Source organism: Pseudophryne corroboree, chromosome 8 (assembly GCF_028390025.1).
Source record: "Pseudophryne corroboree isolate aPseCor3 chromosome 8, aPseCor3.hap2, whole genome shotgun sequence".
Lineage (NCBI taxonomy): Eukaryota > Metazoa > Chordata > Amphibia > Anura > Myobatrachidae > Pseudophryne > Pseudophryne corroboree.
Window position 1 is genome coordinate 169,260,069 of NC_086451.1, and position 50,899 is coordinate 169,310,967.

General features: G+C 46.4%; 16 non-coding genes and 2 pseudogenes across 16 annotated transcripts; all 18 read left to right on the top strand.

Moving 5' to 3' along the window:
- Positions 1–15,706: 15,706 nt before the first annotated feature.
- LOC134950880 (U1 spliceosomal RNA) lies at positions 15,707–15,870 on the top strand. The gene has a single exon (XR_010183721.1). It is a non-coding gene; the product is annotated as a U1 spliceosomal RNA (small nuclear RNA).
- A 152-nt stretch (positions 15,871–16,022) lies between these two features.
- On the top strand, positions 16,023–16,185 carry LOC134952281 (U1 spliceosomal RNA). Its single transcript, XR_010184841.1, has one exon. It is a non-coding gene; the product is annotated as a U1 spliceosomal RNA (small nuclear RNA).
- Positions 16,186–16,849: 664 nt separating this feature from the next.
- LOC134951877 (U1 spliceosomal RNA) lies at positions 16,850–17,013 on the top strand. The gene has a single exon (XR_010184535.1). It is a non-coding gene; the product is annotated as a U1 spliceosomal RNA (small nuclear RNA).
- A 152-nt stretch (positions 17,014–17,165) lies between these two features.
- Positions 17,166–17,328, top strand: LOC134952356 (U1 spliceosomal RNA). The gene has a single exon (XR_010184900.1). It is a non-coding gene; the product is annotated as a U1 spliceosomal RNA (small nuclear RNA).
- A 673-nt stretch (positions 17,329–18,001) lies between these two features.
- LOC134951879 (U1 spliceosomal RNA) lies at positions 18,002–18,165 on the top strand. The gene has a single exon (XR_010184536.1). It is a non-coding gene; the product is annotated as a U1 spliceosomal RNA (small nuclear RNA).
- A 152-nt stretch (positions 18,166–18,317) lies between these two features.
- On the top strand, positions 18,318–18,480 carry LOC134952624 (U1 spliceosomal RNA). The gene has a single exon (XR_010185109.1). It is a non-coding gene; the product is annotated as a U1 spliceosomal RNA (small nuclear RNA).
- A 670-nt stretch (positions 18,481–19,150) lies between these two features.
- Positions 19,151–19,314, top strand: LOC134951635 (U1 spliceosomal RNA). The gene has a single exon (XR_010184338.1). It is a non-coding gene; the product is annotated as a U1 spliceosomal RNA (small nuclear RNA).
- Positions 19,315–19,466: 152 nt separating this feature from the next.
- LOC134952701 (U1 spliceosomal RNA) lies at positions 19,467–19,622 on the top strand. The gene has a single exon (XR_010185168.1). It is a non-coding gene; the product is annotated as a U1 spliceosomal RNA (small nuclear RNA).
- Positions 19,623–20,296: 674 nt separating this feature from the next.
- LOC134951527 (U1 spliceosomal RNA) lies at positions 20,297–20,460 on the top strand. Its single transcript, XR_010184251.1, has one exon. It is a non-coding gene; the product is annotated as a U1 spliceosomal RNA (small nuclear RNA).
- Positions 20,461–20,612: 152 nt separating this feature from the next.
- Positions 20,613–20,754, top strand: LOC134952713 (U1 spliceosomal RNA; annotated as a pseudogene).
- Positions 20,755–21,445: 691 nt separating this feature from the next.
- On the top strand, positions 21,446–21,609 carry LOC134950798 (U1 spliceosomal RNA). The gene has a single exon (XR_010183654.1). It is a non-coding gene; the product is annotated as a U1 spliceosomal RNA (small nuclear RNA).
- A 152-nt stretch (positions 21,610–21,761) lies between these two features.
- Positions 21,762–21,924, top strand: LOC134952835 (U1 spliceosomal RNA). Its single transcript, XR_010185227.1, has one exon. It is a non-coding gene; the product is annotated as a U1 spliceosomal RNA (small nuclear RNA).
- A 7,401-nt stretch (positions 21,925–29,325) lies between these two features.
- LOC134951787 (U1 spliceosomal RNA) lies at positions 29,326–29,489 on the top strand. Its single transcript, XR_010184462.1, has one exon. It is a non-coding gene; the product is annotated as a U1 spliceosomal RNA (small nuclear RNA).
- A 141-nt stretch (positions 29,490–29,630) lies between these two features.
- LOC134953017 (U1 spliceosomal RNA) lies at positions 29,631–29,793 on the top strand. Its single transcript, XR_010185365.1, has one exon. It is a non-coding gene; the product is annotated as a U1 spliceosomal RNA (small nuclear RNA).
- Positions 29,794–30,464: 671 nt separating this feature from the next.
- LOC134951252 (U1 spliceosomal RNA) lies at positions 30,465–30,628 on the top strand. The gene has a single exon (XR_010184027.1). It is a non-coding gene; the product is annotated as a U1 spliceosomal RNA (small nuclear RNA).
- A 152-nt stretch (positions 30,629–30,780) lies between these two features.
- LOC134953621 (U1 spliceosomal RNA) lies at positions 30,781–30,922 on the top strand (annotated as a pseudogene).
- A 10,069-nt stretch (positions 30,923–40,991) lies between these two features.
- On the top strand, positions 40,992–41,155 carry LOC134950340 (U1 spliceosomal RNA). The gene has a single exon (XR_010183276.1). It is a non-coding gene; the product is annotated as a U1 spliceosomal RNA (small nuclear RNA).
- A 152-nt stretch (positions 41,156–41,307) lies between these two features.
- Positions 41,308–41,470, top strand: LOC134952883 (U1 spliceosomal RNA). The gene has a single exon (XR_010185264.1). It is a non-coding gene; the product is annotated as a U1 spliceosomal RNA (small nuclear RNA).
- Positions 41,471–50,899: the final 9,429 nt, after the last annotated feature.

Genomic DNA, 50,899 nt, shown 5'->3' on the forward strand with positions numbered 1-50,899 from the left:
GATAGCAGAGAGACAGTTGGAGATACGAGTGAGGAGAGTAGGGGAGAGGTCTGGAGAGGAAAGATAGATTTGAGTGTCATCAGCATAGAGATGATATTGGAAACCAAAAGAACTAATGAGCTTACTTAGTGAGGACGTATAGAGAGAGAAGAGAAGAGGACCAAGGACAGAACCTTGGGGTACCCCTACAGTTAGTGGAAGTGAGGGGGAGGTGGAGTCATGAGAGGAGACAGAGAATGAACGGTCAGAAAGGTAGGACGACAACCAAGAGAGGGCTGTGTTACGCAGACCAATGGAGTGAAGGATTTGCAGTAGGAGAGGATGGTCCACAGTGTCAAAAGCAGCAGAGAGATCAAGTAGAATAAGTAGAGAGTAGTGTCCCTTAGATTTAGCAGCATGGAGGTCATTGCATACTTTTGTAAGGGCAGTTTCAGTGGAGTGGAGAGGACGGAAGCCAGACTGGAATGGGTCAAGCAGTGAGTGTGAGGAAAGAAAGGAAGTAAGGCGGTTGTAGACAATACGCTCAAGGAGTTTGGAGGCAAAAGGGAGGAGAGAGATGGGTCGGTAGTTGGAGAGAGTGTTTGGATCAAGGGTAGGTTTTTTAAGAATAGGAGAGATGAGAGCGTGCTTGAAGGCAGAGGGGACAGTGCCTGATGAGAGGGAGAGATTGAGAAGGTGGGAAAGATGGGAAAAAGCAGAAGAAGAGAGGTGGCAAAGGAGGCGGGAGGGGATTGGGTCAAGTGGGGAGGTGGTGAGGGGACAGGAACGAATGAGGGCCATGACTTCCTCTCCAGATGCATGAGAGAAAGATGACAGAGTTGGTGCGAGGGATGGGGAGGGTTGGTAAGGGTTGGGAGAAGGCTGGTTACTGATAGTCTGGTGTGATGTGATGTCCTGACGTATGGAGTCAATTTTGGATGTGAAGTAAGTGGCAAAGTCAAGAGCAGAGAGTGAGGAAGTGAGACGAGGTGGAGGTGGGCAGAGGAGTGAGTTGAGAGTGGCAAAGAGGCGCCGGGGGTTGGAAGACTGGGAGGAGATGAGGTTCTTGAAGTATGACTGTTTAGCAAGAGAAAGGGCAGCACTGAAGGATGAGAGCATAAGTTTGAAATGGAGGAAGTCTGCCTTAGAGCGTGATTTCCTCCAGTGTCGCTCAGCCGTACGTGAGCATTTTTGCAGATATCTGGTGCATTTGGTGTGCCAGGGTTGAGGTGTTAATTTGTGAGGGTGAATAGTGGTTGGTGGAGCAACAGAGTCAAGAGCAGAAGTAAGGGAAGCATTGTATGTGGAAGTGGCTTGTTCAGGGCATGAGAGAGAGAGAATAGGAGAGAGAAGTGAGTCAAACAGGGAGGAAAGGAATGTGGTGTCAATAGCTTCAATGTTACGCTTAGTGATGGTAGCCTTAGGAGGTAGAGATGGGGAAGTCGAGAGAGATAGGTTGAAGGAGAGCAGGTGGTGGTCAGAGAGGGGAAATGGGGAGTTGGAAAAATCAGAAATATCACAGCGGTGAGTGAAGACCAGATCCAGTGAGCTCCCATTCACATGGGAGGGTGAGGAGGTCCACTGGGAGAGACCAAGTGAAGAGGTGAGGTTAAGGAGTTTAGAGGCAGGGGATTGTGTGGGGATGTCAATAGGGATGTTGAAATCGCCTAGGATAATGGTGGGAATGTCAAAAGAGAGGAAGTGAGGAAGCCAGGAAGCAAAGTTGTCGATTAATTTGGAAGCAGTGCCAGGGGGGCGGTAAATGACAGCTACTCTAAGATGGACTGGTTGGAGGAGGCATATGGCGTGGACCTCAAATGTAGAGAATATAAGGGATGGTTCTGGTGGTATGAGTTGGTAGGAGTAACTAGAAGGTAAAAGGACCCCAACACCACCCCCATGGCGACCAACAGGTCGGGGTGTGTGTGTGAATGTAAGGCCCCCAGCAGAGAGAGCAGCAGCAGAAGTAGTGTCAGAGGGCGTAATCCAAGTTTCAGTAATGGCTAGTAGGTGTAGGGAGTTGGAAATGAAAAGGTCATGAGTGGGGACCAGTTTGTTATAAACAGATCTGGCATTCCAGAGAGCACAGGATAGGGGGTATGAGTTTGTGGGAGAGATGTGAATTAGATTTTCAGGGTTGCTGTAGCGATGAGGTGGGATTAAGTTTGAGGGCAGGGATGATGAGAGAGTAGTGATGGTACGGGTGCCTGAGCTAGGAGGGGAAACTGCAGGAGGTGGGCAGGGAGGGAGGTCAGTGTGATGTGGATGGGGGTGTGGGGAGGTGACAGGGAAGGGAGAGAGGGAGCAGGGCTGAGTTGTGGGGTAGCAGGACCATGGGGCAGAGGTGAATGAAAGTGGGGTAACAGGAAAGGTGGGGGAAGGAAACAGAGGGATGGAGGGGAGACAGAGGAGGGGAGAGAGGAGGAGGTGGAGGAGACTAGGGGGGAAGGCTAAAGATACATTATTAGGTAGACACTGAGTGATGTGGGGAGTATAAGAAAACATTGACATAGTGTTAAGTAGGTAAATAGGTTGAGGGAAAGTGGAAGTAGGAGAGGAGACTGTAAGGCAATCCGAGCAGAAGAATTGCAGAAATGCAGGTGAGAAAAGCAGTGTAGGCTCAAGGGGTGTAGATTTAGTATGAAATGAGTCAAAAGCGTAGATAAAGTGGGTGCAGAAAAGTATTTGGAGTGTAAGAAATGAAAGGATTGTGAGAGGTTTAAGAAGCAATGGTAATTATGTTAGATGTTTTAAGTGTTTGCAGGTAAAATTGCATTGGTGCAGCTGTGCTTAAAAAACAAAATTACAATAATACAGATACAGGCATTTGTAGGTGAAATGGATGGTTTATGAAATGTCCAAGTAAGGTAGTTCTGTGCTATGTAATCAGATGCAACAATCAGGAGGTGAGTGATCTGAGGAGTAAGTGACTCACATTTGTTATTAGTTCTTCAGTTTTCTTTGTTTTGTTAGATTGGTGTGCTTCTGTTTTCCTTCTTTTTCACTTCGATTGAACGCTGATTGAACACTGCTGTTATGTGTCAATTTTATCACGCTTTGATAAAAATGCACGCTTAGATCAATAAATGCACAGCCAAATGGCTTTGCACAGCCTACACCATTGGACTTAAGTAGAAGACTATTACAAGTGAAACCAATAATTGAAATCTGTAACCACACCCCACCCCCTCAAATGCCAGGCAATAAATTACCTTAAAAACAACAACCAGGCATTCCACAAAGATTAAACTGGGTCTATATCATTCAAAACTTTAAAAAAGTACTTCAAAATCACATACTATGCAATAATGTTTCAATTTGCATTACCCAGCAGAATTAGCTTTGCATATATAGATATAGTGCAGCAGAATATATTGGTGGTTGTAGTCAATTGTAATTACCTGTAGGTGACAAGAAGAGAAGAAACGTCAATTCACAATCGATATCAGCTGAAGATAAATTAATGCTGATTGAACACTGCTGTTATGTGTCAATTTTATCACGCTTTGATAAAAATGCACGCTTAGATCAATAAATGCACAGCCAAACGGCTTTGCACAGCCTACACCATTGGACTTAAGTAGAAGACTATTACAAGTGAAACCAATAATTGAAATCTGTAACCCCACCCCCTCAAATGCCAGGCAATAAATTACCGTAAAAACAACAACCAGGCATTCCACAAAGATTAAACTGGGTCTATATCATTCAAAACTTTAAAAAAGTACTTCAAAATCACATACTATGCAATAATGTTTCAATTTGCATAACCCAGCAGAATTAGCTTTGCATATATAGATATAGTGCAGCATAATATATTGGTGGTTGTAGTCAATTGTAATTACCTGTAGGTGACAAGAAGAGAAGAAACGTCAATTCACAATCAATATCAGCTGAAGATAAATTAACGCTGATTGAACGCTGCTGTTATGTGTCAATTTTATCACGCTTTGATAAAAATGCACGCTTAGATCAATAAATGCACAGCCAAACGGCTTTGCACAGCCTACACCATTGGACTTAAGTAGAAGACTATTACAAGTGAAACCAATAATTGAAATCTGTAACCACACCCCACCCCCTCAAATGCCAGGCAATAAATTACCTTAAAAACAACAACCAGGCATTCCACAAAGATTAAACTGGGTCTATATCATTCAAAACTTTAAAAAAGTACTTCAAAATCACATACTATGCAATAATGTTTCAATTTGCATTACCCAGCAGAATTAGCTTTGCATATATAGATATAGTGCAGCAGAATATATTGGTGGTTGTAGTCAATTGTAATTACCTGTAGGTGACAAGAAGAGAAGAAACGTCAATTCACAATCGATATCAGCTGAAGATAAATTAATGCTGATTGAACACTGCTGTTATGTGTCAATTTTATCACGCTTTGATAAAAATGCACGCTTAGATCAATAAATGCACAGCCAAACGGCTTTGCACAGCCTACACCATTGGACTTAAGTAGAAGACTATTACAAGTGAAACCAATAATTGAAATCTGTAACCACACCCCACCCCCTCAAATGCCAGGCAATAAATTACCATAAAAACAACAACCAGGCATTCCACAAAGATTAAACTGGGTCTATATCATTCAAAACTTTAAAAAAGTACTTCAAAATCACATACTATGCAATAATGTTTAAATTTGCATAACCCAGCAGAATTAGCTTTGCATATATAGATATAGTGCAGCAGAATATATTGGTGGTTGTAGTCAATTGTAATTACCTGTAGGTGACAAGAAGAGAAGAAACGTCAATTCACAATCAATATCAGCTGAAGATAAATTAACGCTGATTGAACGCTGCTGTTATGTGTCAATTTTATCACGCTTTGATAAAAATGCACGCTTAGATCAATAAATGCACAGCCAAACGGCTTTGCACAGCCTACACCATTGGACTTAAGTAGAAGACTATTACAAGTGAAACCAATAATTGAAATCTGTAACCACACCCCACCCCCTCAAATGCCAGGCAATAAATTACCTTAAAAACAACAACCAGGCATTCCACAAAGATTAAACTGGGTCTATATCATTCAAAACTTTAAAAAAGTACTTCAAAATCACATACTATGCAATAATGTTTCAATTTGCATTACCCAGCAGAATTAGCTTTGCATATATAGATATAGTGCAGCAGAATATATTGGTGGTTGTAGTCAATTGTAATTACTCAGCAGAATTAGCTTTGCATATATAGATATAGTGCAGCAGAATATATTGGTGGTTGTAGTCAATTGTAATTACCCAGCAGAATTAGCTTTGCAAATATAGATATAGTGCAGCAGAATATATTGGTGGTTGTAGTCAGTTGTAATTACCCAGCAGAATTAGCTTTGCATATATATAGTGCAGCAGAATATATTGGTGGTTGTAGTCAATTGTAATTACCCAGCAGCAGCTCTACTGCACTCAACATCACCAGTGCTCACAATATATATAATGCTATATACTATGCCATAGTGGTGCTTACTATATAACACCTCCTACTGCGTTCCCCCTGGCAATGAGCATGACACCCAGAGAGTGAAACCCCTGGCAATGAGCATGACACCCAGCACGTGAAACTCTTGGCATTGAGCAGTTTTTGTAAAAGTAATTAGAAGCTTTACTGTAGGGCATAGTGTATCACAGATATTGTGGTGAGTGACATAATATGTTCCAAAGGGCATTAATGTGTGGGGCTTAACATGGTGGAAATTACTGTACTTTTTTCCCTGTGGTGGCCGAGGTCTGTTGGTGCAGGGTCAAGAACTGGGGTGTAAGGTAGTCTTTGCCTGCAAGGCTACGCCCATTTTATGGAGACCATACCCATTTTTGCGAGGTCACGCCCCCCCATCCCGTCCGGAGCGCTCACGCAAATATAGTTTTTTTTATATATATATATATATATGGGGGAGGGGCACAATTTTTAATGCCAATGGTGGCGGGGGGCACGCATTTGAAGCCAAATTGTTTAGAAACACCCCTGCAAGAAAATATCTGCAAATCCAATGTTACCATAAGTGTGGCATATACCTGCGCTTGCTCGCGGGGTGAGAACATCTCCCTAATTGAATTCAGCGATATGAATAGAGGTTGTGCAGCAGCCACAGAAAGGGTTAATCTCTGCAACTTGTCACTAAATTACATTGTTGCAATTTTAGCTGGGAGCTGCAATAATTACTCTAATATATAACACAGCCAACACTTCTATATTCACACAATGCATGGTGAATATAGAAGTGGTGCTTACTAAACAGCACCTCCTACTGCATTCCACATCACCGCTGGTCACACTCATATCAGGCCCATAATGCTGTATCCTCTCTTCTGACATTCCCACCATTATCCTAGGCGATTTCAACATCCCTATTGACATCCCCACACAATCCCCTGCCTCTAAACTCCTTAACCTCACCTCTTCACTTGGTCTCTCCCAGTGGACCTCCTCACCCTCCCATGTGAATGGGAGCTCACTGGATCTGGTCTTCACTCACCGCTGTGATATTTCTGATTTTTCCAACTCCCCATTTCCCCTCTCTGATCACCACCTGCTCTCCTTCAACCTATCTCTCTCGACTTCCCCATCTCTACCTCCTAAGGCTACCATCACTAAGCGTAACATTGAAGCTATTGACACCACATTCCTTTCCTCCCTGTTTGACTCACTTCTCTCTCCTATTCTCTCTCTCTCATGCCCTGAACAAGCCACTTCCACATACAATGCTTCCCTTACTTCTGCTCTTGACTCTGTTGCTCCACCAACCACTATTCACCCTCACAAATTAACACCTCAACCCTGGCACACCAAATGCACCAGATATCTGCAAAAATGCTCACGTACGGCTGAGCGACACTGGAGGAAATCACGCTCTAAGGCAGACTTCCTCCATTTCAAACTTATGCTCTCATCCTTCAGTGCTGCCCTTTCTCTTGCTAAACAGTCATACTTCAAGAACCTCATCTCCTCCCAGTCTTCCAACCCCCGGCGCCTCTTTGCCACTCTCAACTCACTCCTCTGCCCACCTCCACCTCGTCTCCCTTCCTCACTCTCTGCTCTTGACTTTGCCACTTACTTCACATCCAAAATTGACTCCATACGTCAGGACATCACATCACACCAGACTATCAGTAACCAGCCTTCTCCCAACCCTTACGAACCCTCCCCATCCCTCGCACCAACTCTGTCATCTTTCTCCCATGCATCTGGAGAGGAAGTCATGGCCCTCATTCGTTCCTGTCCCCTCACCACCTCCCCACTTGACCCAATCCCCTCCCGCCTCCTTTGCCACCTCTCTTCTTCTGCTTTTTCCCATCTTTCCCACCTTCTCAATCTCTCCCTCTCATCAGGCACTGTCCCCTCTGCCTTCAAGCACGCTCTCATCTCTCCTATTCTTAAAAAACCTACCCTTGATCCAAACACTCTCTCCAACTACCGACCCATCTCTCTCCTCCCTTTTGCCTCCAAACTCCTTGAGCGTATTGTCTACAACCGCCTTACTTCCTTTCTTTCCTCACACTCACTGCTTGACCCATTCCAGTCTGGCTTCCGTCCTCTCCACTCCACTGAAACTGCCCTTACAAAAGTATGCAATGACCTCCATGCTGCTAAATCTAAGGGACACTACTCTCTACTTATTCTACTTGATCTCTCTGCTGCTTTTGACACTGTGGACCATCCTCTCCTACTGCAAATCCTTCACTCCATTGGTCTGCGTAACACAGCCCTCTCTTGGTTGTCGTCCTACCTTTCTGACCGTTCATTCTCTGTCTCCTCTCATGACTCCACCTCCCCCTCACTTCCACTAACTGTAGGGGTACCCCAAGGTTCTGTCCTTGGTCCTCTTCTCTTCTCTCTCTATACGTCCTCACTAAGTAAGCTCATTAGTTCTTTTGGTTTCCAATATCATCTCTATGCTGATGACACTCAAATCTATCTTTCCTCTCCAGACCTCTCCCCTACTCTCCTCACTCGTATCTCCAACTGTCTCTCTGCTATCTCTTCCTGGATGTCCCAGCTCTTTCTTAAACTTAACATGTCTAAGACCGAGCTGATCATCTTCCCTCCCTCCCGCATAACCTCACCTCTTACAATCTCATTATCTATTGATGGCACTACTATCTCCTCTACCCCCCAAGTGCGCTGTCTTGGAGTAATCCTTGACTCCTCCCTCTCCTTCAAACCACACATTCAGCACCTCTCACAAACCTGCCGTTTTCATCTAAAAAATATTTCCAGGATCAGACCCTTTCTGACCCAGGATGCTACTAAGACTCTTATCCACTCACTGGTCATCTCCAGACTGGACTGCTGTAATCTCTTCCTGACTGGCATTCCTGACAAATACCTCTCTCCACTCCAATCTATCTTCAATGCTGCTTCCCGGCTCATTTTCCTCACCAAACGCACTACGTCCACCTCTCCTCTCTTACTAGTCCTTCACTGGCTCCCCTTCCCTTTCAGAATCCATTTCAAGCTTCTCACACTTGCTTACAAAGCCCTCACCCACTCCTCTCCCATCTACATCTCTGATCTTATCTCGCTTTACACTCCCACCCGTCCTCTTCGCTCTGCTAATGCACACCGACTCCTGCCTACGGATTACTTCCTCCCACTCCTACCTCCAAGATTTTCCACGTGCTGCACCACTTCTCTGGAATTCCCTACCTCTCCCCCGCAGACTCTCCACCTCTCTACAAAACTTCAAACGGGCTCTCAAGACCCAATTCTTCACCAAACCCAGCCAAATCTCATCCTAAACCTCTGTTCCACGCTCTCTATGTACCCCATCTGTCTCACCCCTGTCTGTCTACCCCTCCCTTTTAGAATGTAAGCTCTCACGAGCAGGGCCCTCTTCCCTCATGTGCTTACTCTTTTCTTACTTTAATAATCTTCAGCTGCACCAAATCCAGCAGTCTTCTGCCACCTTATACTTATTCCAGTGTCATCTGCTGATGTAGCTATGTTTATTTACCCTGTACTTGTCCTATATTGTCGTCAACTGTAAGTTGCTGTTTTCCTGTTTGATTATTTGTTTATGTACTCTGTAATTGGGCACTGCGGAACCCTTGTGGCGCCATATAAATAAAGGATAATAATAATAATAAATAATATAATATATAGCAGTACGGTACAGTAGGCCACTGCTCTACCTACCTCTGTGTCGTCAAGTATACTATCCATCCATACCTGTGGTGCATTTTAGAAAAAAACATGTCTCGGCAGAGCAATCTATAAATCCATAATTTTTCAGACAGCAACAGTGGGTATTGTAATAGTCACCCAATCCATCACTTTTATAGGGTTACATGCACCCACATGCTACAGCCTGTCTCAATAATTTTACTGTCACGCTGTGTGTGTTTGTGTTTTTATTTGGATTAAAAGACTGCTTTTTCAATCCAATATCTGAAAACAATCAATGTTTATCTTTGATGGCAATAGAAGTGGTATGATATTTGCTGCTTTTGAAAGGCAATATCTGATATGTCCCCTATCTGGGAACCATATATTAAATGGCTTTTCAGAAAAGGAAGATGGTAGAAGAGCTTTCAGTACTTGTTGGACCGATGCACATTTCCTATTCTAGCCTCCAAAAACAGATTCAGTTGCATTTTCCAGTGTGTTTTAAATGCGCCTTTGCAAATGTCTTACATCGACAAACTTATTTAGTACTTTTTTGCAAATAGGGTTACATTGTTGCAACATTGGCCCTCATTCCGAGTTGATCGGTCGCAAGGCGAATTTAGCAGAGTTACACACGCTAAGCCGCCGCCTACTGGGAGTGAATCTTAGCTTCTTAAAATTGCGACCGATGTATTCGCAATATTGCGATTACTAACTACTTAGCAGTTTCTGAGTAGCTCCAGACTTACTCTGCCTGTGCGATCATTTCAGTGCTTGTCGTTCCTGGTTGACGTCACAAACACACCCAGCGTTCGCCCAGGCACTCCCACCGTTTCCCCGGCCACTCCTGCGTTTTTTCCGGAAACGGTAGCGTTTTCAGCCACACGCCCCTGAAACGCCGTGTTTCCGCCCAGTAACACCCATTTCCTGTCAATCACATTACGATCGCCGGAGCGAAGAAAAAGCCGTGAGTAAAAATACTTTCATCATAGTAAAGTTACTTAACGCAGTCGCAGTGCGAACTTTGCGCATGCGTACTAAGCGGATTTTCACTGCGATGCGATGAAAAAGAACGAGCGAACAACTCGGAATGAGGGCCATTGTGTTCCCTAATTGCTTGATTTTTTAAATGCAACAATTGATAAAGACACCTGATAACTGCTCTGTGGAGTCTTATTTTGCGTCTACTTCTTATCTACATTTAATTCCCTACCTCTAATCAAGGCATTTTTAAATGCTGGGGGCTGCCAGGACGTGAGGCCTACCTAGACTTTAGATCTGAATTTGAATGTACTTGTGAACTAACTTAATTTCCTACTTCTAAATTCATTCCTAAATTCACTACTTACATGAATCCTGTAGTTGGGCATTTTGGGACTTCGATTGTGGGCATTGTTTTGTGTCCAGACCAGCAGCAGGTGGTGTGCATTTGCTGGAAAGGCATCGAAGACCTCCGATATGCTGCATCTCCTGATGTGTGTCTACCTCAAGTGTCTGTCAGCAAATGCCTGCTAGACACCCCATTCCAAGCTGATTGTGACATCACGGTACATGCATCATAGAACAGGCATGCTAGAACATGGGTCTTCAACCTGCGACCCTCCAGCTGCTGTGGAACTACACATCCCAGCATGCCCTGCCTCAGTTTTAGCATACCTTAATAGCAAAACTGTGGCAGGGCATGCTGGGATGTGTAGTTTCACAGCAGCTGGAGGGCCACAGGATGAAGACCCATGTGCTAGAGCCAAGCCGCAGGTACATTGAATGCTAGCAAGCTGAATGTTTAAATCCTTTTTGTTCCGCAGCATTCCAATGCGGAAGATTCCATGGAACCAGAGATCCTTCCATTGAGAAGGACATGCTGCCTGGATGACTACACTGTGCAAATTAAATCACGGAGCCAGTTGGTTTGTGGGTGGCTCTGGTGACTGGGTGGTTGGGTGGGTGGTGTGTCGGAGGTGGAGCACATGCAAATGATTGTGTATCATCCAGCTAGTGAGAGAGAAAACTCGTGCAGGAGTGTGCCTGCCTGTCAGTGGGTTATGCACCTTGCCAGACGTCAAATCTACATAGAGCAGCTGGAGGGGACAAGAGCAGGTTTGCAAAATATAGATAGAAGAGCATATATGCTGGCACATTCTCCATGATTGTGTCAGCTTATGTTTTGGTGCACTGCACTTTCCTCCAATAAGTTTTAGCCATTTTTTTTAAGCTCAAGTGTAGTTGCTTCTCGGCCTTTTGGCTGTGATCTTGTATCGTGGTTGAAGGGTCTGCTGGAGGGAGGGATTGTTTTCTTCATTGGCGAAAGACCAAAGATATTCCAGGATGGAAGGCTTGGGAACACTATCCGTTTTTCAGTTGTGGAAGAGCACAGAGGTCGGATTGGACTACATTCTATAGTAAAGGATACCTTTCTATTTATTGCCCCTCCCCTTATATGTGTCTGTGTTAAAATAAAGCTTCGGTCTTGTGATTCCCTCACCCTCTTACACTCCACACACATAGCCTTATTAACTGTTGTATTATTGTATAGTTTAAATGTATAGTGCAGTTCATGATTTATAGTGTAGGCTGGCCTGTGCTGTAGTTCTTGAACTGTACTATACCGACAGCATTTGTATTGTGTTTTGGCTGTGCTGCAACACAGTACTTATGTGTGTAATGTTTATGTATGTTTTTTTGCTTCTTTATGTCAATAAAGACTGCTTTTTCAATCCAATATCTGAAAACAATCAATGTTTATCTTTGATGGCAATAGAAGTGGTATGATATTTGCTGCTTTTGAAAGGCAATATCTGATATGTCCCCTATCTGGGAACCATATATTAAATGGCTTTTCAGAAAAGGATGATGGTAGAAGAGCTTTCAGTACTTGTTGGACCGATGCACATTTCCTATTCTAGCCTCCAAAAACAGATTCAGTTGCATTTTCCAGTGTGTTTTAAATGCGCCTTTGCAAATGTCTTACATCGACAAACTTATTTAGTACTATTTTGCAAATAGGGTTACATTGTTGCAACATTGTGTTCCCTAATTGCTTGATTTTTTAAATGCAACAATTGATAAAGACACCTGATAACTGCTCTGTGGAGTCTTATTTTGCGTCTACTTCTTATCTACATTTAATTCCCTACCTCTAATCAAGGCATTTTTAAATGCTGGGGGCTGCCAGGACGTGAGGCCTACCTAGACTTTAGATCTGAATTTGAATGTACTTGTGAACTAACTTAATTTCCTACTTCTAAATTAATTCCTAAATTCACTACTTACATGAATCCTGTAGTTGGGCATTTTGGGACTTCGATTGTGGGCATTGTTTTGTGTCCAGACCAGCAGCAGGTGGTGTGCATTTGCTGGAAAGGCATCGAAGACCTCCGATATGCTGCATCTCCTGATGTGTGTCTACCTCAAGTGGCTGTCAGCAAATGCCTGCTAGATACCCCATTCCAAGCTGATTGTGACATCACGGAACATGCATCATAGAACAGGCATGCTAGAACATGGGTCTTCAACCTGCGACCCTCCAGCTGCTGTGGAACTACACATCCCAGCATGCCCTGCCTCAGTTTTAGCATACCTTAATAGCAAAACTGTAGCAGGGCATGCTGGGATGTGTAGTTTCACAGCAGCTGGAGGGCCACAGGATGAAGACCCATGTGCTAGAGCCAAGCCGCAGGTACATTGAATGCTAGCAAGATGAATGTTTAAATCCTTTTTGTTCCGCAGCATTCCAATGCGGAAGATTCCATGGAACCAGAGATTATTCCATTGAGAAGGACATGCTGCCTGGATGACTGCACTGTGCAAATTAAGTCACGGAGCCAGTTGGCTTGTGGGTGGCTCTGGTGACTGGGTGGTTGGGTGGGCGGTGTGTCGGAGGTGGAGCACATGCAAATGAATGTGTATCATCCAGCTAGTGAGAGGGAAAACTCATGCAGGAGTGTGCCTGCTTGTCAGTGGGTTATGCACCTTGCCAGACGTCAAATCTACATGGAGCAGCTGGAGGGGACAAGAGCAGGTTTGCAAAATATAGATAGAAGAGCATATATGCTGGCGCATTCTCCATGATTGTGTCAGCTTATGTTTTGGTGCACTGCACTTTCCTCCACTAAGTTTTAGCTATTTTGGTTAAACGCAAGTGTAGTTGCTTCTCGCCCTTTTGGCTGTGATCTTGTATCGTGGTTGAAGAGTCTGCTGGAGGGATTGTTTTCTTCATTGGCGAGAGACTGAAGATATTCCAGGATGGAAGGCTTGGAAACACTATCCGTTTTTAAGTTGTGGAAGAGTTGAAAGACCGGATTGAATTACATTCTATAGTAAAGGATATCTTTGTATTTATTAATCCTCCCTTTATATGTGTCTGTCTTTCAATAAAGCTTCGGGCTTGTGATTCCCTCACCCTCTTACACTCCACACCCATAGCCTTATTAACTGTTGTATTATTGTATTGTTTAAATGTATAGTGCAGTTCATGATTTATAGTGTAGGCTGGCCTGTGCTGTAGTTCTTGAACTGTACTATACCGACAGCATTTGTATTGTGTTTTATCTGTGCTGCAACACAGTACTTATGTGTGTAATGTTTATGTATGTTTTTTTGCTTCTTTATGTCAATAAAGACTGCTTTTTCAATCCAATATCTGAAAACAATCAATGTTTATCTTTGATGGCAATAGAAGTGGTATGATATTTGCTGCTTTTGAAAGGCAATATCTGATATGTCCCCTATCTGGAAACCATATATTAAATGGCTTTTCAGAAAAGGGAGATGGTAGAAGAGCTTTCAGTACTTGTAGGACCGATGCACATTTCCTATTCTAGCCTCCAAAAACAGATTCAGTTGCATTTTCCAGCGTGTTTTGGATGCGCCTTTGCAAATGTCTTACATCGACAAACTTATTTAGTACTATTTTGCAAATAGGGTTACATTGTTGCAACATTGTGTTCCCTAATTGCTTGATTTTTTAAATGCAACAATTGATAAAGACACCTGATAACTGCTCTGTGGAGTCTTATTTTGTGTCTACTTTTTATCTACATTTAATTCTCTACTTCTAATCAAGGCATTTTTAAGTGCTGGGGGCTGCCAGGACGTGAGGCCTACCTAGACTTTAGATCTGAATTTGAATGTACTTGTGAACTAACTTAATTTCCTACTTCTAAATTCATTCCTAAATTCACTACTTACATGAATCCTGTAGTTGGGCATTTTGGGACTTCGATTGTGGGCATTGTTTTGTGTCCAGACCAGCAGCAGGTGGTGTGCATTTGCTGGAAAGGCATCGAAGACCTCCGATATGCTGCATCTCCCTCAAGTGGCTGTCGGCAAATGCCTGCTAGACACCCCATTTCAAGCTGATTGTGACATCACGGTACATGCATCATAGAACAGGCATGCTAGAACATGGGTCTTCAACCTGCGACCCTCCAGCTGCTGTGGAACTACACATCCCAGCATGCCCTGCCTCAGTTTTAACATACCTTAATAGCAAAACTGTGGCAGGGCATGCTGGGATGTGTAGTTTCACAGCAGCTGGAGGGCCACAGGATGAAGACACATGTGCTAAAGCCAAGCCGCAGGTACATTGAATGCTAGCAAGCTGAATATTTAAATCCTTTTTATTCCGCAGCATTCCAATGTGGAAGATTCCATGGAACCAGAGATCCTTCCATTGAGAAGGACATGCTGCCTGGATGACTACACTGTGCAAATTAAATCACGGAGCCAGTTGGCTTGTGGGTGGCTCTGGTCACTGGGTGGTTGGGTGGGTGGTGTGTCGGAGGTGGAGCACATGCAAATGATTGTGTATCATCCAGCTAGTGAGAGAGAAAACTCATGCAGGAGTGTGCCTGCTTGTCAGTGGGTTATGCACCTTTCCAGACGTCAAATCTACATGGAGCAGCTGGAGAGGACAAGAGCAGGTTTGCAAAATATAGACAGAAGAGCTCTCCAGCCTAGTTTGCTGTCTGTTTCCACTTCTCTTTTCTTGAGCCGCTCCCTTCTATGCCCTAGCGCACTATCCTGACTTCTCCCATCTGCTTACTTTGTGCCTTCCAACGCACAATGCGAACTACAGGTAGTGCTGCAGGGCCCACACCCTTTTACTTGCCATACAGAGCAGCTCTGGAGCTGTTACAGTGCCCAGCTTCTGCAAGAAATCAGCTTGAATGCTTCAGGGGCTGGGGCATAGCCAACATGAGCCCCACACCGAAGGAGGGTGGAGGTGTTTAATGCGAACTAGGGGTCATCCAAGCACCGCAAAAGGCCGCCATGCCCTGCACGCCCCTTTTCTCTTTTCATATGCAGACGAGGGTTGAAGCCAACTTTGACCCACTGCTTGGATGACATCACCATATGCAAATCCATCTGCTGCAGGCCTTCCCCCAGGAATGCTTGCACTAGTTGTTGCATTTGGTTTGTTGTTTGGGGGTGCTTCAGTATTAGGCAGCCTTCTGCCCTCCCATGTTCATCTGAAAATATGTGTTCTCCCTGCAGTTGTTGTCCCCAGATGAGAGTTCCCTTGTGCTGCCTCAGTTGAATCTTCTTTACTTGACAGAGATGTGCCTGAGCAGCGGCCCTCCCCAGCCCTATCCTAAATCATACTTATTTTGCATAGGAGATACCATGGTCATGAAGATTGTTCTCCCAGGGTGAGGTTCATTCATTGCATTCTGGGTATGCTGACCCCTGTGATTTCCCCAAATGTGGGAAACTTGACTGCATTATTTGTGGTAGTGGGGGACTGTGTCTGTGCTTTCCTCTGGTCAGCTCTGGTAAAAGTCAGATTTCTTTGTCTCAGATCTTCCTCTAGCCTTGTTCTTCTTTCGAGAGTTCCCTTGTGCTGACTCAGTTGGATCTCCTTCACTTGACAGAGAAGTGCCCGAGCAGCGACCCTACCCAGCTCTAGCCCAACTCCTACTTACCTGCCAGGTGAGATACTATGATCATGAAGGTGCTTCTCCCAGGGCAAGGCTCACCCATTGCACTCTGGGTGTGCTGCTCTTGCGATTTCCCCAAATGTGGGAAACTTGACTGCATAATTTGTGTTTCCCCTGGTCGGCTCTCGTATAATTCAGATCTCTTTGTCTCAGGTCTCTCTCCAGCCTAGTTTGCTGTCTGTTTCCACTTCTCTTTTCTTGAGCCGCTCCCTTCTATGCCCTTGCGCACTATTATGACCTCTCCTGTCTGCTTACTTTGTGCCTTCCAACGTCAATGCAAACTACAGGTAGTGCTGCAGGGCCCACACCCTTTTACATGCTTTACAGAGCAGCTCTGGAGCTGTTACAGTGCCCAGCTGCTGCAAGAAATCAGCTTGAATGCTTCAGGGGCATAGCCAACATGAGCCCCACACCGAAGGAGGGTGGAGGTGTTTAATGTGAATTAGGGGTCATCCAAGCGCCGCAAAAGGCCGCCATGCCCTGCACATCCCTTTTTTCTTTTCATATGCAGACGAGGGTTGAAGCCAACTTTGACCCACTGCTTGGATGACATCACCATATGCAAATCCATCTGCTGCAGGCCTTCCCCCAGGAATGCTTGCACTAGTTGTTGCATTTGGTTTGTTGTTTGGGGGTGCTTCAGTATTAGGCAGCCTTCTGCCCTCCCATGTTCATCTGAAAATATGTGTTCTCCCTGCAGTTGTTGTCCCCAGATGAGAGTTCCCTTGTGCTGCCTCAGTTGAATCTCCTTTACTTGACAGAGATGTGCCTGAGCAGCGGCCCTCCCCAGCCCTATCCCAAATCATACTTATTTTGCATAGGAGATATCATGGTAATGAAGACTGTTATCCCAGGGTGAGGTTCATTCATTGCATTCTGGGTATGCTGACCCCTGTGATTTCCCCAAATGTGGGAAACTCGACTTCATTATTTGTGGTAGTGGGGGACTGTGTTTGTGCTTTCCTCTGGTCAGCTCTGGTAAAAGTCAGATTTATTTGTCTCAGATCTTCCTCTAGCCTTGTTCTTCTTTCGAGAGTTCCCTTGTGCTGACTCAGTTGGATCTCCTTCACTTGACAGAGAAGTGCCCGAGCAGCGACCCTACCCAGCTCTAGCCCAACTCCTACTTACCTGCCAGGTGAGATACTATGATCATGAAGGTGCTTCTCCCAGGGCAAGGCTCACCCATTGCACTCTGGGTGTGCTGCTCTTGCGATTTCCCCAAATGTGGGAAACTTGACTGCATAATTTGTGTTTCCACTGGTCGGCTTTCATATAATTCAGATCTCTTTGTCTCAGGTCTTTCTCCAGCCTAGTTTGCAGTCTGTTTCCACTTCTTTTTTTTAAGCCCCTCCCTTCTATACCCTTGTGCACTATCCTGACTTCTCCTCCTGTCTGCTTACTTTGTGCCTTCCAATGCACAATGCAAACTACAGGTAGTGCTGCAGGGCCCACAAACTTTTACTTGCATTACAGAGCAGCTCTGGAGCTGTTACAGTGCCAAGTTGCTGCAAGAAATCAGCTTGAATGCTTCAGGGGCTGGGGCATTGCCAACATGAGCCCCACACCGAAGGAGGGTGGGGGTGTTTAATGCGAACTAAGGGTCATCCAAGCGCCGCAAAAGGCCGCCATTCCCTGCATACCCCTTTTCTCTTTTCATATGCAGATGAGGGTTCCAGCCAACTTTGGCCCACTGCTTGGATGACATCACTGTATGCAAATCCGTCTTCTGCAGACCTTCCCCCAGGAATGCTTGTACTAGTTGTTGCATTTGGTTTGTTGTTTGGGGGTGCTTCAGTATTAGGCAGCCTTCTGCCCTCCCATGTTCATCTGAAAATATGTGTTCTCCCTGCAGTTGTTGTCCCCAGATGAGAGTTCCCTTGTGCTGCCTCAGTTGAATCTCCTTTACTTGACAGAGATGTGCCTGAGCAGCGGCCCTCCCCAGCCCTATCCCAAATCATACTTATTTTGCATAGGAGATATCATGGTAATGAAGACTGTTATCCCAGGGTGAGGTTCATTCATTGCATTCTGGGTATGCTGACCCCTGTGATTTCCCCAAATGTGGGAAACTCGACTTCATTATTTGTGGTAGTGGGGGACTGTGTTTGTGCTTTCCTCTGGTCAGCTCTGGTAAAAGTCAGATTTATTTGTCTCAGATCTTCCTCTAGCCTTGTTCTTCTTTCGAGAGTTCCCTTGTGCTGACTCAGTTGGATCTCCTTCACTTGACAGAGAAGTGCCCGAGCAGCGACCCTACCCAGCTCTAGCCCAACTCCTACTTACCTGCCAGGTGAGATACTATGATCATGAAGGTGCTTCTCCCAGGGCAAGGCTCACCCATTGCACTCTGGGTGTGCTGCTCTTGCGATTTCCCCAAATGTGGGAAACTTGACTGCATAGTTTGTGTTTCCCCTGGTCGGCTCTCGTATAATTCAGATCTCTTTGTCTCAGGTCTCTCTCCAGCCTAGTTTGCTGTCTGTTTCCACTTCTCTTTTCTTGAGCCGCTCCCTTCTATGCCCTTGCGCACTATTATGACCTCTCCTGTCTGCTTACTTTGTGCCTTCCAACGTCAATGCAAACTACAGGTAGTGCTGCAGGGCCCACACCCTTTTACATGCTTTACAGAGCAGCTCTGGAGCTGTTACAGTGCCCAGCTGCTGCAAGAAATCAGCTTGAATGCTTCAGGGGCTGGGGCATAGCCAACATGAGCCCCACACCGAAGGAGGGTGGAGGTGTTTAATGTGAATTAGGGGTCATCCAAGCGCCGCAAAAGGCCGCCATGCCCTGCACATCCCCTTTTTCTTTTCATATGCAGACGAGGGTTGAAGCCAACTTTGACCCACTGCTTGGATGACATCACCATATGCAAATCCATCTGCTGCAGGCCTTCCCCCAGGAATGCTTGCACTAGTTGTTGCATTTGGTTTGTTGTTTGGGGGTGCTTCAGTATTAGGCAGCCTTCTGCCCTCCCATGTTCATCTGAAAATATGTGTTCTCCCTGCAGTTGTTGTCTCCAGATGAGAGTTCCCTTGTGCTGCCTCAGTTGAATCTCCTTTACTTGACAGAGATGTGCCTGAGCAGCGGCCCTCCCCAGCTCTATCCCAAATCATACTTATTTTGCATAGGAGATACCATGGTCATGAAGATTGTTCTCCCAGGTTGAGGTTCATTCATTGCATTCTGGGTATGCTGACCCCTGTGATTTCCCCAAATGTGGGAAACTTGGCTGCATTATTTGTGGAAGTGGGGGACTGTGTTTGTGCTTTCCTCTGGTCAGCTCTGGTAAAAGTCAGATTTCTTTGTCTCAGATCTTCCTCTAGCCTTGTTCTTCTTTCGAGAGTTCCCTTGTGCTGCCTCAGTTGGATCTCCTTCACTTGACAGGGGGGTGCCCGAGCTGCGACCCTCCCCAGCTCTAGCCCAACTCCTACTTACCTGCCAGGTGAGATACTATGATCATGTAGGTGCTTCTCCCAGGGCAAGGCTCACCCATTGCACTCTGGGTGTGCTGCCCCTGTGATTTCCCCAAATGTGGGAAACTTGACTGCATAATTTGTGTTTCAGGTTGGCTCTCGTATAATTCAGATCTCTTTGTCTCAGGTCTCTCTCCAGCATAGTTTGCTGTCTGTTTCCACTTCTCTTTTCTTGAGCCGCTCCCTTCTATGCCCTTGCGCACTATTCTGACCTCTCCTGTCTGCTTACTTTGTGCCTTCCAACGCACAATGCAAACTACAGGTAGTGCTGCAGGGCCCACACCCTTTTACATGCTTTACAGAGCAGCTCTGGAGCTGTTACAGTGCCCAGCTGCTGCAAGAAATCAGCTTGAATGCTTCAGGGGCTGGGGCATAGCCAACATGAGCCCCACACCGAAGGAGGGTGGAGATGTTTAATGCGAATTAGGGGTCATCCAAGCGCCGCAAAAGGCCGCCATTCCCTGCACATCCCTTTTTTCTTTTCATATGCAGACGAGGGTTGAAGCCAACTTTGACCCACTGCTTGGATGACATCACCATATGCAAATCCATCTGCTGCAGGCCTTCCCCAGGAATGCTTGCACTAGTTGTTGCATTTGGTTTGTTGTTTGGGGGTGCTTCAGTATTAGGCAGCCTTCTGCCCTCCCATGTTCATCTGAAAATATGTGTTCTCCCTGCAGTTGTTGTCCCAAGATGAGAGTTCCCTTGTGCTGCCTCAGTTGAATCTCCTTTACTTGACAGAGATGTGCCTGAGCAGCGGCCCTCCCCAGCTCTATCCCAAATCATACTTATTTTGCATAGGAGATACCATGGTCATGAAGATTGTTCTCCCAGGTTGAGGATCATTCATTGCATTCTGGGTATGCTGACCCCTGTGATTTCCCCAAATGTGGGAAACTTGACTGCATTATTTGTGGTAGTGGGGGACTGTGTTTGTGCTTTCCTCTGGTCAGCTCTGGTAAAAGTCAGATTTCTTTGTCTCAGATCTTCCTCTAGCCTTGTTCTTCTTTCGAGAGTTCCCTTGTGCTGCCTCAGTTGGATCTCCTTCACTTGACAGGGGGGTGCCCGAGCTGCGACCCTCCCCAGCTCTAGCCAAACTCCTACTTACCTGCCAGGTGAGATACTATGATCATGTAGGTGCTTCTCCCAGGGCAAGGCTCACCCATTGCACTCTGGGTGTGCTGCCCCTGTGATTTCCCCAAATGTGGGAAACTTGACTGCATAATTTGTGTTTCCCCTGGTCGGCTCTCATATAATTCAGATCTCTTTGTCTCAGGTCTCTCTCCAGCCTAGTTTGCTGTCTGTTTCCACTTCTCTTTTCTTGAGCCGTTCCCTTCTATGCCCTTGCGCACTATTCTGACCTCTCCTGTCTGCTTACTTTGTGCCTTCCAACGCACAATGCAAACTACAGGTAGTGCTGCAGGGCCCACACCCTTTTACATGCTTTACAGAGCAGCTCTGGAGCTGTTACAGTGCCCAGCTGCTGCAAGAAATCAGCTTGAATGCTTCAGGGGCTGGGGCATAGCCAACATGAGCCCCACACCGAAGGAGGGTGGAGATGTTTAATGCGAATTAGGGGTCATCCAAGCGCCGCAAAAGGCCGCCATTCCCTGCACATCCCTTTTTTCTTTTCATATGCAGACGAGGGTTGAAGCCAACTTTGACCCACTGCTTGGATGACATCACCATATGCAAATCCATCTGCTGCAGGCCTTCCCCAGGAATGCTTGCACTAGTTGTTGCATTTGGTTTGTTGTTTGGGGGTGCTTCAGTATTAGGCAGCCTTCTGCCCTCCCATGTTCTTCTGAAAATATGTGTTCTCCCTGCAGTTGTTGTCCCAAGATGAGAGTTCCCTTGTGCTGCCTCAGTTGAATCGCCTTTACTTGACAGAGATGTGCCTGAGCAGCGGCCCTCCCCAGCCCTATCCCAAATCATACTTATTTTGCATAGGAGATACCATGGTCATGAAGATTGTTCTCCCAGGGTGAGGTTCATTCATTGCATTCTGGGTATGCTGACCCCTGTGATTTCCCCAAATGTTGGAAACTCGACTGCATTATTTGTGGTAGTGGGGGACTGTGTTTGTGCTTTCCTCTGGTCAGCTCTGGTAAAAGTCAGATTTCTTTGTCTCAGATCTTCCTCTAGCCTTGTTCTTCTTTCGAGAGTTCCCTTGTGCTGCCTCAGTTGGATCTCCTTCACTTGACAGGGGGGTGCCCGAGCAGCGACCCTCCCCAGCTCTAGCCCAACTCCTACTTACCTGCCAGGTGAGATACTATGATCATGTAGGTGCTTCTCCCAGGGCAAGGCTCACCCATCGCACTCTGGGTGTGCTGCCCCTGTGATTTCCCCAAATGTGGGAAACTTGACTGCATAATTTGTGTTTCCCCTGGTCGGCTCTCGTATAATTCAGATGTCTTTGTCTCAGGTCTCTCTCCAGCCTAGTTTGCTGTCTGTTTCCACTTTTCTTTTCTTGAGCCGCTCCCTTCTATGCCCTTGCGCACTATCCTGACTTCTCCCATCTGCTTACTTTGTGCCTTCCAACGCTAGAGATGAGCGCCGGAAATTTTTCGGGTTTTGTGTTTTGGGTTCGGTTCCGCGGCCGTGTTTTGGGTTCGACCGCGTTTTGGCAAAACCTCACCGAATTTTTTTTGTCGGATTCGGGTGTGTTTTGGATTCGGGTGATTTTTTCAAAAAACCCTAAAAAACAGCTTAAATCATAGAATTTGGGGGTCATTTTGATCCCAAAGTATTATTAACCTCAAAAACCATAATTTACACTCATTTTCAGTCTATTCTGAATACCTCACACCTCACAATATTATTTTTAGTCCTAAAATTTGCACCGAGGTCGCTGTGTGAGTAAGATAAGCGACCCTAGTGGCCGACACAAACACCGGGCCCATCTAGGAGTGGCACTGCAGTGTCACGCAGGATGTCCCTTCCAAAAAACCCTCCCCAAACAGCACATGACGCAAAGAAAAAAAGAGGCGCAATGAGGTAGCTGACTGTGTGAGTAAGATAAGCGACCCTAGTGGCCGACACAAACACCGGGCCCATCTAGGAGTGGCACTGCAGTGTCACGCAGGATGGCCCTTCCAAAAAACCCTCCCCAAACAGCACATGACGCAAAGAAAAAAAGAGGCGCAATGAGGTAGCTGACTGTGTGAGTAAGATAAGCGACCCTAGTGGCCGACACAAACACCGGGCCCATCTAGGAGTGGCACTGCAGTGTCACGCAGGATGGCCCTTCCAAAAAACCCTCCCCAAACAGCACATGACGCAAAGAAAAAAAGAGGCGCAATGAGGTAGCTGACTGTGTGAGTAAGATAAGCGACCCTAGTGGCCGACACAAACACCGGGCCCATCTAGGAGTGGCACTGCAGTGTCACGCAGGATGGCCCTTCCAAAAAACCCTCCCCAAACAGCACATGACGCAAAGAAAAATAAAAGAAAAAAGAGGTGCAAGATGGAATTGTCCTTGGGCCCTCCCACCCACCCTTATGTTGTATAAACAGGACATGCACACTTTAACCAACCCATCATTTCAGTGACAGGGTCTGCCACACGACTGTGACTGATATGACGGGTTGGTTTGGACCCCCCCCAAAAAAGAAGCAATTAATCTCTCCTTGCACAAACTGGCTCTACAGAGGCAAGATGTCCACCTCATCATCATCCTTCGATATATCACCGTGTACATCCCCCTCCTCACAGAGTATCAATTCGTCCCCACTGGAATCCACCATCTCAGCTCCCTGTGTACTTTGTGGAGGCAATTGCTGCTGGTCAATGTCTCCACGGAGGAATTGATTATAATTCATTTTAATGAACATCATCTTCTCCACATTTTCTGGATGTAACCTCGTACGCCGATTGCTGACAAGGTGAGCGGCGGCACTAAACACTCTTTCGGAGTACACACTTGTGGGAGGGCAACTTAGGTAGAATAAAGCCAGTTTGTGCAAGGGCCTCCAAATTGCCTCTTTTTCCTGCCAGTATAAGTACGGACTGTGTGACGTGCCTACTTGGATGCGGTCACTCATATAATCCTCCACCATTCTTTCAATGTTGAGAGAATCATATGCAGTGACAGTAGACGACATGTCCGTAATCGTTGTCAGGTCCTTCAGTCCGGACCAGATGTCAGCATCAGCAGTCGCTCCAGACTGCCCTGCATCACCGCCAGCGGGTGGGCTCGGAATTCTGAGCCTTTTCCTCGCACCCCCAGTTGCGGGAGAATGTGAAGGAGGAGATGTTGACAGGTCGCGTTCCGCTTGACTTGACAATTTTCTCACCAGCAGGTCTTTCAACCCCAGCAGACTTGTGTCTGCCGGAAATAGAGATCCAAGGTAGGCTTTAAATCTAGGATCGAGCACGGTGGCCAAAATATAGTGCTCTGATTTCAACAGATTGACCACCCGTGAATCCTTGTTAAGCGAATTAAGGGCTCCATCCACAAGTCCCACATGCCTAGCGGAATCGCTCCGTGTTAGCTCCTCCTTCAATGTCTCCAGATTCTTCTGCAAAAGCCTGATGAGGGGAATGACCTGACTCAGGCTGGGAGTGTCTGAACTGACTTCACGTGTGGCAAGTTCAAAGGGCATCAGAACCTTGCACAACGTTGAAATCATTCTCCACTGCGCTTGAGACAGGTGCATTCCACCTCCTATATCGTGCTCAATTGTATAGGCTTGAATGGCCTTTTGCTGCTCCTCCAACCTCTGAAGCATATAGAGGGTTGAATTCCACCTCGTTACCACTTCTTGCTTCAGATGATGGCAGGGCAGGTTCAGTAGTTTTTGGTGGTGCTCCAGTCTTCTGTACGTGGTGCCTGTACGCCGAAAGTGTCCCGCAATTCTTCTGGCCACCGACAGCATCTCTTGCACGCCCCTGTCGTTTTTTAAAAAATTCTGCACCACCAAATTCAAGGTATGTGCAAAACATGGGACGTGCTGGAATTTGCCCATATTTAATGCACACACAATATTGCTGGCGTTGTCCGATGCCACAAATCCACAGGAGAGTCCAATTGGGGTAAGCCATTCCGCGATGATCTTCCTCAGTTGCCGTAAGAGGTTTTCAGCTGTGTGCGTATTCTGGAAAGCGGTGATACAAAGCGTAGCCTGCCTAGGAAAGAGTTGGCGTTTGCGAGATGCTGCTACTGGTGCCGCCGCTGCTGTTCTTGCGGCGGGAGTCCATACATCTACCCAGTGGGCTGTCACAGTCATATAGTCCTGACCCTGCCCTGCTCCACTTGTCCACATGTCCGTGGTTAAGTGGACATTGGGTACAACTGCATTTTTTAGGACACTGGTGAGTCTTTTTCTGACGTCCGTGTACATTCTCGGTATCGCCTGCCTAGAGAAGTGGAACCTAGATGGTATTTGGTAACGGGGGCACACTGCCTCAATAAATTGTCTAGTTCCCTGTGAACTAACGGCGGATACCGGACGCACGTCTAACACCAACATAGTTGTCAAGGCCTCAGTTATCCGCTTTGCAGCAGGATGACTGCTGTGATATTTCATCTTCCTCGCAAAGGACTGTTGAACAGTCAATTGCTTACTGGAAGTAGTACAAGTGGGCTTACGACTTCCCCTCTGGGATGACCATCGACTCCCAGCAGCAACAACAGCAGCGCCAGCAGCAGTAGGCGTTACATGCAAGGATGCATCGGAGGAATCCCAGGCAGGAGAGGACTCGTCAGAATTGCCAGTGACATGGCCTGCAGGACTATTGGCATTCCTGGGGAAGGAGGAAATTGACACTGAGGGAGTTGGTGGGGTGGTTTGCGTGAGCTTGGTTACAAGAGGAAGGGATTTACTGGTCAGTGGACTGCTTCCGCTGTCGCCCCAAAGTTTTTGAACTTGTCACTGACTTATTATGAATGCGCTGCAGGTGACGTATAAGGGAGGATGTTCCGAGGTGGTTAACGTCCTTACCCCTACTTATTACAGCTTGACAAAGGCAACACACGGCTTGACACCTGTTGTCCGCATTTCTGTTGAAATACTTCCACACCGAAGAGCTGATTTTTTTGGTATTTTCACCAGGCATGTCAGTGGCCATATTCCTCCCACGGACAACAGGTGTCTCCCCTGGTGCCTGACTTAAACAAACCACCTCACCATCAGAATCCTCCTGGTCAATTTCCTCCCCAGCGCCAGCAACACCCATATCCTCCTCATCCTGGTGTACTTCAACACTGACATCTTCAATCTGACTATCAGGAACTGGACTGCGGGTGCTCCTTCCAGCACTTGCAGGGGGCGTGCAAATGGTGGAAGGCGCATGCTCTTCACGTCCAGTGTTGGGAAGGTCAGGCATCGCAACCGACACAATTGGACTCTCCTTGTGGATTTGGGATTTCGAAGAACGCACAGTTCTTTGCGGTGCTTTTGCCAGCTTGAGTCTTTTCAGTTTTCTAGCGAGAGGCTGAGTGCTTCCATCCTCATGTGAAGCTGAACCACTAGCCATGAACATAGGCCAGGGCCTCAGCCGTTCCTTGCCACTCCGTGTGGTAAAAGGCATATTGGCAAGTTTACGCTTCTCCTCCGACAATTTTATTTTAGGTTTTGGAGTCCTTTTTTTACTGATATTTGGTGTTTTGGATTTGACATGCTCTGTACTATGACATTGGGCATCGGCCTTGGCAGACGACGTTGCTGGCATTTCATCGTCTCGGCCATGACTAGTGGCAGCAGCTTCAGCACGAGGTGGAAGTGGATCTTGATCTTTCCCTAATTTTGGAACCTCAACATTTTTGTTCTCCATATTTTAATAGGCACAACTAAAAGGCACCTCAGGTAAACAATGGAGATGGATGGATACTAGTATACAATTATGGATGGACTGCCGAGTGCCGACACAGAGGTAGCTACAGCCGTGGACTACCGTACTGTGTCTGCTGCTAATATAGACTGGTTGATAATGAGATGTAGTATGTATAAAGAAGAAAGAAAAAAAAAACCACGGGTAGGTGGTATACAATTATGGACGGACTGCCGAGTGCCGACACAGAGGTAGCTACAGCCATGGACTACCGTACTGTACTGTGTCTGCTGCTAATATAGACTGGATGATAATGAGATGTAGTATGTATAAAGAAGAAAGAAAAAAAAACCACGGGTAGGTGGTATACAATTATGGACGGACTGCCGAGTGCCGACACAGAGGTAGCTACAGCCGTGGACTACCGTACTGTACTGTGTCTGCTGCTAATATAGACTGGATGATAATGAGATGTAGTATGTATAAAGAAGAAAGAAAAAAAAAACCACGGGTAGGTGGTATACAATTATGGACGGACTGCCGAGTGCCGACACAGAGGTAGCTACAGCCGTGGACTACCATACTGTACTGTGTCTGCTGCTAATATAGACTGGATGATAATGAGATGTAGTATGTATAAAGAAGAAAGAAAAAAAAACCACGGGTAGGTGGTATACAATTATGGACGGACTGCCGAGTGCCGACACAGAGGTAGCTACAGCCGAGGACTACTGTACTGTACTGTGTCTGCTGCTAATATAGACTGGATGATAATGAGATGTAGTATGTATAAAGAAGAAAGAAAAAAAAACCACGGGTAGGTGGTATACAATTATGGATGGACTGCCGAGTGCCGACACAGAGGTAGCTACAGCCGTGGACTACCGTACTGTGTCTGCTGCTAATATAGACTGGTTGATAATGAGATGTAGTATGTATAAAGAAGAAAGAAAAAAAAACCACGGGTAGGTGGTATACAATTATGGACGGACTGCCGAGTGCCGACACAGAGGTAGCTACAGCCGTGGACTACCGTACTGTACTGTGTCTGCTGCTAATATAGACTGGATGATAATGAGATGTAGTATGTATAAAGAAGAAAGAAAAAAAAACCACGGGTAGGTGGTATACAATTATGGATGGACTGCCGAGTGCCGACACAGAGGTAGCTACAGCCGTGGAATACCGTACTGTGTCTGCTGCTAATATAGACTGGTTGATAATGAGATGTAGTATGTATAAAGAAGAAAGAAAAAAAAAACCACGGGTAGGTGGTATACAATTATGGACGGACTGCCGAGTGCCGACACAGAGGTAGCTACAGCCGTGGACTACCGTACTGTACTGTGTCTGCTGCTAATATAGACTGGATGATAATGAGATGTAGTATGTATAAAGAAGAAAGAAAAAAAAAACCACGGGTAGGTGGTATACAATTATGGATGGACTGCCGAGTGCCGACACAGAGGTAGCTACAGCCGTGAACTACCGTACTGTGTCTGCTGCGACTGGATGATAAATAATGATATAAAAAATATATATATATCACTACTGCAGCCGGACAGGTATATATTATATAATGACGGACCTGCTGGACACTGTCTGTCAGCAGAATGAGTTTTTTATTTTATAGAATAAAAAAACACCACACAAGTCACACGACGTGTGTTTAACTTTTACAGGCAGACATTCACAATACAATATAGTATACTATATACTGGTGGTCAGGTCACTGGTCAGTCACACTGGCAGTGGCACTCCTGCAGAAAAAAAGTGTGCACTGTTTAATTTTAATATGTACTCCTGGCTCCTGCTATAACCTAACTGCTCCCCAGTCTCCCCCACAATTAAGCTGTGTGAGCACAGTCAGATATTATACATAGATGATGCAGCAGCACACTGGGCTGAGCACAGATATGGTATGTGACTGAGTCACTGTGTATCGTTTTTTCAGGCAGAGAACGGATTATATTAAATAATATAAAACTGCACTGGTGGTCACTGGTCAGTCACTAGTATAACTAACTAATACTATCAGCAAAATTCTGCACTCTCTGTCTGAGTACTCCTCCTAAGCTCCAGTAAATGAAGTGTCACTGTCTCACTCTGTCACTAGTATAACTAACTAATACTATCAGCAAAATTCTGCACTCTCTGTCTGAGTACTCCTCCTAAGCTCCAGTAAATGAAGTGTCACTGTCTCACTCTCACTCTCCTATCTATTTCTTCTCTAAACGGAGAGGACGCCAGCCACGTCCTCTCACTATCAATCTCAATGCACGTGTAAAATGGCGGCGACGCGCGGCTCCTTATATAGAATCCGAGTCTCGCGATAGAATCCGAGCCTCGCGAGAATCCGACAGCGTCATGATGACGTTCGGGCGCGCTCGGGTTAACCGAGCAAGGCGGGAAGATCCGAGTCGCTCGGATCCGTGTAAAAAAAGCTGAAGTTAGGGCGGGTTCGGATTCCGAGGAACCGAACCCGCTCATCTCTATCCAACGCACAATGCGAACTACAGGTAGTGCTGCAGGGCCCACACCCTTTTACTTGCCTTACAGAGCAGCTCTGGAGCTGTTACAGTGCCCAGCTGCTGCAAGAAATCAGCTTGAATGCTTCAGGGGCTGGGGCATAGCCAACATGAGCCCCACACCGAAGGAGGGTGGAGGTGTTTAATGCGAACTAGGGGTCATCAAAGCGCCGCAAAAGGCCGCCATGCCCTGCACGCCCCTCTTCTCTATTCATATGCAGATGAGTGTTGAAGCCAACTTTGACCCACTGCTTGGATGACATCACCATATGCAAATCCATCTGCTGCAGGCCTTCCCCCAGGAATGCTTGCACTAGTTGTTGCATTTGGTTTGTTGTTTGGGGGTGCTTCAGTATTAGGCAGCCTTCTGCCCTCCCATGTTCATCTGAAAATATGTGTTCTCCCTGCAGTTGTTGTCCCCAGATGAGAGTTCCCTTGTGCTGCCTCAGTTGAATCTCCTTTACTTGACAGAGATGTGCCTGAGCAGCGGCCCTCCCCAGCTCTATCCCAAATCATACTTATTTTGCATAGGAGATACCATGGTCATGAAGATTGTTTTCCCAGGGTGAGGTTCATTCATTGCATTCTGGGTATGCTGACCCCTGTGATTTCCCCAAATGTGGGAAACTGGACTGCATTATTTGTGGTAGTGAGAGACTGTGTTTGTGCTTTCCTCTGGTCAGCTCTGGTAAAAGTCAGATTTCTTTGTCTCAGATCTTCCTCTAGCCTTGTTCTTCTTTCGAGAGTTCCCTTGTGCTGCCTCAGTTGGATCTCCTTCACTTAACAGGGGGGTGCCCGAGCAGCGACCCTCCCCAGCTCCTACTTACCTGCCAGGTGAGATACTATGATCATGAAGGTGCTTCTCCCAGGGCAAGGCTCACCCATTGCACTCTGGGTGTGCTACTCCTGCGGTTTCCCCAAATGTTGGACACTTGACTGCATAATTTGTGTTTCACCTGGTCGGCTCTCGTATAATTCAGATCTCTTTGTCTCAGGTCTCTCTCCAGCCTAATTTGCAGTCTGTTTCCACTTCTCTTTTCTTGAGTTGCTCCCTTCTATGCCCTTGCGCACTATCCTGACTTCTCCCGTCTGCTTACTTTGTGCCTTCCAACGCACAATGCAAACTACAGGTAGTGCTGCAGGGCCCACACCCTTTTACTTGCCTTACAGAGCAGCTCTGGAGCTGTTACAGTGCCCAGCTGCTGCAAGAAATCAGCTTGAATGCTTCAGGGGCTGGGGCATAGCCATCATGAGCCCCACACCGAAGGAGGGTGGAGGTGTTTAATGCGAACTAGGGGTCATCCAAGCACCGCAAAAGGCCGCCATGCCCTGCATGCCAATTTTATCTTTTCATATGCAGACGAGGGTTGAAGCCAACTTTGACCCACTGCTTGGATGACATCACCATATGCAAATCCATCTGCTGCAGGCCTTCCCCCAGGAATGCTTGCACTAGTTGTTGCATTTGGTTTGTTGTTTGGGGGTGCTTCAGTATTAGGCAGCCTTCTGCCCTCCCATGTTCATCTGAAAATATGTGTACCTCCTGCAGTTGTTGTCCCCAGATGAGAGTTCCCTTGTGCTGCCTCAGTTGAATCTCCTTTACTTGACAGAGATGTGCCTGAGCAGCGGCCCTCTCCAGCCCTATCCCAAATCATACTTATTTTGCATAGGAGATACCATGGTCATGAAGATTGTTCTCCCAGGGTGAGGTTCATTCATTGCATTCTGGGTATGCTGACCCCTGTTATTTCCCCAAATGTGGTAAACTTGACAGCATTATTTGTGGTAGTGGGGGACTGTGTTTGTGCTTTCCTCTGGTCAGCTCTGGTAAAAGTCAGATTTCTTTGTCTCAGATCTTCCTCTAGCCTTGTTCTTCTTTCGAGAGTTCCCTTGTGCTGCCTCAGTTGGATCTCCTTCACTTGACAGGGGGGTGCCCGAGCAGCGACCCTCCCCAGCTCTAGCCCAACTCCTACTTACCTGCCATTTGAGATACTATGATCATGAAGGTGCTTCTCCGAGGGCAAGGCTCACCAATTGCACTCTGGGTGTGCTGCTCCTGCGATATCCCCAAATGTGGGAAACTTGACTGCATAATTTGTGTTTCCCCTGGTCGGCTCCCGTATAATTCAGATCTCTTTGTCTCATGTCTCTCTCCAGCCTAGTTTGCTGTCTGTTTACACTTCTCTTTTCTTGAGCCACTACCTTCTATGCCCTTGCGCACTATCTTGACTTCTCCCGTCTGCTTACTTTGTGCCTTCCAACGCACAATGCGAACTACAGGTAGTGCTGCAGGGCCCACACCCTTTTAGTTGCCTTACAGAGCAGCTCTGGAGCTATTACAGTGCCCAGCTGCTGCAAGTAATCAGCTTGAATGCTTCAGGGGTTGGGGCATAGCCAACATGAGCCCCACACCGAAGTAGGGTGGAGGTGTTTAATGCGAACTAGGGGTCATCCAAGCGCCGCAAAAGGCCGCCATGCCCTGCACGCCCCTTTTCTCTCTTCATATGCAGACGAGGGTTGAAGCCAACTTTGACCCACTGCTTGGATGACATCACCATATGCAAATCCATCTGCTGCAGGCCTTCCCCCAGGAATGCTTGTACTAGTTGTTGCATTTGGTTTGTTGTTTGGGGGTGCTTCAGTATTAGGCAGCCTTCTGCCCTCCCATGTTCATCTGAAAATATGTGTTCTCCCTGCAGTTGTTGTCCCCAGATGAGAGTTCCCTTGTGCTGCCTCAGTTGAATCTCCTTTACTTGACAAGGGAGGCATTTTGGATTTTTTCTTTGGGTACCCTTACACCTGATGGTCTGAATGAGAGCATCGAACTGAACAACATTGGCAGTCTCTGAAGATTTTATCTATTGATTTACCTAATATATTATTTATTGAATATCCATTTATTGTATGTTTAATAAATAAACAAAATTATTAGAAGTAGCTATTTTGGAAACAGCTTTCCTCTTAGGATGAAACTGTATAATCCTGTTGTGTGTGTTCCTTTAAAGTTCTTTAGTAAAATCCACTAGTAATGATGAACATCAGATTTCTTCCTCCATCCTCTTTTTACACTTTCTCTTGGTTCTATATATATATATTTTTTTTCTATTTTTTTTCCCTCCTTCTCCCAAAAGGCCCCCCTCCCCCCCCCCCCCCTCCCTGTTTTAAATTTTAAATTCTTTAAATATTTAAATCTTCGAATCCTTAAATTGTCTGTTTAATATTTATTTTTTCTTCATTTCTTTTTGTTGTTTAAACAGCAATGTAATTATTCCAGGGGTTAAAATAATGAAATATAGAAATAATATTAACAAAAATTAAAGGTAAAAATGAATTGATAGAATGATCCCATTAAAAGTAAATAAATAATATGGATGTTAAGCTGAGCGGGTTGGATTCGAACATGGGACTAGCTGCATAGAGTGCATTTGATGTTTCCCCTGCGCCATAAGAACTGCTTTAGTAGTGGCATGGATTTATGTTACCCTAAAAGGTTTTATATAAGTAAATGGGGATCCTTAGTGCTGAGTCTCTGAATTATGTATATGTGATTATAGATATGAGGTATTGATTGAAAGATTATAGGTTAATCTGTATATAGATTATATATTTTCTGTTATTTTTTAAACCACCTTGTTGCTTATTTTATTATTATTTTTAATCACCATGTTGCTTATTTTTATATTATGAAATGCCTTTATATGTGCAATTGCAATTAGAAAGTTGTTCCATATGTGGGTCATTACATGTATGCATCCAATTAGTACATGTATGTATCCAATCAACTAATTAGTAATGCTATTGGTCCGGTGTATTTTAAAAAGAGCCTGCTAGGCTGCTGATGTATCCTCTGACGAAACCGCTCTTGGATAACAGCGGAGAAAGTGATTACCGGACACTCTGATTGCTGAGATATAAGCCCGTTCATGAACGAGCTACATCACGGCGGACGTCTGATGTAAAGACAGCGGTGAAGGGGAAAAAGCAATTTGAGACCGAGCAAAAGGAGGTCTCTACCCCACGGCAGGGAGAAATATCCCGACCGCGAGTGCCAATAAGATCCAGCCACGGTTAACGGGGGTCGTAGCATACCGCTGTGTTTCACCAACCATCACAGCGCTCTCCCCCTGTTTTCTTTCATTACTCACGTGAGTTACATATGAACTTTAACTGCAGTAAATAAGAGGCGTTGGTTACAACTGTTGCTGTTCATCCACAAGAAGGAATTTAATGTATCAATTACAATTGGAAAGTAACGATTAAATTACAACAGCTGTATCCAGGAGGATTTTTTGGACACTTTAATAAACATTCCGTTGTCATCAAGGGCAATATGAAATAGATCCTGATTACATTTAGATATGGATAGTGGTGCCTATATATGTTGACTCCATTGTATTTTATTGAATGTGGGTTTCTTCTGTCTATATATATATTTTTTTTTAAAAAGAGCTTGTATATTTTATTTTTTGCGCTCCCTTGATAACAAGTGTGATTATCTTTAAAATTTGGTTTATTATTGGTAGAACAGTACTACCTATGGGAGCAGCATTTTATAATATATGGTGAAAATTAATAGATGTATAAAGTAGAGATGAGCGGGTTCGGTTTCTCTGAATCCGAACCCGCCAGAACTTCATGTTTTTTTTCACGGGTCCGAGCGACTCGGATCTTCCCGCCTTGCTCGGTTAACCCGAGCGCGCCCGAACGTCATCATGACGCTGTCGGATTCTCGCGAGGCTCGGATTCTATCGCGAGACTCGGATTCTATATAAGGAGCCGCGCGTCGCCGCCATTTTCACACGTGCATTGAGATTGATAGGGAGAGGACGTGGCTGGCGTCCTCTCCGTTTAGAATTAGAATAGATTAGAGAGACACTTGATTTACTAATTTTGGGGAGCATTAGGAGTACTCAGTAGTGTACAGTGCAGAGTTTTGCTGATAGTGACCAGTGACCACCACTTTTATTTATAATCCGTTCTCTGCCTGAAAAAAGCGATACACAGCACACAGTGACTCAGTCACATACCATATCTGTGTGCACTGCTCAGGCTCAGGCCAGTGTGCTGCATCATCTATTATCTATATATAATATTATATATATCTGTCTGACTGCTCAGCTCACACAGCTTATAATTGTGGGGGAGACTGGGGAGCACTACTGCAGTGCCAGTTATAGGTTATAGCAGGAGCCAGGAGTACATAATATAATCCGTTCTCTGCCTGAAAAAAGCGATACACAGCACACAGTGACTCAGTCACATACCATATCTGTGTGCACTGCTCAGGCTCAGGCCAGTGTGCTGCATCATCTATTATCTATATATAATATTATATATATCTGTCTGACTGCTCAGCTCACACAGCTTATAATTGTGGGGGAGACTGGGGAGCACTACTGCAGTGCCAGTTATAGGTTATAGCAGGAGCCAGGAGTACATAATATATTATATAGTGAGTGACCACCAGACACACAGTGCAGTTTATTTAATATATCCGTTCTCTGCCTGAAAAAAGCAATACACACAGTAACTCAGTCAGTCACATACCATATCTGTGTGCACTGCTCAGGCTCAGGCCAGTGTGCTGCATCATCTATATATATTATATATCTGTCTGACTGCTCAGCTCACACAGCTTATAATTGTGGGGGAGACTGGGGAGCACTACTGCAGTGCCAGTTATAGGTTATAGCAGGAGCCAGGAGTACATAATATTATATTAAAATTAAACAGTGCACACTTTTGCTGCAGGAGTGCCACTGCCAGTGTGACTAGTGACCAGTGACCTGACCACCAGTATATAATATTAGTAGTATACTATCTCTTTATCAACCAGTCTATATTAGCAGCAGACACAGTACAGTGCGGTAGTTCACGGCTGTGGCTACCTCTGTGTCGGCACTCGGCAGCCCGTCCATAATTGTATATACCACCTAACCGTGGTTTTTTTTTCTTTCTTTATACATACATACTAGTTACGAGTATACTATCTCTTTATCAACCAGTCTATATATTAGCAGCAGACACAGTACAGTGCGGTAGTTCACGGCTGTGGCTACCTCTGTGTCGGCACTCGGCAGCCCGTCCATAATTGTATATACCACCTAACCGTGGTTTTTTTTTCTTTCTTTATACATACATACTAGTTACGAGTATACTATCTCTTTATCAACCAGTCTATATATTAGCAGCAGACACAGTACAGTGCGGTAGTTCACGGCTGTGGCTACCTCTGTGTCGGCACTCGGCAGCCCGTCCATAATTGTATATACCACCTAACCGTGGTTTTTTTTTCTTTCTTTATACATACATACTAGTTACGAGTATACTATCTCTTTATCAACCAGTCTATATTAGCAGCAGACACAGTACAGTGCGGTAGTTCACGGCTGTGGCTACCTCTGTGTCGGCACTCGGCAGCCCGTCCATAATTGTATATACCACCTAACCGTGGTTTTTTTTTCTTTCTTTATACATACATACTAGTTACGAGTATACTATCTCTTTATCAACCAGTCTATATATTAGCAGCAGACACAGTACAGTGCGGTAGTTCACGGCTGTGGCTACCTCTGTGTCGGCACTCGGCAGCCCGTCCATAATTGTATATACCACCTAACCGTGGTTTTTTTTTCTTTCTTTATACATACATACTAGTTACGAGTATACTATCTCTTTATCAACCAGTCTATATATTAGCAGCAGACACAGTACAGTGCGGTAGTTCACGGCTGTGGCTACCTCTGTGTCGGCACTCGGCAGCCCATCCATAATTGTATATACCACCTAACCGTGGTTTTTTTTTCTTTCTTTATACATACATACTAGTTACGAGTATACTATCTCTTTATCAACCAGTCTATATTAGCAGCAGACACAGTACAGTGCGGTAGTTCACGGCTGTGGCTACCTCTGTGTCGGCACTCGGCAGCCCGTCCATAATTGTATACTAGTATCCAATCCATCCATCTCCATTGTTTACCTGAGGTGCCTTTTAGTTGTGCCTATTAAAATATGGAGAACAAAAATGTTGAGGTTCCAAAATTAGGGAAAGATCAAGATCCACTTCCACCTCGTGCTGAAGCTGCTGCCACTAGTCATGGCCGAGACGATGAAATGCCAGCAACGTCGTCTGCCAAGGCCGATGCCCAATGGCATAGTACAGAGCATGTCAAAACCAAAACACCAAATATCAGTAAAAAAAGGACTCCAAAACCTAAAATAAAATTGTCGGAGGAGAAGCGTAAACTTGCCAATATGCCATTTACCACACGGAGTGGCAAGGAACGGCTGAGGCCCTGGCCTATGTTCATGGCTAGTGGTTCAGCTTCACATGAGGATGGAAGCACTCAGCCTCTCGCTAGAAAACTGAAAAGACTCAAGCTGGCAAAAGGCAAAGCACCGCAAAGAACTGTGCGTTCTTTGAAATCCCAAATCCACAAGGAGAGTCCAATTGTGTCGGTTGCGATGCCTGACCTTCCCAACACTGGACGTGAAGAGCATGCGCCTTCCACCATTTGCACGCCCCCTGCAAGTGCTGGAAGGAGCACCCGCAGTCCAGTTCCTGATAGTCAGATTGAAGATGTCAGTGTTGAAGTACACCAGGATGAGGAGGATATGGGTGTTGCTGGCGCTGGGGAGGAAATTGACCAGGAGGATTCTGATGGTGAGGTGGTTTGTTTAAGTCAGGCACCCGGGGAGACACCTGTTGTCCGTGGGAGGAATATGGCCGTTGACATGCCAGGTGAAAATACCAAAAAAATCAGCTCTTCGGTGTGGAGGTATTTCACCAGAAATGCGGACAACAGGTGTCAAGCCGTGTGTTCCCTTTGTCAAGCTGTAATAAGTAGGGGTAAGGACGTTAACCACCTCGGAACATCCTCCCTTATACGTCACCTGCAGCGCATTCATAATAAGTCAGTGACAAGTTCAAAAACTTTGGGTGACAGCGGAAGCAGTCCACTGACCAGTAAATCCCTTCCTCTTGTAACCAAGCTCACGCAAACCACCCCACCAACTCCCTCAGTGTCAATTTCCTCCTTCCCCAGGAATGCCAATAGTCCTGCAGGCCATGTCACTGGCAATTCTGACGAGTCCTCTCCTGCCTGGGATTCCTCCGATGCATCCTTGCGTGTAACGCCTACTGCTGCTGGCGCTGCTGTTGTTGCCGCTGGGAGTCGATGGTCATCCCAGAGGGGAAGTCGTAAGCCCACTTGTACTACTTCCAGTAAGCAATTGACTGTTCAACAGTCCTTTGCGAGGAAGATGAAATATCACAGCAGTCATCCTACTGCAAAGCGGATAACTGAGGCCTTGGCATCCTGGGTGGTGAGAAACGTGGTTCCGGTATCCATCATTACTGCAGAGCCAACTAGAGACTTGTTGGAGGTACTGTGTCCCCGGTACCAAATACCATCTAGGTTCCATTTCTCTAGGCAGGCGATACCGAAAATGTACACAGACCTCAGAAAAAGAGTCACCAGTGTCCTAAAAAATGCAGCTGTACCCAATGTCCACTTAACCACGGACATGTGGACAAGTGGAGCAGGGCAGGGTCAGGACTATATGACTGTGACAGCCCACTGGGTAGATGTATGGACTCCCGCCGCAAGAACAGCAGCGGCGGCACCAGTAGCAGCATCTCGCAAACGCCAACTCTTTCCTAGGCAGGCTACGCTTTGTATCACCGCTTTCCAGAATACGCACACAGCTGAAAACCTCTTACGGCAACTGAGGAAGATCATCGCGGAATGGCTTACCCCAATTGGACTCTCCTGTGGATTTGTGGCATCGGACAACGCCAGCAATATTGTGTGTGCATTAAATCTGGGCCAATTCCAGCACGTCCCATGTTTTGCACATACCTTGAATTTGGTGGTGCAGAATTTTTTAAAAAACGACAGGGGCGTGCAAGAGATGCTGTCGGTGGCCAGAAGAATTGCGGGACACTTTCGGCGTACAGGCACCACGTACAGAAAACTGGAGCACCACCAAAAACTACTGAACCTGCCCTGCCATCATCTGAAGCAAGAAGTGGTAACGAGGTGGTATTCAACCCTCTATATGCTTCAGAGGTTGGAGGAGCAGCAAAAGGCCATTCAAGCCTTAACAATTGAGCACGATATAGTAGGTGGAATGCACCTGTCTCAAGTGCAGTGGAGAATGATTTCAACGTTGTGCAAGGTTCTGATGCCCTTTGAACTTGCCACACGTGAAGTCAGTTCAGACACTGCCAGCCTGAGTCAGGTCATTCCCCTCATCAGGCTTTTGCAGAAGAAGCTGGAGGCATTGAAGAAGGAGCTAAAAGGGAGCGATTCCGCTAGGCATGTGGGACTTGTGGATGCAGCCCTTAATTCGCTTAACAAGGATTCACGGGTGGTCAATCTGTTGAAATCAGAGCACTACATTTTGGCCACCGTGCTCGATCCTAGATTTAAAGCCTACCTTGGATCTCTCTTTCCGGCAGACACAGGTCTGCTGGGGTTGAAAGACCTGCTGGTGACAAAATTGTCAAGTCAAGCGGAACGCGACCTGTCAACATCTCCTCCTTCACATTCTCCCGCAACTGGGGGTGCGAGGAAAAGGCTCAGAATTCCGAGCCCACCCGCTGGCGGTGATGCAGGGCAGTCTGGAGCGACTGCTGATGCTGACATCTGGTCCGGACTGAAGGACCTGACAACGATTACGGACATGTCGTCTACTGTCACTGCATATGATTCTCTCAACATTGATAGAATGGTGGAGGATTATATGAGTGACCGCATCCAAGTAGGCACGTCACACAGTCCGTACTTATACTGGCAGGAAAAAGAGGCAATTTGGAGGCCCTTGCACAAACTGGCTTTATTCTACCTAAGTTGCCCTCCCACAAGTGTGTACTCCGAAAGAGTGTTTAGTGCCGCCGCTCACCTTGTCAGCAATCGGCGTACGAGGTTACATCCAGAAAATGTGGAGAAGATGATGTTCATTAAAATGAATTATAATCAATTCCTCCGCGGAGACATTGACCAGCAGCAATTGCCTCCACAAAGTACACAGGGAGCTGAGATGGTGGATTCCAGTGGGGACGAATTGATAATCTGTGAGGAGGGGGATGTACACGGTGATATATCGGAGGGTGAAGATGAGGTGGACATCTTGCCTCTGTAGAGCCAGTTTGTGCAAGGAGAGATTAATTGCTTCTTTTTTGGGGGGGGTCCAAACCAACCCGTCATATCAGTCACAGTCGTGTGGCAGACCCTGTCACTGAAATGATGGGTTGGTTAAAGTGTGCATGTCCTGTTTTGTTTATACAACATAAGGGTGGGTGGGAGGGCCCAAGGACAATTCCATCTTGCACCTCTTTTTTCTTTTCTTTTTCTTTGCATCATGTGCTGATTGGGGAGGGTTTTTTGGAAGGGACATCCTGCGTGACACTGCAGTGCCACTCCTAGATGGGCCCGGTGTTTGTGTCGGCCACTAGGGTCGCTAATCTTACTCACACAGTCAGCTACCTCATTGCGCCTCTTTTTTTCTTTGCGTCATGTGCTGTTTGGGGAGGGTTTTTTGGAAGGGACATCCTGCGTGACACTGCAGTGCCACTCCTAGATGGGCCCGGTGTTTGTGTCGGCCACTAGGGTCGCTAATCTTACTCACACAGTCAGCTACCTCATTGCGCCTCTTTTTTTCTTTGCGTCATGTGCTGTTTGGGGAGGGTTTTTTGGAAGGGACATCCTGCGTGACACTGCAGTGCCACTCCTAGATGGGCCCGGTGTTTGTGTCGGCCACTAGGGTCGCTAATCTTACTCACACAGCTACCTCATTGCGCCTCTTTTTTTCTTTGCGTCATGTGCTGTTTGGGGAGGGTTTTTTGGAAGGGACATCCTGCGTGACACTGCAGTGCCACTCCTAGATGGGCCCGGTGTTTGTGTCGGCCACTAGGGTCGCTAATCTTACTCACACAGTCAGCTACCTCATTGCGCCTCTTTTTTTCTTTGCGTCATGTGCTGTTTGGGGAGGGTTTTTTGGAAGGGACATCCTGCGTGACACTGCAGTGCCACTCCTAGATGGGCCCGGTGTTTGTGTCGGCCACTAGGGTCGCTAATCTTACTCACACAGCTACCTCATTGCGCCTCTTTTTTTCTTTGCGTCATGTGCTGTTTGGGGAGGGTTTTTTGGAAGGGACATCCTGCGTGACACTGCAGTGCCACTCCTAGATGGGCCCGGTGTTTGTGTCGGCCACTAGGGTCGCTAATCTTACTCACACAGTCAGCTACCTCATTGCGCCTCTTTTTTTCTTTGCGTCATGTGCTGTTTGGGGAGGGTTTTTTGGAAGGGACATCCTGCGTGACACTGCAGTGCCACTCCTAGATGGGCCCGGTGTTTGTGTCGGCCACTAGGGTCGCTAATCTTACTCACACAGCTACCTCATTGCGCCTCTTTTTTTCTTTGCGTCATGTGCTGTTTGGGGAGGGTTTTTTGGAAGGGCCATCCTGCGTGACACTGCAGTGCCACTCCTAGATGGGCCCGGTGTTTGTGTCGGCCACTAGGGTCGCTAATCTTACTCACACAGCTACCTCATTGCGCCTCTTTTTTTCTTTGCGTCATGTGCTGTTTGGGGAGGGTTTTTTGGAAGGGACATCCTGCGTGACACTGCAGTGCCACTCCTAGATGGGCCCGGTGTTTGTGTCGGCCACTAGGGTCGCTTATCTTACTCACACAGCGACCTCGGTGCAAATTTTAGGACTAAAAATAATATTGTGAGGTGTGAGGTATTCAGAATAGACTGAAAATGAGTGTAAATTATGGTTTTTGAGGTTAATAATACTTTGGGATCAAAATGACCCCCAAATTCTATGATTTAAGCTGTTTTTTAGTGTTTTTGGAAAAAAACACCCGAATCCAAAACACACCCGAATCCGACAAAAAAAATTCGGTGAGGTTTTGCCAAAACGCGTTCGAACCCAAAACACGGCCGCGGAACCGAACCCAAAACCAAAACACAAAACCCGAAAAATTTCAGGCGCTCATCTCTAGTATAAAGATTAAATAAGCAACAAATTGGTGAAATAGATACGTTTTGATAGGAGCGCTGGGTTCTATATATATATATTGACATTTGGTTATATATATGTATAGACTTTATAAATTCTTGACAGAGATGTGCCTGAGCAGCGGCCCTCCCCAGCCCTATCCCAAATCATACTTATTTTGCATAGGAGATACCATGGTCATGAAGATTGTTCTCCCAGGGTGAGGTTCATTCATTGCATTCTGGGTATGCTGACCCCTGTGATTTCCCCAAATGTGGGAAACTCGACTGCATTATTTGTGGTAGTGGGGGACTGTGTTTGTGCTTTCCTCTGGTCAGCTCTGGTAAAAGTCAGATTTATTTGTCTCAGATCTTCCTCTAGCCTTGTTCTTCTTTCGAGAGTTTCCATGTGCTGCCTCAGTTGGATCTCCTTCACTTGACAGGGGGGTGCCCGAGCAGCGACCCTCCCCAGCTCTAGCCCAACTCCTACTTACCTGCCAGGTGAGATACTATGATCATGAAGGTGCTTCTCCCAGGGCAAGGCTCACCCATTGCACTCTGGGTGTGCTGCTCCTGCGGTTTCCCCAAATGTTGGACACTTGACTGCATAATTTGTGTTTCCCCTGGTCGGCTCTCGTATAATTCAGATCTCTTTGTCTCAGGTCTCTCTCCAGCCTAGTTTGCTGTCTGTTTCCACTTCTCTTTTCTTGAGTTGCTCCCTTCTATGCCCTTGCGCACTATCCTGACTTCTCCCGTCTGCTTACTTTGTGCCTTCCAACGCACAATGCAAACTACAGGTAGTGCTGCAGGGCCCACACCCTTTTACTTGCCTTACAGAGCAGCTCTGGAGCTGTTACAGTGCCCAGCTGCTGCAAGAAATCAGCTTGAATGCTTCAGGGGCTGGGGCATAGCCCCACACCGAAGGAGGGTGGAGGTGTTTAATGCGAACTAGGGGTCATCCAAGCGCCGCAAAAGGCCGCCATGCCCTGCACGCCCCTTTTCTCTTTTCATATGCAGACGAGGGTTGAAGCCAACTTTGACCCACTGCTTGGATGACATCACCATATGCAAATCCATCTGCTGCAGGCCTTCCCCCAGGAATGCTTGCACTAGTTGTTGCATTTGGTTTGTTGTTTGGGGGTGCTTCAGTATTAGGCAGCCTTCTGCCCTCCCATGTTCATCTGAAAATATGTGTTCTCCCTGCAGTTGTTGTCCCCAGATGAGAGTTCCCTTGTGCTGCCTCAGTTGAATCTCCTTTACTTGACAGAGATGTGCCTGAGCAGCGGCCCTCCCCAGCTCTATCCCAAGTCATACTTATTTTGCATAGGAGATACCATGCATCTATACATACATGCGCTAACACCTGGGCATACACTGATGTACCCACACCTAATATCCATACATACACGCCCTGACACCTGGACATACACCAACATTCCCACACCTGCATCTATACATACACATGCTGACACCTGGACATACACCAACATACAAGCACCTGCATCTATATATACACGCGCTGACAAATGGACATACACCGACGTACCCACACTTGCATCTATACATACATGCACTGACATCTGGACATACAAGCACCTGCATCTATATATACACGCGCTGACACCTGAACCTACACTGACGTTCCCACACCTGCATCTATACATACACATTCTGACACCTGGACATACACAGACGTACCCACACCTGCATCTATACATACACGCGTTGACACCTGGACGTACACTGACGTACACACACCTACATCTATATATGCATGGATGCAAATGTGGGTACGTCTGTATACGTCCAGTTGTTAGCATGTGTATGTATAGATGTTAGGTGTGGGTACATCAGTGTATGTCCAGGTGTCAGCACATGTATGTATAGATTCACATGTGGGTACGTTGGTGTACGTTTAGGGGTCAGCGTGTTTATGTATAGATGTTGGTGTGTGTATGTCAGTGTACGTACAGATATAGGTGTGTGTATGTATGTATGTATGTATGTATATGTATAGAGGAAGGTGTGATACATACATATAACACATACATGATAGATACATACATATATCACACACACGATAGATAGATAGATAGATAGATAGATAGATAGATAGATAGATAGAACACATACATACAAGATAGATACATACATACATACATGATAGATACATATATACACACACATACGATAGATAGATAGATAGATATATATATATATATATCACAAACATATATGATTCATACATATATCACACACACATACATGATACATACATGAGAAAGACCTGGGAAGGTGATGAGGCCCGGGCCCCCTGCTGATGTTGCGTTGAGGAAGGCAGTGTTCCAGGGCGGATGCCAGTCGGGGAGAGCGCCGCGCAGCCCGGGAAAAATACTGCTGAGGAGCTACATCTGGAAGAGCCCCAGGGAGGGAGAGTGTCACATGCCCCATCCTGCGCGGCACACTCTGCAGGCCTGCACATGGGAAGGGAGGTCTCTGGCCACACATACTCACCCTGCTGCTGAAGCCCCGCTGCTGTCCCCATCAGCGCTCTCCAGCGGGGAGCGGGGCCAGGATGAACCTCAACCTGTGAGAACTATCTTCATGATCAAGAGATCTCATATGCAAGATAAGTATGTGTTGGGAAAGGGCTGGGGAGGGCGGCTGCTCGGGCACACCCTCGTCAAGTTAAGGAGATTTAACTGAGGAAGCACAAGGGAACTCTCGTCTGGGGACAACAACTGCAGGGAGACCACATCTTTTCAGATGAACATGGGAGGGCGGAAGGCTGCCTAATACTGAAGCACCCTCAGACATTAAACCATATGCAACAACTATTGCAAGCATTCCTGGGGGAAGGTCTGCAGCAGACGGATTTGCATTCGGTGATGTCATCCAAGCAGTGGGCCAAAGTTGGCTGGAACCCTCATCTGTATATGAAAAGAGAAAAGGGGCATGCGGGGCATGGCGGTCTTTTGCGGCGCTTGGATAACCCCAAGTTTGCATTAAACACCCCCACCCTCCTTCGGTGTGGGGCTCATGTTGGCCATGCCCAAGCCCCTGAAGCATTCAAGCTGATTTCTTGCAGCAGCTGGGCACTGTAACAGCTTCAGAGCTGCTCTACAAGACAAGTAAAAGGGTGTGGGCCCTGCAGCACCACCGGTAGTTTGCATACACACATATATAGGACAGCATCTCTTATATGCCCCAGGGTCAATAAAATAGTATCCTTGTCTAGGCTATCCATCCCCTCAGATAAGGCATTTGTCCATGCCGCTACAGCACTACACACCCAGGTTGACGCAATTGCCGGTCTGAGTAAGGTACCTGAATGTGTATAAATGGACTTCAGGGTAATCTCCTGTTTGCAGTCAGCACACTCTTTGAGGGTAGCCGTATCCTGGGACGGGAGGGCTACCTTCTTGGATAAGCGTGTTAATGCTTTGTCCACCCTAGGGGAGGATTCCCATCGTAACCTATCCGTTGATGGGAAAGGATACGCCATAAGAATCCTTTTGGAAATCTGCAGTCTTTTATCTGGAGATTTCCAAGCTTTTTCACATAACTCGTTCAGCTCGTGTGAGGGGGGAAAGGTTACCTCAGGCTTCTTTCCCTTGTACATATGTACCCTCTTGTCAGCGACAGGGGGTTACTCTGTGATGTGCAAAACATTTTTTATTGCCATAATCATAAATCGAATGGATTTTGCCAATTTTGGCTGTAACTTTGCATCATCGTAATCGACACTGGAGTCAGAATCCGTGTCGGTATCTGTGTCAACAAACTGGGATAGTGGGCGCTTATGAGACTCTGACAGTCCCTGCAACATAGGATCAGGCATGGGTTGAGACCCTGACTGTCCCAAAGCTTCTGCCTTGTCTAATCTTTTGTGCAATGAGTTTACACTAGCATTTAAAACATTCCACATATCCATCCAATCAGCTGTCGGCGGAGACACCATATTCATTTGCTCCCGCTCCTCTCTAATATAGCCTTCTTACTCAGACATGTCGACACACGTGTACCGACACACCACACACACAGGGAATGCTTTTTCTGAAGACAGTTTCCCCACAAGGCCCTTTGGAGAGACAGAGAGGGAGTATGCCAGCACACACCCCAGCGCTATATAACCCAGGAATAAAACAGTAACTTAATGTTTGCCCAGTAGTGCTGCTGTATGTAATTTGCGAATTATGTGCCCCCCCCCCCCTGTTTTCAACCCTCTTGTCTAACGTGGTATAAGCAGGGTAGAGTCCGGGGAGCTTCCTCTCAGCGGTGCTGTGGAGAAAAAATGGCGCTGGTGAGTGCTGAGGGAGAAGCCCAGCCCCCTCGGAGGCGGGCTTCTGTCCCGCTTAAACTGTAAAATTGGTGGGGGCTCATACATATATACAGTGCCCAGCTGTATATATGTTATATTTTTGCGAAAGAGGTTTATATTGCTGCCCAGGGCGCCCCCCCTGCGCCCTGCACCCTTACAGTGACCGGAGTATGTGAGGTGTATGGGAGCAAAGGCACACAGCTGCAGTGCTGTGCGTTACCTCAGTGAAGATCATGAAGTCTTCTGCCGCCTCTGAAGTCTTCTTTTCTTCTCATACTCACCCGGCTTCTATCTTCCGGCTCTGCGAGGGGGACGGAGGCGCGGCTCTGGGACGGACGGCGAGGGTGAGATCCTGCGTACCAATCCCTCTGGAGCTAATGGTGTCCAGTAGCCTAAGAAGCAGGACCTTGCAACTCAGAGAGTAGGGCTGCTTCTCTCCCCTCAGTCCCTCGATGAGGGAGTCTGTTGCCAGCAGTGCTCCCTGAAAATTAAAAACCTAACAAAATACTTTCTGTCAGAAAGCTCAGGAGAGCTCCTGAAAAGCACCCAGTCTCCACTGGGCACAGTATCAAACTGAGGTCTGGAGGAGGGGCATAGAGGGAGGAGCCAGTGCACACCCAGAACTAAAGTCTTTCTTAAAGTGCCCATGTCTACTGTGGAGCCAGTCTATCCCCATGGTCCTTACGGAGTCCCCAGCATCCTCTAGGACTTTAGAGAAAATATGATTTTAATACCTACTGGTAAATCCTTTTCTCTTAGTCCGTAGAGGATGCTGGGCACCCGTCCCAGTGCGTACTGTGTCTGCAGTTATTAAATGGCCCTTAACTCCAGAACATTTATGTGGAGACAACTTTCCTGACTTGACCATCTTCCTTGGATGTTTTCCCCCTGTGTGACTGCTCCCCAGCCTCGGAGGGTTGCATCCGTGGTCCCTAGGATCCCGTCCTGGATCCCAAACCATCGCCCCTCTAGGTGGTGAGAACTGTGCAGCCACCAATGGAGTGAGATTCTGGTCTTGGAAGACAGGATTATCCTCCGGTGCATGTGTAGGTGGGATCCGGACCACTTGTCCAACAGGTCCCACTGGAACACTCTGGCATGGAGCCTGCCAAACTGAATGGCCTCGTAGGCCGCAACCATCTTCCCCAGCAACCGAATGCATTGATGGATTAACACTCTTGCTGGTTTCAGAATTTGTTTGACCAGACTCTGGATCTCCAGAGCCATTCCACTAGAAGAAAACCTCTTCTGTGTCCAGTATCACTCCCAAAAACAACAACCGCGTCATTAGGACCAACTGCGATTTTGGCAAGTTTAGGAGCCAACCATGTTGTTAAAGAACTGTCAGGGAGAGTAGATGTTTTGCACCAACTGGTACCTGGATCTCGCCTTTATCAGGAGATCATCCAAGTACGGGATAATTGTGACTCCTTGCTTGCGAAGGAGAACCATCATTTCCGCCATCACCCTGGTGAAAATCCTCGGAGCCGTGGACAGACCAAACGGCAACGTCTGAAATTGGTAATGACAATCCTGAATTGCAAACCTCAGGTAGCTTGATGCAGTGGCTAAATGGGAACATGTAAGTAGGCATCCTTTATGTCTACCAAAACCAGGAAATCTCCTTTATCCCCCGGACTGCAGATCACTACCCTGAGAGATTCCATCTTGAAATTGAATTTCTTTAGGTAGAAATTAAGGGATTTCAGATTTAAGATTGGTCTGACTGAGCCGTCCGGCTTCGGGACCACTAAGAGGCTTGAATAAAAACCTTCTCCCTGCTGACTAAGGCTGATTTGAACAATCAGTGAGGGGGAACTTCTTGAAACCCCAGTTTGTACCCTTGGGACACTATTTGTAAAACCCACGAGTCCAGGTCCGAATGAATCCAGAACTGACTGAAGAGTTTTAGACGTGCCCCCCAGTGGCGGAACTAGCGAGCAGTGGGCCCATGTGCGACAAAATGGCTTGGGCCCCCCCCCATCCCTTCCCATCCAAGTCCACCCCCTCACCCCTGGAGAGGATCTGGTGAGGGGGGCCTGCTCAGGGAAGTGGATACCTAGCAACAGTGCCGTAACTAGACATTTTAGCAGTGTGTGCAAGAAACGGCATTGGAGCCCCACCCCTGCATGCAAAAATGGTACCAGAAGAGTCCTTTGTAAATTCCATGGACCGCTAGAGGATTTTAAAAGATGTAAATGTCCCAAAGTTTGTGGGTACCTCATGCAATGCGGTGTTTGGATGGTGCCTCTCTGGAGTTCCTCTGGGTAGCTGGAAATTGTTGTGGGCTGGTTCAGATCCGGTTGAAGATAGTCGTGCTCAAAGCATGCAGTATCCAGATAACCTGACGCGTTTCGCTGCATATGCCTTGCAGCTTTTTCAAAGGAATTTACAAAGGACTCTTCTGGTACCATTTGAATGGGACTTATATAGTGGAAAATTACTGGTTATAAACCGTCTTTGGGCAATATTTGGAACAGATCCTCCAGAGTCTTATGATACATGTCCGGAATAACACCTGGGTAAAATTTACAACTCCATAGCATGCATATGGTATAATGTAATTGCACATAATATCACAGTTTTTTAAGTAAATATATGTTTTTAATAAATTGTTATTAATTGAGTACATTTAGTGGATATTGCTCATTTCCTCTCAAGCGCAGCCTTCCTTTCTAGAGACCCTTTTACACCTTACGGCGGACAGATTCCTCTTTTTACACATTACAGCAGACAGCGTCCTCTTTTTACACATTACAGCAGACAGCGTCCCCTTTTTACACATTACGGCAGACAGCATCCCCCTTTTTTACACAACGGCAGACAGCGTGCCCTTGTTACACATAGCGGCAGACAGCGTACATTTTTTTCACATAACGGCAGACAGCCTGCCCTTGTTAAACATAGCGGCAGACAGCGTACACTTTTTACACATAACGGCAGACAGCCTGCCCTTGTTAAACATAGCGGCAGACAGCGTACACTTTTTTCACATAACAGCAGTCAGCCTGCCCTTGTTACACATAATGGCAGACATCGTACACTTTTTACACATTACAGCAGACAGCTTGCCCTTGTTACACATTACAGCAGACAGCTTGCCCTTGTTACACATTATGGCAGACAGCGTGCCCTTGTTACACATTACGGCAGACAGCATCCCCCTTGTTACACATTACGGCAGGCAGATTCCCCCTTGTTACACATTGCGGCAAGCAGATTCCCCCTTTTTACACATTGCGGCAAGCAGCTTCCCCCTTTTTACACATTGCGGCAGGCAGATTCCCCCTTTTTACACATTGCGGCAGGCAGTCCCCCTTTTTACACATAGCTGCAGGCAGATTCCCCCTTTTTACACATAGCGGCAGGCAGATTCCCCCTTTTTACACATTGCGGCAGGCAGTCCCCCTTTTTACACATAGCTGCAGGCAGATTCCCCCTTTTAACACATAGCTGCAGGCAGATTCCCCCCTTTTACACATAGCTGCAGGCAGATTCCCCCTTTTTACACATAGCGGCAGGCAGATTCCCCCTTTATACACATAGCGGCAGGCAGATTCCCCCTTTTTACACATAGCGGCAGGCAGATTCCCCCTTTTTACACATAGCGGCAGGCAGTCCCAACAAAGAAAGAAAGAGACGAAAGAAAGAAAGAAAGAAAGAAAGAAAGAAAGAAAGAAAGAAAGAAAGAAAGAAAGAAAGAAAGAAAGAAAGAAAGAAAGAAAGAAAGAAAGAAGAATTATACTTACCCTCTCCGCTGGCTCAGGCTCCTCGTGCAGCTTGACGATTCCCGGGCAGTAGAGAAGGAGGAGGAGGGAGGTGGAGGAGGGAGCCGCAGCAGCGCTGTGTTATTGGTGGAGGCGCTGCTGCTGCTGCCCCTCTGCTTCACTATAGGCTGTTCTCGGAAGACAGCCTATAGTGAAGCAGAGGGGCAGCAGCAGCAGCGCCTCCACCAGTAACAAAGCGCTGCTGCGGCTCCTTCCTTCACCTCCCTCCTCCTCCTCCTCCCCCCCGTGCCGCTGCTCCTCTCATCTCCAAGCGACCCTCCTCCCTCTTCGTGTGTTACAGAGGCGGCAGCCTGTCTGGTGCTGCGGCTGCTGCCCGTAGTGCCCTGGCCTGATCTGTTCGTTACGACGGGTGGCGGGAGTCGCAGGACGCAGACCCGACGGGAGCGCTGGTGTGCGGCTGCGGCATGATACAATGAGTCATTGTGACTCATTGTAATGCCGGCGGCTGTGGGCCCTTGAGTGCGGCGGGGCCCCAGTGCAATGCACTGCCTGCCCTGCCAGTAGTTCCACCCCTGGTGCCCCCCACTGGTGTGGGCTCCTGCAAGAGAGCCCCAGCGTCATGCAGTGGATTTGGCAGAAGCAGAGGACTCTGCTCCTGCGATCTTGAAGAGGCTTCTTGGAGTCAGCATCAGCATTCCCTTGATGAATCCACAATGCCCTCCTATCCGAGACTGCCATGAAATTGGCCCGTGAGCACTTGTGCCCGGTGTAGGATTTTTAAATATGTGTAGTTTACTGTATGCAAGGGTTTAAAACCTTTTAGGAACTGAGATCTAAGGTGTATTACATGTAGTTTAAAAAAAACAAAAAAGGTTTATTTTATGGCAGTAGTTTCCAAACTGGGGTTCTTGCACTGGTAGCAAAGTTTGGTGGTCCAGGACCAATTAAAATTATTTATACTTTATTAAATTGGCAAAACCATTCCCTCACAACATAACTGAACCTGAGGATGACATGCTATAAACACAATTTACTTAATTTTATATTTTTTTCTGAATTTCTCAATAAAAAAAACTTTGGCCTAGGGGTGCCGTGAAACAAATTTTGATACTAATTATTTATATAGTGCTCTTTCTCCAACAGGACTCAAGGCGCTTGAGATATGGCTTCTGGAACTGAACACAGGATTCTAAATGTGGCTGTACCAAGGACCTATACAGTGGCATTACAGGTTGAGTATCCCTTATCCAAAATGCTTGGGACCAGTGGAATTTTGGATATCGGATTTTTCTGTATTTTGGAATAATTGCATACCATAACGAGATATTATGGTGATGGGACCTAAATCTAAGCACAGAATGCATTTATGTTTCATATATACCATATACACACAGCCTGAAGGTCATTTTAGCCAATATTTTTTATAACTTTGTGCATTAAACAAAGTGTGTGTACATTCACAGAATTCATTTATGTGTCATATACACCTTATACACACAGTCTGAAGTTCATTTAATACAATATTTTTAATAACTTTGAGTATTAAACAAAGTTTGTGTACACTGAGCCATCAAAAAACAAAGGTTTCACTATCTCAGTCTCACTCAAAAAAGTCCGTATTTCGGAATATTCCGTATTTCGGAATATTTGGATATGGGATACTCAACCTGTATTACTTTTTTCTGCTACTGGTTCTTTACCTATGCAAACAAGCATCTGACTTGCCTTTCCTATTGCTTTGTTACATTGCTCACCTGAAATAGTTATACTTAGATAGCTTTCCTCTTGCCATTATAATGCCCTTAATATTATAGTTAGCCTTTGTATTTTTGAGACGTGTATGATTTTGCATTTTTTGGCATTAAATGTTGCCATGTTCTTGACCATTCCTCTAGTCCAGGGGCGGAACTGCCAGAGACAACGGAGTCAGTTGCCGCCGGGCTCCAGCCCTAAAGGGGCTTCCTCCATTGCCCTCCGGCTGTTACGTGCCCTTCCTACTAAATAGACAAAGGCGCTACCAGCAGGGTCT